The 63,208-nt window shown below is 39.2% G+C and overlaps 2 protein-coding genes across 2 annotated transcripts in view; both read right to left on the bottom strand.

Annotated features, from left to right (window-relative positions):
• Positions 1-2,493: 2,493 nt before the first annotated feature.
• Positions 2,494-48,264, bottom strand: LOC118808687 (serine/threonine-protein kinase 4-like). Its single transcript, XM_036571560.1, has 11 exons — positions 47,972-48,264; positions 43,207-43,287; positions 36,629-36,757; positions 35,940-36,054; positions 33,462-33,626; positions 32,997-33,164; positions 31,991-32,128; positions 27,715-27,843; positions 27,350-27,539; positions 15,179-15,306; positions 2,494-4,597 (listed from the first exon to the last, which is right to left on the bottom strand). Exons 1-11 carry the CDS (start codon positions 48,016-48,018, stop codon positions 4,439-4,441), a joined length of 1,449 nt encoding a protein of 482 aa, XP_036427453.1. The 5' UTR covers positions 48,019-48,264; the 3' UTR covers positions 2,494-4,438.
• An 8,418-nt stretch (positions 48,265-56,682) lies between these two features.
• The window catches only part of rhebl1 (Ras homolog, mTORC1 binding like 1), a 9,253-nt gene continuing 2,727 nt past the window's right edge, over positions 56,683-63,208 (bottom strand). Inside the window, exons 4-8 of the mRNA XM_036571559.1 lie at positions 60,058-60,140; positions 59,892-59,948; positions 59,754-59,801; positions 59,585-59,666; positions 56,683-57,000 (exon numbers count right to left, since the gene is read on the bottom strand). Coding sequence (XP_036427452.1) covers positions 56,908-57,000; positions 59,585-59,666; positions 59,754-59,801; positions 59,892-59,948; positions 60,058-60,140 — 363 coding nt within the window. The 3' untranslated portion in view covers positions 56,683-56,907. The remainder of the gene's footprint in view (positions 57,001-59,584; positions 59,667-59,753; positions 59,802-59,891; positions 59,949-60,057; positions 60,141-63,208) is intronic.

Genomic DNA, 63,208 nt, shown 5'->3' with positions numbered 1-63,208 from the left:
CAAATATGGATAATATAATCACCGGAAGTCTTTAGCCGATTATCCAAAAGATAAACCAAATTCTCAACTGTTTATATATTACATTATTTTTTCTGCATTAGGGGTCTCTCCCCACCACCGCCACAGATGGTGAAGGCTAATGTACCCTTCCTGTGCAAACGTGCCTTGCCACATTTGGAAAATACTGGCCACACTGAAGACTGAGCACTTGAGTCTTTCACAAGACCTGGTATCCGTCTCACGAAGCAGGATTTCTTCCCAAACCAGACAACTTCAAGCTAAATTTAATCTAATCTAATCCTGGATTGTGTGTTTCGCAGTGAGTGCGTTTATATGCACTTAATAATTCGATAACTGCAGAAAATCAGATTTTATCAGTAATCCAATCAACATGTTTACATGCACTTGAGTAATCAGATAATGGGGAAACTCTGGGTCTACATGAGTCAGGCGGTGATTGGATTTCTGCTTTACAATCAGCCAATAAACTCACAGAAAAAGATGTGACGCAAACGTAACGTAAAAGTCAAACTTCACGCCGCTTTTTTTTTAAACATCGAGCCGCTTTACCTGAAAATATGAACAAACATCATCTAGAAGATGAGGAATATTTAAATCCTTTATTTCGTCAAGCATGTATTTGGTTTCAGCATCGCTCCAAAAGTGTTTTGCTGTGCCTCGCGGCGACGCTGCTCGCTTATTTCCGGTACCGCCGTCTGTTTTCATACATGCACAGACTGAGAAATCCGAAAGAAATCAGAGTAAGAGTTCACATGCACTGAGAAATCTGATTACTGAGCTAAAATCCAGCCTCTTTATCGGATTTCTTAACCAGATTTCTAGACCTTACTCTGATCTAGGAAGTCAGAGTGTGCTGTTTACATTTGAATAATCAGATAACTGAAGAAATGCATTTATGATAAGATTATTGAGTGCATGTAAATGGATCACTTTCTACCAGGATACATCACCACAGCAACATATGCTGCACTCCTAACTTGCTCCAGGGCCGGTTGCGGTCAAGATTTCAGATCACAAATAGCTCTTGGACCAATCAGGGACAGCCTTTTGGCGGAGGTGGACCCCCTGCCCACTTTGTGACTTGGAAAATATTGCTTTCATGTTTCATGCGATTGGCTGTTTGACATAAACAACATACTTTCTTGTGCACAAGCACCAAAGTTCTTAAATGTCTTGACTGTGTTTGTTAGGTGTTGCGAAACTTAGTAACCCTGTCCGAGGTGAACGTGCTTCGTGAGACAGACCCCAGGCAGACGTGGTTATGTGCTTTTACTGGGGCATGATTTAAATTAGCCATTTAAAATTTAGTTCAAATACATGCCTTTTAAACAAGCATGAAAGGAATGATACGTGGCTAAGCAGTAGTTAAGCAGTACTAACCATATAAAAATATCCTGAGTCAATAACACCTGAGTCTAACTTGCACAAACATGCAACCTCCTGCTATACAACAAAGGCATGACGGGTTTTGGAAATGACATGAAGTCCCTCACAGCTTCAGCGAACCACAGAATGTTTAAAAAAAAAGACACTTAATAAAATTGGTATTCAGCCATTACAGCAGGAAAAAACGCATGGAGCCGATTCACTGGCTTACAGTCGTCTAGAAATAAAATGATGCCCTTTTGAAATTTCCATGGCCAGCATTACAAAATACATCCCTTTATATACAGCTAAGACATAATGATAGATGTGCCTCATGTTCAAATGAATTGCCACGCACCCTACAAGACCTGCAGAGTATAAGAATATGTTCATATACAGCATTGAAAAACAATAAACAGGTTTAAGCTTAAAACCATGTCCAGTTGGAATGCAGTCTCAGCACCAAGACATCTCAAAGCTTTTACTGTAGAAGTGAATGTGTTGGTGTTTACAGTTGGTTGCTCAGATAGTCCATCATGCAAATAAGGCCCTGTATCAAGCAGCATTACCTAGCAAATAAGGATGCACCAATATGGGAACTGTGGGCAGATATCTGATATTTTTAGGGACGAAAGATATCAATCATATCAGTATCGGCAGATGATTACTTTAAAAAAAATATCAGCCTCTGACAGATGTTTCGATTTGACCGCTCTTTGGATCTGATCATTGATGTGTTTATTGAATCCAGAAGAGCAGAATGTTTAGGTGATGCTGAGTAAAATATCTGCATTTTACTTGTTTTACTGCATTTGTAACACTACAGAAATATATGTACGCAGATTCATAGACAAATTTCCACTTATCATCACTCATTTTCCATTTACAGTCCAGTTTACTTATTTTTCCTTCCTTCCTTTCTTTAGTTATACTCTGTAAATTAGTTCAGTAAATAATTTTAATCTAGCACAGCATCAGCAACAATATTTTCTATAAAATCATTTTATATTAGGCCTAGTCATTATTCTTTTTTTCTCTCAGTTGTTTGTAATGTTTGTCTAAAGTTTATTTTCCAAAATAAAAGTCTCTGTGCATTTAAAATCTGTTTGAGAAGAAAAAAATAGTTAGAGCTTGTATGCAGGACAGTAATCTGGGTGGTCTGAGGGTGGACAAGCAGTGGCAACCAGTCAGTGGGGTGCCGACCTTATTAAGCTAGTGATTCTGATATGATTAGTATTTGCTGCAATAAGAAGTAACCACTAGTTACACAAACAGTGAAACTGTGCTTTACTGAATGCCCAGGTGCATGAAATGTTTGCTCACCGAACACGGCCCGAGTTCAGAGCTCCAGTGATCCAACATTGTTAATCATGTGTGCGCTGGAAAATCTGCTGAAGTGGAATAATTCAGCATCTTTAGATGATACTGGACAGGATAACAGTTCGATATTCTAAGTCTAGAACAGAGGTCTTCAACCTCTTCCAGCTCATAGACTCCACCTGAATAGAGAGAAGTCGACTGAAAGATGCTGAAGTGATGCATGTTAGACTCGAGGCTTTTCAGAATATTTGAATGAAGAGTGAAAGGAGTTGAAAAAGCTTTCTGAGGAAAACAGAAAAATCATGAGGTAAGCTTTAAAACATGCACCGCTGCTCTTTCTGAATGGGCTTTTTGGCGATGACAGGTGTTGCCAGTCCTCATGGTTTTCAACAGACGCTAGTTTAACGGTTTTTAACTGAACTGCACTTTCGTATAAGGCGTTCACTGCAGAAACACGTCCTGCAGACTTCCAGCAGGCACAGGAATCAAGTCAGATTGTGTCTCAGCTGAGTTTGTTTCATTTGACAGCGTGTCAGAAATGTGACAAAAGCAGCGTTTAAAAACACCAAACGTGCAACTTTCCTCACTTCCCTCCAGCTTTACTTTTTCTTTTGAAAATTCTGGATAATCCAATCATTGAGATGTGAGAAGAATGGTTTGATGTGAATTGTTTCATTGAAGAGACTCAGATTTCTTTACAGTGGTGGTGATGGGAACCAGGGGTCACCATGACTACAACACAAATATAGACATTTTATTTATTATCCAAAACCACCAGAGAACCTACACGAGTCTTCTGAGTTTTATATGTATGATGATGAAACAGTGGTAGATCTGTTTTAGTTTTAGAAAGTTTTTGTAGCTGGTACTTTACAGCAACTTATCTGTTGTAAATATATATTATATTATAAATATATATTAAAAAAATAAGTTTGCAAAACTATCAAAAAATGGTATCTCAGACATCAGGCAACATATGAGTAACCACTGCAGTTAGTAACTTTCCCAGAGGGAACTTTTAGAGGCATTACATGCTTCAGACATCACTGCTATGAACAATTCTGACTCTAAAAGTTTCTCTAGAACAGAGCATTTTCACATCAAACCACTCTGAAATACTTTAAAAGCTGTTCTTAATTAAAATAATGTTATATTACTCAAATGATTAGTTTCCAAATGATTAGATTGGACTGGGGATAAAAAAAACACCCTTGAAGTACCAGATGAGAGCCTTGAACCCTGATTGAAGACCTCTGCTTTAGAAGATTGCTAATTAGAATATGCAAATCATTTAATTATGTTTTTATGACCACAAAACTTTGTAAAATCTCTGCAGAACACTGAAGCTACACCAAACTGCATACAAAACTGGCGCATACATACTCAAGTAGCATATTTAAAAAAACAGAACAAACGAAAAAACGAAAGCACTGAGCAACATGAAAAGGTGTAAACATATAAAGACAGTGTACGACAGAAAATGTTGTTCCCTGGCTTTTTGAGTCCAACAGTACCACCAGTCTAGTACCAACAGCAGTGGAGACACAGCATCAGAGATAAAAATACCAAAAAAACAATAAAAATAAAATAAAATAAAATAAATGCACAGCAAGAACCTTATAAGTTAGGCAAAAATATCATGCAGGGCAGCATGGAGTGGTTCCGTGAACTTTCACATGTACCTTCATCGGTAACTGACAGTGTCCTCCTAAACAGAATGAGATCAGCCAGCTCAGAAGTTTTGCTGGCGACGCTTCTTGGCCTCAATGGCATCAAGAATGGGCTGGCGTTTGGCCTGGTAGCGCTGGCGGATCTCCTCAATCTCCTGCTCCATCTGAGGGTCCAGAGAGGCCAAACGCCTCCTCAGCTCCTCCACACCCCAGGAACGTATCTGCAAAGATGAATGGATGGATGGGAGGATTGGGGAAGTACAATACTGCACAAAAATTTAGAAAGTGAAAAATACTTAATGCTAAAGTGAGCGCGAGGTAAACCACTGCAGTAATAAATAAATCCAAAGGCCAAATGCATGCAGAGACATGAAACGCAGACCTCAGACATTTTCAGCACAAAGACCTTCCTTGTGAATCCCAGAAGACTTCTTAGTGGCCTTTACGAGCATTCTGCCACTATTTACTGCAGCAATCAATGAGATAAAAATAACGAGCGTCTCCATTCCGAGACGAGAGTCATCTCATCGGCTAGACCGGGCCCAAGATTAAACTGTCATGCTCGAAGGACTAAGGGGGCAAGCAGTGCTGTGGAGATGCTTCTTCTCAGAGGGCTCGAGTTCAAAGGAGTCAAACGTCTCAACAGACTTCTCAACTACACTGTAACCTCTCAAACAGTAAGACATGACATTTAACACAATATATTGTACCAATGTGATCAGTGAACAGTCCTGAACGTAAGATACTTCTTTTTGAAGGAGAGGTCCGTGCTTAGTCATTGAGAACCAGGGTTTCGTGCTATGTTGCACACTTTGGAGCCGAGATACAGCGTCCCATCTCGAAGATGTTTTACTAACACGGCGATCCCCCCCACTCTCTACAACCAGACCAAAACCGAAGTTATGGAATCACTGAAGAGAACTAGTAGGATTGCTGTAACATGCTGCGTACACGTCCACTGCCACTGAATCTTATGTCACCGTAACTGCGTGTTTTATCACAGATGAGTGGCAGCAGCGTCTCGTGTGCGCCAAACAAGAGCAGTGAATGAGAGCTTTCCAGTTCACTTGCCACATCACTTCTGTTTGATTTATTAATAGGATATATTGGACGTAAATTCATTATAGATCATTACAAATACTTTGCTTTAAAAGTCATCACACAGTGAGGAAAAAGAAATCCTGTATAGAAAAAAAAGATGCATCAAGATTTATTGATAATACTATCATAATCGCATCGCAGCCCTCGTAATCGTAATGAAAACGAATCGTCAGGTGCCTAGAGATTCCCACCCCTAGTGTATTCCTCCGGATTATCATTACAAACAAAGAGAACATTTATTTGTAGAGGGTTACAAATGCAGTAAAAATGAATAAAATGCAGACATTTTAACACCCAAACACTGCTTTACTATAAACATCATTAAAAATAATTTTAAAATATCAGTAAAATCTGTCCGACGCTTACAAATATATTACATACCTTTTTAAAGCAAATATCTGCCGATACCATTCTGCATCCCTATGTATAAGATTATGATAATGATATTACCTATTAATCTAGCAGGAACTAGTCTTCAGACCAAACCAGGACCAAATGAGCCATCACTCCTCATTGGTCTAAGAGGTTGCAGTCTGCACACATCTGAACATGACAGTTCTTTTTCTAGACACTCTAAATCCAGCTGTCAGCTCGGGAATGTTGACGTTTGCCTAAGTTTGTTTGGACAGTGTGGACGGGCCTTAAAGACGACAGGGGGATAAAATCAGGACATTTTCTGCTCCAGAAACTGCGGTACCACCTTCTGTGCTTCCCTCCTCGTGGTAAAGTGTGAGGAGCCAAAAAAGGACTTCACAGCTGCACGGTGTGGCATGAGCACATTAAGTGCTGACAACCCAGCATGCCTACAGGAAGCGTGACGTCATTATTGACGATGACAGACTGCCATAAGCAAGCAGGCCTAAGTGTATAATAGACGTGAGCTGGCATGTCTGGAGCTCTGTTGACAGACACGTTATGTAAGACAGTGTGCAGCGACTTCCTAACAGGAGGGACAGTTTGTTGTCTTACAGGCTTGTGTCTTTTTGAATGAAGCTTAGATGCTGCTGCTGATGACTGGATCCTAAATGCATCCCTTTTTGGTGATTAAATATTTGTTTACATATAAATTATCCAAATGAAACAAGCTGGCTATTGGCCACTGGCATCAATGCATCCAGACAGACGATCTGCCCGTTTTAAGAAAAATCTATAATAGCATTAGAACAAAAGCTGTAGATGTTACCAGCTCAATACTGCCAATATTTTCTTGGCCCGCCAACCAGACTCGTATTCATTCAAAATAAGATTTAATAAGGCTGCAGTGAATTAGTGGTCATCTGATGTAGTGGCTATAAGTGAATCCAAGCGCTTGGCAAAAAGACATTCACTGGGATAATAAAAGCCAATTCCAAAAAAGCTGGAACGATAGGTAAAATGAGGCTCGCCACTACGTCAAAAATGCATCAGCAAAGAATTCAACAGTTTAAAAATTTCTTTCACAAACTGTTGTCAATAAACTACATCAAAACGTTGATGCGTTCACAACAGGGGTGGGCAATATGGCAAAAATATTATGTTACAATACTTCGAGCCATTTTTATGATACACCACATGCATAACAACATTTAACTTTTATGAGATTTAAAAAATTGGAACAAAACAGAACATGTGCTGCAATAATAATAATAACAATAATAATAATAATAGTAATAATAATAATAATAAATAAACATCCTATAATTTTATTGTCTTTTACAAAATGCACTGCACTACATCCAATTAAATGTGTTCTTTAAGTAGTGACGATATCCAAGATATGCTCAGAAAAGCGTATTGACATAATTTATCACAATAATGATAAAATACTGCCTACACCTAATCCACAAATGCATGTCAAGGCTGTACTGTGCACAGTGTAAGTCAGATGTCAACAACATCCAGAAATGCTGACAACTTCTCTGGGCTCAAGCTCATCTGAAATGGACTGATGCACAAAATAATTAGCCACAATTTGCATCCCTAAACACAATATTTCAGTTATATATATTTCTACTTGAGTACAAAAGTATGTTTTCTATTAAATAGAGCTAAATATTTATGTCTGCAGCTCGTTTTGTCCACTTACAGAACTTATAGAAATATACTAGTTCAATACCACTTTGATGCGGTATCCGGAAGAGGGTGTGTTTAGGGCATTTTCACACTTGAACTTTTTTCCTGGCCCGTTTGTCCAGAGAAATTGGCGAGTTTAGTCAAGTCTGAAAGCTGTTTTAGTTAATTTTGGTTTTAGTTCATTTTGTTGTGCTAGTCCCTGTTTCGGGTTTTGTGATGCAGGGCATGGAGATGGACGAGGTTCACTGAGATAACTGCAAAAATTGCATTTGTGCCGTTTTTCACAGTAAAAATCTTGCAGCTTCTTTCATAAGAAAATGCTACAGATCCGATAACCGCTACCCATCACTGAGTGTCAGTAGAAACAGGAACCAAACGAACATGGCAATAATAGTTATGAGCTTATGGTAAATTAAAATTCATCCGTTGTCTAAAACAGTAGAGATGAACTTAGCTACCATTCTCCAAAACTGTGTGCTCAAAGGCGACACAAGGAATTGTGCATTTGATTCAGAAGAAATTCTTCTGTGTGAAAACAAATCTGCAATGACAAGCCCAGAATCAGTCCTGGGTGCAGTCTCAAGTATTCAGGACAAGTGTGAAAACGCTCTTCGTGTTGCCTTGTATACTCTGTTTTTTTTAGTTGTATGCTTGGGAAATGTGAGACACTGATTGGAAAGCACATGAACATACACACCAGTACATAAAACCACAAATATGAACCATTGTATAGCGGTTTGCTGTAGCTTAGACCACTCAAAAGACTGAGGTTTAACTCTAAAACTCTTCATGCATTCGCCTACCTCTGTAACCTGATTCAGCTGTAAGCCACTATAGATAAGAGCATCTGCCAAATGCACAAATGTAAAAGGAAGCTTCGAGACAGGCTGGTAAGCTTATATTGCATGGTGTTCAGTTATGAAATGAACAAAACAGCTTCCATTTCTGGAAAGTCTAATGGCCTCGACTTTTTCCTTTGTTGGAGCAGCACTGGGCAGAACAAACTTTCCAGTGCCAGACATCAGATCACGTACATTAACTAGAAGAAAATAAAGTTTATGAGTGTATCAGCTGCAGGCTGCCATCCTGGAAAATGGTCAGGTAACTGCATACAGGAAACACTATGCTACAGTATTAGGTCTTCAGGTCTAGCAAAGAAATTCTTTTCTCCAGGACAAGTAGACTTGTAGACACAGACATAAGCCATGTTTACTTGCAGCCTAATAATCCGTTAATAATCCGACAAATAGCTAAATCGGAATAAATTATGTTAAGTCTGATTGAGGCCATTCGGAATACTACTTCAATATGATTGAACGAGGTGGGTAATCCTGTAAATAATCCGTTAAATAGAAGAATAATATGCTCTGATCTTTAAAAGACGGCGGTGGGACGGACGTCCAGCTTATGTGTCTCAGAACACGACGTCTTCCTCTCGGCCTTCTTTAATAAGGACATGTGAAGGACGTTTTTCTGAGTTTGACATATTTTTAAAGCAATAAAAAACACAAGCACGCCAACTGGAACCTCATTTCACTCTGACTGGACTCACATGGTGTTCACTGTCATGGTAACGTTTACTCTGAGTGGTACTCCACGTATGCGCGTAATTTTGGATCAGATTACTTGTAGTGAGCATGTAAACAAAGATTTTCCATCAGATTGTTGAATAGAGTGAGCATAAACACCTCAGTCTTAACCTGTAGTCGGAATGTATTCAATCAGATTGGCAAAAATCTTTGCATGTAAACACAGCCATAGAGAAGAAAGCATATACACTACTTGCACTATAATATATCCATATATAAACACACAGGCACACAAAAAGTGAAATCAAGTCAAGCCAAGCCAAGAAAATCCTTGAAGCAGTTTCCAGGGTAGACGGGAGAACGGTTTAAAAAAACGCTGTCACTAATAGTTAGTCATGGACTGTGGACTTGCTCCCTACACTTGAAATGCGGAAGAAAAAAAAATAAATAAAACTCACCACTTAGGTGGATACAAGCCTCCTGCCCAAGACTATGTCTCTGCTATGCACTCATGTATAATGAAAGTACTCACTCCAGCTATTGGCCGAAGCCCCATTCCCATGACAGGAGGGATTTTCCAAGGATGCTACCCAGATATGAACACAATTGAGAATAAGCTCAAGAACGGACTGAATACTTATGTTTACAAGCAAACAATAGCCTCGATTACACTCTTAGTTATGCACCAAATGTTCATCCACATGGGTTTTCCATGATTTTAAAATATCTGGATTCCTTTTTCTCCAAATCTATTTCAAATAGTCCAGCCAATATCGAACTGGACTGCATGTCGCATGTTTTAATCTGTCTAAGCTTGGCTTGTCTAAGACCTTAGTCAGACCGTGACAACTGAACTCAGGTGTTTACATGATCATGCCTAACACAGCAGTTACTCTGGTCGAGCATGCCAACGCACAACAATGGATCCCAGGCATTTTCTAAGCAGGACCAGTGTCTGTGTTTACATGCAAAGATTTTTGCCAATCTGATTGAATACATTCTGATTATAGATTCAGACTGAGGTGTTTATGCTCACTCTGCTTAACAATCTGATGGAAAATCTTCGTTTACATGCTCACTACAAGTAATCCGATTCAAAATGATGTGCATGTGTGGAGAACCACTTAGAGTAAATGTTACCATGACAGCGAACATCACATGAGTCCAGTCAGAGTGAGATGAGCAGCAGTGAGCAGTGCTTGTGTTTTTAATTGCTTTAAAAATGTCAGACTCAGGAAAACGTCCTTCACATCTCGTTATTAAAGAAGGCCGAGAGGAAGACGTCGTGTTCTGAGACACATAAGCTGGATGTCCGTCTCACCGCCGTCTTTTAAAGATCAGAGCACAAACTTCGTCTCCTCTGCAGACCAGTTTCTGCTCCGCCATGCTGAACGGTATAAACTTTCATTATGACGCGACGAACATGATCAGAACGGACTTAAACTTTCTGATAGGGAATGTAATCAGATACAGGCTGTTTACACAGATATTATTCTTCTATTTAATGGATTTTTTACAGGATTACCCACCTCGTTCAATCACATAGAAATTGTATTCCGAATGGCCTCAATCGGACTAGACTATTTAGATTGAGGTGTAAACATGGACATATTCTATTCCGATTAAGCTATTAGTCGGATTATTAACGGATTATTAGGCTGCATGTAAACATGGCTACTGTGTTAAATGTGAAGAATGTGGCACATCGAAAAAATTGAGCAGCTCTGTATGTTGTACAAATGAAAGTTATAAAACAAATATCTTAATGATAACTACTATTTTGACTTTATGATTATTAAAACAAACCTTTAAATACATAAATATTGACTTCATGTTAAGGCTGGGGAATATTACATTGTTTATTTACTGTTATTGTGATAAATTACCTCACAATACATGCTTTCCTGAGCATATTATGGACGTTGTTAGTACTTAAACACTTCCCACCTACATGCTTGATTACAAATAGAGCATATTAGGTCAGGTTTGGTCATCAACGTTTTGAAGTATTGTGATCATACATGTTTGCCATACTGCTCACTTGTACTTCATTTTATATGGATTTTGCAGGGACCATCCTTGTCACACCCATATGCATCAACTGAATAGAGGGAACGTGTTCATGTCCATCACTGCTCTAGACCAACATATCGGCAGTCTACCTTATGAGTCTTAGACTAATATCAGTGCCCAACACAAGACCAGTCACTACAACCGAGTGCAACTACAGAAATTCTTCACATCTCATGGACTACAGCAATCTATTCATTATCTAAGCTAAGCAACGTCTTTCACTGTTCAGTGTTCTGATCTCTTGCATTAGATTCCAAGCTGCACTGGCTGCTTTTATAAGACTGATGTTGAAATTTTCATTTCAAAGCTCTCTTCTTGAACCAGACATGCTTTTGTGGTGTCGTTATATGACAAGACAAATCAAGTCTGGTTATAAATAGCACAAATACTGCTCCTAGGTCAGCAATGCACTACAGAATTTAGGGAGATGCATTTTGCTTTGCAGTCTCAGACAAGTGGTCTTGATCAAAAGGCCTGGAAAATGGAAAACTACCATCATATACTACTAATTCATTCTGAACATGTCTAGCATGTGTATTCTATTACTCAAAACAAGACAAGAAAAAAGACATCTAATCTCTAATTGAATCTCTAAAAAAATCTCTAATTGATCTCTGGTAATTGATTTGAGACATGTTGCCATAGAAACATCTTGCCCGTTGTCTGGATTTGATGGCTATGACAATAAAATACCATTTTTTTTTTTACTATTATAGAATCCGCTTTAACTTGAGAGTATTATCATCTGCATTAGATCAGAAGCTTATAGCATGCACAGCCCTTCCAATACATAGATTTTGGCTTCCAACCTTGTCTTCAGCAAGTGAAATGCATGCTCAGTGTGTTTCACTGTATGTCCAAATGTTTTTGGGCACCTGCTCATCCAGCATTTCTTCTGAAAATGAAGGGTATTAATAATGAGTTTGTCCTCCTTTGCTGCAGTAACAGCCTCTACTCTTCTGGGAAGGCTTTAACACTAGATGATGGAACATTGCTGTGAGGATCTGAGTGCATTCAGCCACAAGAGCATTAGTGAGGTCAGGTACTGATGCTGGACGATCAGTCCTGGATCACAAGTCATCCCAAAGGTATTGGATGGAGCTCCATCACTCCAGACAAACCAGTTCCACTGTTCCACAGGCCAATGCTGGGGGCTTTACAGCCCTCTAGCCCACACTAGGCTAATGTGCGGCTGCTCCAGAGTGTCCCATTCTATTGGTCAATGCTTTTCCATGGAGATTATACAAGCTGTGCGCACCTCTATCGGCAAAAGATGCACCTTGCATCCTTTAGCAGCTGAATTCACTCATTAGAAGGGTGCTGGATACTTCTGGATACAGTGCATGTTTCAGGTCATCAAGGTGAAGTGTGGTCCACCGAGATTAGATATGAGCAGATGCTTCTGCACACTTCAATTTATCCTGCTGCATCCTTTGTGCTGCTGATGCTGCTCCATGTTTCTCTTCATACTTTTGTTTTCCACTGCACTGCTACTGTTTAATCGTCTGCGCATGAGACTTTATGACAGAACTGTACAGCCTTTTTCCTAAACTGTAACTTGGCCTTTCTGTTCTTGAGGCTTACTGAGGCCTGTGTCTGGTCTCGGCCCACTATGTAACCACGGCAACATGTCCTTGTGATGGTACAAACTTACTGACCATGGGTTAAAAAAGTCTCCAACGTTTCCAAAAACGTTGGCGCAAATCCCGGCAAAACCGTATCGTGGCAATCTTAGCATTATATTCCCACAGGACAAATAAATGACCTTCGAAAAATGGAACTTTTAACAAAAATGATTTCACAGAAACACGGAGTGCATACTTGGGATGCTGCTGAGTGGGAGTGGGAAACCAGAGAATGTGGGCGGAGCCATCTGCTGATTGTTTTAACCAAAATAAATCACCGCAAAATAAGGAGAACCCGTATTAAAACCCTCCTCATCTGAACTTCATCCAGATCGCATTATCTTCCAGAGTGACATGGTACAGATACAGTAAAGACAGTTTGAGGGAAAGAGTAATGCTTCTCAGCTCAAGGTATGCTATCATTCAAAATCGCAGGAAGTCCAGCAGGTCCCAGGGAGAAAATAACCTAGAAAGTACCTCATCGAGCACTTAATTAGGGACACCTTCTTGTTTCTGCACTCACTGTCCATTTTATCAGCTCTACTGACTGTATAGGTGCACTTTGTTCTACAGTTACAGACTGTAGTCCATCTGTTTCTCTGCATACTTTGTTACCCTGTTCTTCAATGGTCAGGTCCCCCACAGAGCAGGTATTATTTGGGTGGTGGATCATTCTCAGCACTGCAGTGATGGTGTGTTAGTGTGTGTTGCACTGGTGTGAGTGGATCAGACACAGCAGTGCTGCTGGAGTTTTTAAACCCTTAGCTGTTTTTACTAGCTGTTTAAGGCAGCACTCCCACACGTACAGCAAAGACGTGATTTTTGTAATACTCATAATTTAAAAAGAAAAATTATTTTTATCTGGTAACAGGTGCTAAAGTGTCTAGCTTCTCAGCAATGTCAGCCACAGTAGTCTGAGGGGTGGAAGAACTGTAATATATCTGGATGCTCGCTGTGTAAAAGACGGACCTAAGCAGCGTTAACTGTGGTGTGATTCTTTCAAACAATGTCCTCCTTTTCAGTTTAAACACAACTAAACCAGTGCTTTTTGTGTTGTTTGATCTCTGTAGTTCACTTCAATAACATCAATTCGGCCGTGCTGCGCGAGTGACAGAGCGCTACTTCATGTTAGCCAGCTGCTAAAAACAGCTAACCTGAGAAGCTAGCGTTCTCCCACTCTCCCATGCCACACATACAGCATCTTCAGCTTACTTTTGTTTAGATCAGTGGTCTAACTTTCATGAACCCACTTCTTTCTGTCACTTTTGCTGCTTGAGAATGGACTAACACTAAAATATGACTGTGACAGCTCTGTAGTTGTGTGGAGCAGACGTGATTTAACGCTGCTAAAGCTTATCAGGATGTTAGGGCAGAAGCTAGTTCGCTCTAGGATCACCAGCCCTAGTCCTGACCATTAAAGAACAGGGTAAAAGGGGGCTAACAAAGCATGCAGAGAAACAGACGGACTACAGTCTGTAACTGTAGAACTACAAAGTGCACCTATATAGTAAGTGGAGCTGATAAAATGGACAATGAGCGTAGAAACAAGGGCCAGATGAGTTTACAATACAATACAATTTGTATCACCTCTTCCCAGGTTTACCAGTGGACTGCATACTATGAAAAACCCTCTGGGCATCTTCTGGTAAACCCTCTGTTAACAATGAAAATCAGTGGAGTTTTTTACCTTGTCAGTTCATGTTCCTGCTCATATTAAGTATGAATAATCATACCACAATGTTTAAAAGACAAAATTCTAGTTTTTCCCCATAACATTCCATAAAATTTTGATTTTTGCCCAGCCTACAAAATTTCAGATTTTTGAGTATATCGCCATGCACCAGTGGGCAGAGAAAAATAAAATTGGCCAATAATGTCATGTCCTCCCCCTCCCAATGAGAACCTTTTAAAGGTTTAAATCTACACATAATGTAAAGGTTCTATACCAAACTAAAGGTTCTTCCTAAAACCTTTAAATTGTGAGGAGGCTCTTTAAATTTTGAAAAGGTTCTTCACAATCACACATCTCATATACAAAAATGGTTCTTTAAAAGAGCTTTAAACTGAAAAGTTTTTTAGGGAAGCAAAATTGGTTTCTTTAACATCACTGTGTGAAGAGCCCTTTATTTTTGAGAATGTATCATGGAGAGAAAATGCTCAGCCAGCTTCGAGCCCCTTCCAAATGTCATGTGAGATAAGGAAATATGTCACAGTCTGGCAGGAGAATAAGTTAGGATTTCTGAATCTCACTGACTTTAATTTTTTGCCCCATTTTTTTCATTTGCATTCATACCACCATCTACACATTGCAACACACTCCAAAGACATGAACTGCCAGGTTCTTGCCTACATATACAGAACATAATGAATAATGAATAAGCTTACAGGCTTAGTCAACAAACTCTCAGTAAACAACACTTACCACCTCCATGTCAGCTTCTGCAGGCAGTTTGCGATTGTCATTGTCGCTGTTTTTGTTGGCCTCCTTCTCTTTCTGTTCGAAATACTCAAGGAACGACGGCTTAGCTGGCTGCACCGTTTCCTCACGGTCTAGAAGTAAACAGAACAAACACAAATGCTGCTTTGATCTGCTTCACATATACTGGCAAAAATATCATAAAGCAATAGTTGTGGATATTTACTTCAGCCATAGCTCTGCACAGCTTTGTTGACAATTGCTAAAGAAGGAGAGAAACTGCAGGAAGAGCTGAAGGGTTTAGTTTTCTTTACGTAAATCGGTGGCCAATGTATTATTGGTCGATAAATGGAAAAGAGCAATTAATATTAACGCAGGGCTTCAGACAAAAAATTAGCTTAGGGAGCCACTAAAAGAAAAAAAAAAATCAGGGGCAATAGCTTTTTTAAAAAATATGCCAAAAAAAAACAAACAAACAAACAAAAAAAAACATACATTCAAACATCTTATCTTCGACACATCCAGTCTGATTTTTTCATTAACAAGATTTAGGAGGTGAATTTGGTGAAGGGTAGGTCTTCACATGCTATCATGGAGGCTGTGTTGAACTAAAATTGAAGCTCTTTGAATTCTCGGCTGTTTTTTTCGCACTCACGAGACCAGAGGTGGGTAATCCAGGTCCAAAAAGTAAAAACCTACCCCATGATTTTGTTCCAACTGCCTGAACACCTTTGCTGCTGGTTTGAGCAAATTAGAGAAGTCAAGCAGTTGGAACAAAATCCTGGTGAGGGTTTTTACTTTTCGGACCTGGATTACACGAGACACTGCGCAGACAAAGTAAATTTCCTTCGGATCGCTCTTTGCGATAATGAAATCTCGTGCATTTTTATGCCGTCGACTTTCGCCGTGTTTTTTCCACAATCTCTTTTTAGAAGTTATTTGTTCCTTTTAAATCCATTTTCCAACTACATCTTTGCTTGCTTTTGAACAGAGTTCGCAATATAGTCTGCTTATATGTTATCATACCTGAGCCACACAAATTTCTGAAGCCAAGAAGTTCAGAAATGTCTTTCTGTGGTTGTACTTTCACATTAAGTGCTTGAAGTGGACGGCTGTTCAAGTACATCTTCATGTGTGTCTTTTACTAGACTGAGGTTGAGCAGATGACCTCTTAACGTCTGACAGAGACGTAGATCGTGTGAAAAAACCTTTACATTTTCTTTACATTTTCTACATGCTGACGTTCACTGCAGCTTGGCTCATCTGCTTCGTTTGTCACGTTTTGCCACTCAGCTTGAAATCCCAGGAGAATGCAGTCATTTTTTTGATGGGCGAACGCGTCCATGTGATGCTACAGCCTCTCAGTTATGTTTTAAGTCAAAGAAATAAAAGAAAATACATAACAACAAAAAAGGTAATAAATACAGTACAATAGTAATAAATAGTTACCCATTAAAAAACTATTACTCGCGAATTAATAATTGCAGTCGCAATTGCGACCCTTTCAGTCGCAGTCTCGAGCCTTGTAACGGCCTCATATTGAAATTATTTCTTCTGTTTTTAGCTCACGCATGCGTACGTAGTCCAAGTGGTGAGGATTTCATTTCTTCTAGACCAGAGGTCACTAGAAGGCCGACTGACACTGTCCTATGTGGACCTGGACCTGTAACTGATAAACTAGGGAGAATTATTTAATTTCGGCGGTGTGGTCCTGTTTTAATCAGCCTAACTTTCCTAGCCTTTACGGTAGCTTTAGCGGCCCGGGAGACTCACAGACCAATCGCATGCGTTGTAAATATCACACGTGACGCTACTCAGCCAATCAGATCTGTGCATTACGATGAGCACTGAGACTCGGGTGAGTGTCGCACACACAGGGGAGGGACGAGGCGAGACACAGCAGTCGGAGAAGAAAGTGAGTCAGAGGGAAGTTATTTCACATGACGTTCTCTAAAAACAGAAAACTGACATAAATGATGTTGAAATGTTACTGAATTGTACTTTATTTGATTTGATATTCAGTTGTTGACTGTATAAGATGTTGATATACCTACTAGGCTACTTCAGTTTACAGTATATGACACTGAATCATAACGCAGGTTAGACATTATGATGTTCTGGACCTTTGCTTGAGGAAGTTTTCTCTAACTGGACCTTACCTTAATTTTAATTAAAGACCCCTATTCAAGACTCCACGATGGCCTCTGCTGGGAGCTTTTCTGAGCAGCCATTAGCTATATGGGTATGACACGATTATTTTTTTTAGCCTTGAATCAGGTTACTCATTGAGTAATGACGATCTTAAACACTGGGCCTCATTCTCCAGTATCTTCCTAAGTTTTTTCTTAAATTTATTCTTGAGAAACATCCCATGAAAAAGTCTACGTCAGATTCATGACGTGTTCTTAAAGCGCAGAACTGTTCTCACCTTTGTGCTCTTGAGTGTGTGTAGATTCTGTTTTTACCTAAGAACGAATCCCACATAAGAAAACACAGGTGAATCAGAGTCTTCGTGAAAACTGCGTAAGTGGGTTTTAAGAATGGTTCTTATGGTTAGTAGTTGTTAGTAATTGTAGTCAGTTAATTCCATTTCCTTGTGATTTATTTTTAAGAGTTGTTGGATATATTCACATATGGTTGTGAATACTGTGAATGCTGTAGATAAGAGGGTTAAATAAAGTAAATGCATACATAAAGTAATGTAAAACATTAAAATAATATTTACATTGAAATAACTGAAATTATCATTTATGATATCTGCATCAGCCACAATCAGGTATGAATTACTGGCTACTGTATCAGATCCAGACAACCCTTATTGGTGCATCTCTAATTTACATGTGTTTTAAAAACACATTACAAACAGCAAGATCTACATTTGGGCTTCCAAATTCATCAATTATTTGTATAAATGCCCCCAAACAGGATAAACTATGCCCTACTGCTATTTTTGTACAATGTCCTTGTGTGTATTTCTGACCATGTGATGACGCAACAGACCTCCAAGCCACCCACTGAGTGAAAAATCTCAGCTTATCATTTATTTAGGCTGTTCAATTATTCAATCATTTCCTTATTGTCTTCCTTTGCGCTTCTGCTCTGGCATATGGAACATGCCTACATAAGTAGAGCGCATGCTGACATCACAACCATTTCATATACACAAACACACAAGAGGCAAAATAATCCAACAGAAACGAGTAGAGCTGCCCTTATACCCAACATGACCAAGAATATGAAGTTATCAAGTCTGTCCTTGCGCTTTGACATTACTGCAGCTAAAAGCTTGTCAACAAAAGCTGAACATTACCTTGAAAACACTGACACGCTCAGTTTAACTTCCTTTGCACATCGTGCATACAGGGAGCTGTGCACCTGAACTCCACCGTCACTACTTAAAGAGCAAAAAGGAAGAGTACTGAGAATTAATTCCTAAGTCCTGCTGCTCTAGTGAAAATTCACTTGAGTGCTAGTAAAAGAATCGAAAATGACTGAAATTACTCCGGAAAAAAAGTTGATTACTGTTATACAGGGTGATTCAAAATGATTCATCCGATTTCAAAGCACCATATTTTTACATCCGTGAGGCGCCAATCACAATCCAAATGGAAGAGGGGGTCATGGAGTTTCTGACTGTCAGTGGAAGATGGCTCCCTTCAGTCTGAGAGGAGATGAGACCCCTGAGCAGAAAGCGTTCTGCGTTCTCCACTTCAATAAGAGTGAATCCGTCATAACTGTGCAGCGTGATTTTCGTCGGCAGTGAAGCTCCAACAGCCCAGCGTGTTCCTTGTTGGTTCTACAACACTGGATGATCTCCGAAATCGCACTGAAAGAGCCGTGAGTGCAGCGACACCCGACATGCTCAATCCAGTATGGGATGAATTTGACTATGGTGTTGATGTTGTCTGTACAGCTGGAGGAGGTTCATATTGAACACTTGTAAAATTACATAATAAACTTTATGCTCATTTAAGCCATTTGCAGTTTACTGCATTGATCTGTAACGATTTACAAGTGAAATAAATCATTTTAAAATTGGATGAATCTTTCTGAATCACCCTGTATATAGTTTTTTAAACCCTGGCGATTTTTACCTCCTAAAATTCTGATGTTTCAAGACAAATGTTTTCGTGGCATCAACCCCTATTCAAAAAGACAAATGCAGAACTTGCCTAGAGCAAGCCAGGGGAGGCGTTTAGAGCACCCTAAACTCTGCAGCAGAACACTGAATGTCAACAAGTGCTAGTCACCAAGAGTTCTGCATAAAAGTATAATGATACGCTTTACAACATTCTGCAGCAGCGCGAGGCGGATCTCTTTCCCCACATGCTGTCGTATTTGTTAACTGATGAAGTTGTGCAGCAGCCTTTCACACACGGGACGGCTTCCCTCACAAAAACATGAACGTTACATCATGATTACATTAGTTATTAAAAAGAAAACAAGACAAAACACAAAACTGTAGTAATAGTAGAATTTTGGCTACTTCACACTGAGCTTTAGCCATTTTATTATTTTAACAAGAGACAATTTACAGGCACTAAATGCGCAATTAATAAACCTATTAAAAACGACCATATCATACCAAGAACTACCAAACGGCCCAAAATCTACCAAACTGTATCAAAAATTATCAGACAGTACTGAGAACTACCAAACTGTACCAAAACCCACCAAATCATACTGAGAACTACCAAATCGTACCAAGAACTACTAAACCATACTGAGAACTACCAAACCATACTAAACCGTACAGAGAACTACCAAACTGTACTGAGAACTATCAAACCATACCAAAAACTACCAAACCGTACCAAAACCTACCAAATCATACTGAGAACTACCAAACTATATCAAGAAATACCAAACTGTACTGAGAACTACCAAATCACACAGAGAACTGCCAAATAGCACCAGAACCTACCAAACTACCAAACCGTACCAAAAACTACCAAACCATAAATTCACAACTTATTAGTGTATAATTACTAGAATTTGAGTCCTACAGGTCCTAGATAGGTTTATTAATCAGGTTTACTGCTAAGTTTGAGTTACTTAAAAGCTAATAAGACTTACTAATACTTCAAAAGTGGTTCCACATTTTAAAGTGCAGTTTTAGCCACTGAACTCTTGTATGTAACATACTGACATATTAGTGAAGTATTTTTGCAGCAACCAATATTTGTGATGCAAAGTGACAAAAAACTTGTTTAGCATTTTAGCCTCAATTGACACATGTGAATCATTTCAATCTCATAAGATCAAGAAAAAGACAATCATGACTTTACAGCATTCACCTAGATTTCTTTTTAGCCCATCATCCAATCAATCATCATTCAGTACAATTAGCCAATGATCTCTTACTTGACTGCAGCTAGTTATAAATTTGTAGGTAAATAACAAAACCTTACAAACACTAAGATTTTTAAAGTACATCATTTTAAAGAAAGTGGATGTGCATGCGGCTCATGCTTGCAAATATCTCCAAGGTTCCCATTCATGTAAACTTTGCAGCTGACCTGGCTGATATTTCCACAATATGTAATATTTATGACAGAGTAAACAACTACAGACAGTGAGGCTATAATCTGCTTAAAAACTCAGGAGGAGAGGGAGGATTGGAGGTGACAGCAGCTCTCCCGGAATATCAGCCTCTGAAGCACCGACAGTCTGCTTGTCACCTGTTAAACCTACAGGCTTTAGCAGATGCTAATAAGGCTGAAACCCAGAACACCCACTGGAGGCTTTCTGCTTTCTCCAAGTGTCAAGGTACGTGGAACAAAAGCCAGAAGATCTGCCACAGCAGCAGAGGTGGTGGATGTTGAGTGCCTTGTGCAATTCAAAAACCCAAATAAATAAGATGGAATTCACCACATCTGGTTGTACATCTGGATAAAACAACAGCGGAGCAAGGAAATCATCTGCATTGTACACACAGCATTTAAAATTAATATTATAATTATTACTGTGCTGTGCAAAGGTCAGAGACAATCCGTCATTTCTTTAATTCCCAGTCAAAAGAGCATCAAATACAAGTTATTCATTTTTCAGGAGATATTTCTAAGGAGATTAGACATAAGATACTCCAACTGCATAAGAAAGGAGAAAGTCAAAGGAAAATAAAGGGGATAAAACAGGAGTTTCCAAAACTGGAGCTCAAAAGCTACAGAGAAAATGTGACTCCTAACAACCACCTGGAAGACCTGGTAGACCCCAAAACTGCCCCCATCAGATAAACAGCACTTAAAGCTTTCATCTCTGAGAGAGAGGAGAAAATCAAGCTGCTTCAGATCTGAAAACATCCACAGGTGTTTCTGTCCATCCTTCCACTGTGAGAAGACGACTCAGCGCTGTGGGTCTGAAAGGATGTGTAGCTGATCAAGAAGTTCAAGACACAAAAGAACAACTTTTGCAGTACAACATGGGAACTGGACATCTGAGACATGAAGTAAGGTTTTATGGATGAATCTCAATTTACAACTGGCATTACTTGCTCTGTGAGAAGCAGAAAATGCAAAACCAGGTGAACTTTGGAGGTGTGGGAATATCCCTGAAGACATCTTTAAAAAACTGTAATTGAGGCTCCCAAAAAGGATGGAAGCTGTAATAAAGGTAAAGAGTGGAAACACTAAATACTGAGGAATCTGATATTATAAGTACTTTCTCTCTCAGTTAAATAGGAGTGCCTTATTAGTTGTCCTGCAGGCTTGCAGGTAGTGCTGGGCGATATGGCCTCAAATCAATATCACGATTAAATGTTTTACCTAGATTACGATTAATGAATGAATTTGTTTTTGTTTTTTTTTGTTTTCTTGTCCTCATAGTTCACTGACAAGGTTTGTACTATAAATATGCTCTGCATATCTTAATGCAAATCATCACAACAGCCAGATCGGAATTCACGCAGCTTTTACGTCAATCCAACTCGACATTTGTTGTAATTTCGCGCTGCTGAGACTCAAACATTTGGGGTGATATTTCTGTACAAAAATTAGAAGAGACTTTTCCAAAACCCTCCGTGTTTGAAGAGATTTCGAAAGAAATGTCCGAACGCGGCCGCAGGAGAACGAGGCTGCAGTGTCAAAGAACAGTTAAAAGTCTGAAAGCAAAGTTTAAAGAATCTGAGGACGCGAACCAAAGAAGTGACCGCGCCCTTTTTACGGCTCAGACACATTCCGGGTGATGAGCCCAGCTGTCAGTCAGAGAAGCTTTATGATGGCTCCTGTGATGCTGGTGAAGATGAAGCTGATCCTCCGGGAGCGACTGGTGTTCATTGGCAGTCGTGATTGTTTACGTCTGGATGAGCCGCGTGAAACTTTATTCTTTTGTGCATGTGGGTCAATTCAGGAGCTGATCTGTTCAGACTAATGTCGCATACAGATCACATTTAAAAGATATTGTGAACAGCCAAACAAAAAAAATCAGATTTGGTGAGAAAATCAGGTTTGGGCCACTTTTACCTGTTGTGTGAACATAGCCTTAGCTTCCACGTCACAGACTGGACGTGGCGGAGTCACGTGACAGCACGCGGGGGACAGTATATGAACACACAGAGTGGGGAAAGGATTAGCAGAATTTAAAAAAAATCAAAATAACCAACATGGGCAAGATTACATCGGTTAGAGGTTCCGATTGTCAGTTTCAATTACTTTTCGATCAATCGCCCACCCCTACTTGCAGGGATATACTCTAGCAATTGTGAAAATCAACGTACACTAAAACAGATAAAACAAGCAGAACATATTGTACTCAGTCTCATGTCTCAAATACCTTTATCCCTCTTTAGTAGTTATGTTTGTTCAGGTTATTTTAGTTAAGGATATAGCCTGTAAGTAACCAGCAGTATTTTCAGGTTTTCAGGAAGCAGCTAAAGGTAATTACTGAAACACATTTTCAATAAACAGCTTATTTACTGGAGTAATTTAGTCATTATCAATTCTTTTCCTGCTACTCAAGTAAATTATCACTAGAGTACTGACCTCATAATCGCGCTGCCACTATATTGGATGGCAACTTTAAGTTCGTTCAGCAGTGCTGTGGCTGTGTGTAATGAGATAATAAAGCCATAAGCGATCCAACAAAGGCAGTAAAACACATTTTTAAACCTTTTTAAATTATGAAAGCACATAAAGTCTTTTTGAGTGTACTGACTTGATTTCATTTGATTTGTGGTTGTAGTGATGACAACGAAATGGCTGAGATTTCCTGCTGCTTTATTGTTTTCACGTTCCGATCTGCACACTAGCTTCCTAAATGGTATGCGCATATACTATTAGAAGTGCACGCATTAGAGTAGTAAGTGAAGTACAGAAGTGTGTGGTTTGGGATGCAGCGTTAGATCAGCCAGTGAGACGCAATCAGCAGCTCCAGAGGCTGATTATATCTTCTCTGTGATCAACTGCTTAGTAACAGTTGAACATCTCCAAGCAAAAGTTTGAGATACAGGGTGATTTAAAAAGATTCATCCGATTTCAAAATGATTTATTTCACTTGTAAATCGTTACAGAACAACGCAGTGAACTGTAAATGGTTTAAATGTTTGAGTTTATTATGTAATTTTACAGGTGCTCATTATGAACCTCCTCCAGCTGTACAGACAACATCAACACCATAGTCAAATTCATCCCACACTGGATTGAGCATGTCGGGTGTCGCTGCACTCACGGCTCTTTCAGTGCGATTTCGGAGATCATGCAGTGTTGTGGAACCCACGACGGACGCTCTGAGCTGTTGGAGCTTCACTGCCAATCAAAATCACGTTGCACAGTTATGACGGATTCACTCTTATTGAAATGGAGAACGCAGAACGCTTTCTGCTCAGGGGTCTCATCTCCTCTCAGACTGAAGGGAGCCATCTTCCGGTGCCAGTCAGAAACTCTATGACTCCCTCTTTCAGTTGGTATGTGATTGGTTCCTCGGCGCCTCACGGATGTAAAAATACGGCGCTTTGAAATCAGATGAATCTTTTTGAATCACCCTGTATTTGTTGATTAAGGATCATCTGAGGTAAATTGAAGTTAGCTTCGTATTCGCCATCTTTCGAAATCTGTTCTACGTTTAAGGCATCTCAGTGTTACTGCAGCGCTTACGGCGGAATGGACAATCCAAATGAGAAGCTGGTGAGTAAGAAGGAGACTTGAGCTTAATATTTATGCATGAGCTTATTATTTAAGAGCTTTGACAGCTCTGGTAGCCACTCATGAATGAATTCTCAGTTCTCTTCCTGAAGACAGTGGAATTAAGGTGAATGACTGGCCGAACAACAAAGGAAGAAAGATGAAAATTCCACCTTAACATGACTCTGTGGCTTTTTATTACAGTAATAATGGCATACAAGTTGAAAGCAAAAAACTTTCCTTCTCTAAATGGGAAGGTTGATTCCACAGTTGTAGCTTTCTTTGGCTAGAAACCTCCTGGCTAGACGAATCAGAACATTTTAAACATAATAATGTTCAAAACTTTTAAAATCATCTGTACACATTTAATACAATTTAATACAATTGCTAATATACTAACCACTGTAATACTAATATAAATCGCCATCTACAACAAGACAACCTTATTGATCTGCCAGTACACAGAAATAGTAACTTAATTCCCAACGCAGCACTGGGACAGTAAGATAAAGGGCTCAGAGAATACTAATCGGTAGCTAAGAGCTTCAGATTTAGGATGAAATTAGATTAGATGGTAAGTGTTATTTTCCACACATTCTTGCATAAATGTCAGAGGTGAGGCTCTTTGTACAGATCTATACTAATCAAATATATCTCCCATTAGAGAGGAAAGTGGGAGTGGGGCTTTACTTTCCTGGGGCTGATTGATCGGGTTCATTTTGCAGACGGCAAGGTGTCTATACTGAAACTGGAGAAAGCAAACTATAAGAGCCTCAGACTGAAAACTACAGACTGCAGGTTAGGAACTGACGCCACAATAGTATTCTGAGGTATGCTATGCTTAGAAGGCTGGCCATCAAGCAAAGCTACTATCAATATTCTGGACATCTTGCACACAGGGCTGGGCGATATGGCCAAAAATGTTATCACGATAAAAATTTTCACCTGTTGATATCGATACATATCACGATAAAAGTCAAATCATTATTTCTTTCCAGTTTGAAGGCTGATTTTTGCTCCTGAGTGGTCAGTTGCCATTTTAAACTATCCTTTATGGTCAGAACACAACAAACACTCACCAAACAGTGGAGCTTCACAAATCTGTCCTGAGACAGTGGGAGAAAGTTTCTGGTCAGCTGTTTTTACCAGCTGGAAAAGCACAGATGCAGTTTTTGTAATATTCATAATTTAAGAAAGAAAACAGATTATTTTTAGCTGTCTGGTGACGAGGGCTCGGCTACCCGGTTACAAGTGCTAAACTGTTTAGTTTCTCAACAACAGCAACTTAGTATGAATAGCAAACGTTAGCTGGCTCGATACGTCAGTGATGGATCACACCGCCTTATAGACACCAGATAAATGGCTGTACATATGTTTTTCTAAGATGGTCTAAAAAGACTTTGCACAGTACTGTCTTTTTGTATTTAGTACACAACCTACCCCTGAACACTGGTGAAAACTTCTTAAAACCTTAAAAGGAGGCTTTGGACACCTAATGCTATTTTATCGCTTTTTGCCCACAAAATTTAAAAAAAAAAAAAATGAAAAAAGGGCTGTGTGGCTCACAGGACGAGCAAACAAACAGTATAAAAAAATTAATACTGTACCTCAGGTAGACTAGCCAGTGGTAAACATGGAGATTATGTTCATCAGTAGTTGGTTTGACTGCTTTGGCATTCAGTTTCGTAAACATTAACGTGATTAAAGCGATTCAATGTTGTCATTTGATGGGCTTAATGTTATCTTTTTGTTACTGATAAGGCCCAACAGATATGAGAGATTTGTTACTGATAATGACTTTAAGGGGCTAAAAATTCTGTTATACAACAGCCAGTTCCGGCCATGCAAGCTGATTGGTTGAGAAGCGTTCTAACTGTGCTGATATTTCACCATAACATCACGTTTTTTCACAAACACTGTATCACTCCGCTGAGACGCCGTTGCTAAGCAACGACTTTGACAGCTGTAGGAGACGCTCAAGCCATTTGAACGTTTTTACTTCTTACTTTGCCACGAACAGAAAATGGACACTTTTAAGATCACATTTGACCGACAGCCGATTTGGTCAGACTCTGAAGATGAGACGACACTAAATTCCCAAACTGTCAGTTGGTCTGTGTGGAGCTGGAGAACGAACTGCCGGCTGTGCAGCGAGTGGGCGGAGCTCGTTACTCCGATGTAGCAACAAGCTGCTCGTTAAGGAACTATAATTTGGTGAAGGAACTGCGAACATTAAAACATATTAAACGCCGCGTTCACGGCCCAGTTTATTAATTTATTACTTTATTTATTTAACTGTTGTATAAAAGCAATAGAACACTCGAGGAGTGTGTTATCGCCAATAACATCACGGCTGTGATGATCTATGGCGACCAAATCACAGCTGTGATGTTATTTTGCGATAACACACTCCCTCTGGTGTTCAATTGTTTAAATATCATCAGACAACTTTACATGTATAATTTTGATTTTTACTTTATACTACAAGAGTTTTATTTAAACAGTGTTTTAGTAGGAGAGGATCATCAATTCTGAATATTTTAATTTAAGAAATGTAAGAAAAAAAAACAAAAACTCACAGACTTTGTGGTTTTGGTTTATGTTACTTCTTTTTCATTTTTTATCAGTTCTTTTCATAATTTTTATTTTTTTGGCATTATATTCATTATTCTCATGATTAAGGTTAGGTTTGAATAAATCTCACATGTAATTATGTGAACCATGACTGTGTTTCATGTTGAGATTTACCAGTTCAGTCTGTATTGCAGTGGTATAGTTAAACAAAAAGTTAGAATACTGGCAACACCGTCATCAGAAAAGCTGGAAATTAATGGCACATTTGTCAACAACAGTAAAACCGCGGGTCATCAATATCGGACGATATTTGGGCAATCGATATATCGGTCACGCTTTTTCTGTCAGCTGCTAACTGTGTCTAACTGCACAACACAAAGAATGCACTTTTAATCTCCCACTCAGAAAAGTGACGCCACATGAGACAGATGAATGAGGACAGTCTGTCCCAATTGTAGATGAAGAAGAACAATGCGTGTCCACTCACGTTTCATGGTGCCTGCATCCTCTTCCTCGTCATCTGAGTTTATGACCATTGTGCCAAGCTGAGACACCATGGTGCCATCGTGCTCGATCATAGTTCCCGATGAGCTACCTAGAGAACCTGCTGCACGGACGGTTCCGAGGTCTGATGCTCCAGCCCTCACCATGGTACCCTGATCCACTTCATCGTCATCCTGTTTACAAAGGAAGTCGGAAATTTAAACTAGAGGCAAACTGGAATCATCACATAAAGAAAATAATAAAATACAGAACCATAGCAAGCAACATAGCATAACATTAGGAGGAAGAAATCCGGTGAGGAGCAGAAAATGCAAAGCGTAAGAAACTACACCAGCGTAACTAAAGTACCGAGTTTTCTTCATCCTCTGCATCCTGTTCCCTCTGCTGAGCCTCCTGTTTCTTCAGTTTGAGATCCATCGCCTCTGTGATCAGTGCCTTCAGGACAGTGTTGGACTTAGAATTCTTTATGAATGGGTGCTAAACAAAAGAAAACAGACATCTTATGAATGGATACATGTGCTTAACGGTTATTACCATCAAAAACAAACAATCTCTCATCTACAAAGTCTACAAAGGAAAGACAAGATGTTCCTGAAAATGTGCAAAATGGAAAAGCAATCGCTTTCCCAATGAATCAAATTCTATTTAAGTGAAGCAGGTGTTAAAGGAGAAGTCCACCAACTTTTCAAAATTTCTACATATTTAAATGGTTAAGATGTAAACGAAGTCATTCAGGCAGAATTGTTCACAGTGGTGGTGATAGGAACCAGATATTTGAAGACTTGCTACGTTCACATTACAAGCCTCGTTGCTCAAATCCTATTTTTGGTGAAGCCCGATCTCTCAGACACGACGATTCACACTCGTTTAGGTAAGTGATTCAAATGTGTCATTGATGTGAACGAACCGGCATCCTGAAATGACTCGCATGAGCACATCCTACTCAGTAAGGTCACGTGAATGAATCACTGCATCATCAGCACAAACTAACGAGCAGAACGAGCTTCGCTGAGAAGATAATTAACTCTGATCAGCTCTCAGCTTCATTATTAGAGCGAGACGAAGGAGAAAAAGGTGAGATGTGTTGCTTTTCCACTGTTTACAGGCTTTAACCTCTGTTCGGCGCTGCTGCCGTGGCAACGCTGAATGATGGCGCACACGCAGTGGAAAAAAGGACATGAATCCCGATCTGAGTGTCACATTAAGGTCGCATGGCCACGAATCGGATACGTATCTGATCTAGGACCACATATCAAAGTGGCTCAGGTCGGATTTAAAAAGATCAGATTTGTGTGTCCACACAGCCCTGAAAACTTCAGATCTGAGTCAAATTAGGGCAAAAAATCGGATTTGTGCCACTTCAACCTGGTAATGTGAACGTAGCCTTAGTGTCTCAAAAAGCTCCCACACAATGTTTTTAGAAAAGGTTAAGAATACTTTGACTAAAAACAAAGAATATGCTGCCTGATGTCTGAGACACTGTTTTATGATAGTTCTGTAATAAGATTCTAGCCTAAGGCTTCTTTTTTTTATTTTTTTCTTAATCTACTCATGATGGAAGAGCACACACAGGGCATTATGAGGCAAACAGTCTTCAAAGTTTTCTAAGATTTACCACTGTTTTACCATCATCAACATTACATATAAAAGCTCAAAAGGCACGTGTAGGTTCACTGGTGGTTTTGGATAGTAAATAAAATGTCTATATTTGTGTTACAGACATGGCAACCCAAGTAAGTTTCTCTACAATGAACCATTTTCCAATCCACTCTGAAAGACTCTGTTTACATCTGAACCACCGAATTATGGAGAAATTGGACCTCCCTTCTAAACTACATGCATAGCAGAGCAATCTTTGTGGAAGGACGGGACGTTCTGGAGAGTGTAGTGACTTTTAATGCATCATAAGATGGTACCTTTTCAACAATTCTGTGATGCTACAGCAGCCCTGGTGAAGTGCAAGTCATGTTATTACAAATTGGAAACGTCTAAGAGCAACTGCTCAGTCTATATAAACTCTCTGAACCATGGAGAGCTCATCTGGCTGTGTTTGCTTGGCATGTTGCCCCCATCCCTTAGTGACCACAAAGACATTGTTGAACCTTTGTTGATGCAAGCAAGGAAGAATATTATGATTAAATGGGTTTGGGACAGTCCTGCTTCTCGCAAAGAGTTGATTACCCTCATAAAGGGCCTAATAGCTTTTGGGAGAGACTTAGATTTTGGATTCATAGGGGAAACTTAAAAAAGGGAAAGATCTTTAAGGTATGCATTATATACAACTGCAAAAATAAAAACTAACTTCTGATAACCATGTGTCAAACTACATAAAGAAGTCAAAAAATCCCTTCTTCTCTTTACCCTGTTTGGCTTCTTTTCTCACCATTTTGATTCATTTGTATTCCTGTGCAGTTGACAATCTAAAACAATGATAGTCCCTTCCCACTGTCGATTCCACAGGACAAAAATCAAACAAATTGGCCAATCTTCATGATACCAACATTAATTCATTTATCAATATTATATATATATATATATATATATTTTAGTTTTTTAGTTTTTGTCATAATTTGAAAATGCCTACTGTCCTTTATATTGTGTGTAAATTTCAAGACGAATGGACCAAAACAAACGGCCCAAAATTTCTTGGAAAAATGTCTGGTTCCATTGACTTACATTAAAAGTGAAGCAAGTTTTTTCCTCCTGTAAAGGTACCATTCTGTAGATATGAGGTTTTGTACATGTATGTATACATACATACACACATACATACATACATATACACACACACACACACACACTTCAAACCAATATTTTGTGATGTATTTATTGAACAATAGAAGAGCAGAATATTTAGGTGATGCTAGGTTACTGTACTAAACTACCTGCATCTGCATTTGTAAATACTGTATTTATCGACAAAGCTAATCAAGATAGGTGTAGTACTAATAACTGCACTTTATAAAATGTTTATGTATCAGCATCAGGCAGGTATATATATCGTACATGAAAAATATCAGATACTGACACTGGCACACAATTCCCATTTTGGTGTGTTCCTAAATAAATAAATAAATAAATAAACAAACAAACAAACATCTGAAACACTCACAACAACATTCCATATTGTCTCTAGAAGAAACAGAATTTGTTAACAGCCAAACAATGTAGGTTGCCGTGACTGAGCAGCAGCACACAAGCCTAACATTTCCGTCCGTAATGCTACACAGCTGAAGTGGTGTAAAATCAGCGGTTTTCAAACCATGGGTCACAATGTGGGGACAAGTGGGTCACAAGGAAGTCGCATCAATGCTTATTTTTTCCATTAAAGTTAAATGAAGCACTACATTTAGAAATTAAGTGATTGCTGCAGCTACCAAAGCGCTCCTGTATTAATTCGAGACAAACACCACCTCCTCACAGGGGTGTAAAGCACACCGCCACTGAACACTAAAGCAGAGGAAATTGGTTCTCTGGAGTGATGAATAAAACTTCACTGCCTTGCAATGCAATGAACGAGTCTGGGTTTGCCAGGAGAACACTGCCTGCCTGAATGTATAGCACCACCTGTAAAGTTAGGTGGAGGTGGAATAATGCTCTGGGCCTCTTGGCTCAATACAGGGTACAACTGGCTTCTGGACTACTCTGTACTCCCTACTCTGTTGGAGAAGTTTAGTGAAGGCCCTTTCCAGTTTCAGTATGTCAATGCACCCTTGCAAAATGCAACAAAGCAATGGTTTGCTGAGTTTGGTGTGGAAGAACTTGCCTACACAGAGCCCTGTCCTCAACCACATCACACACCTTTGAGATTAAGTGGAACAGCATCGCTGAGCCAGACCTAATATCTGGCTCTATTAATACCCTCGATTTCAGGGTAAATGTCATTAGCAGGGATCTGGATACTTTCGTATGAAACAGGTGATAAGTTCAGAAATCACCCGACACACCCATCCCCGCTCCTGCATTGTAAGGGGGGGCCTAGGTGTGTTGTCCCCAGGAAAAAATAAAAGATTTTAACACAGAAAAGCAAGCATTGGTGTTCACTTTAACATTAAAATAAGGGAAAATACTTTACTAATTGTCTTCCAGGTTTTCTGACCTGAATCTTGGCTTATGAAGTCAGAAGAAAACATTTAACACACATCTTTCAAGTCGCCTCATAACCAATCATTTACAAACAGAGGTCATCCTAAAACTTGGACTGCTCATTATTTGTATACTGTTTGCTAAAAGGGCTGTACTGACTCATACTGACATCATGCTTTGATCCTAATGATTGTCACATGCAGCTGTACTTGTTGACGGCCCTCATAGCAGTTACAACAGTCCATAGTAAAAAGTCACAGCCATCCTCTCAAGAATATGCTTCTCTCTGTGAAACGACATCTATACTTACTACTGAAAACACGCATAATAATTTTCTAAAACTAACTTTTGTATTTCACAGTGCAGCTGAATAAAGACAGATATAACGTGTCCTCAAATCAGGTTGTACTGCAACAGTTGTAACGCAAGTGAAGATTTTCTTACTATGTTAAGGTTTATAATGTATAAAATTAAAGGAAGAGAAACAGAGAGAGTGAGTTTGAGAGACAGACAGGGTGCCGGATACAGACAGACGTACCTGTAGAAGCTGTGTGGCTGTTGCCCGGCTCTCAGGGTTCTTCACCAGGCACTGTGACACAAAATCTCTAAAAGGTTCGGACCACTGCTCAGGGTCCCGAAACGTTGGTGGGGGATTTGTTGGAATCATGAATATTGCCTGGGACAAATGTAAAGACATATACGCTTAACACAAATTTAAAGGTCTGTACTTTCATTTGTACTTATTTCAGTGTCTTTACAAACAAGCAACACTGGCCTACTTTTCTATAAGGAGGTGTAAAACACTACTGAACCAAAACATTACTAAGTGTGTGACAATGTGACTGTTTTGACCATATGTGACCATGATATATTTGGAAAATACTGAATTATCAGTTTTGCCCAGCACTAATGACTATCAAATACAAAAACACATGATACCACAGCAAAGTGTTTATACCAGGGGTGTCAAACCCAACCACTAAAAGGGCCAGATTAAAAATCTGTTGGCCAGCTGTGTTTTTATTTTATTTATACTTAACATTTTGCCTTGACCCCAACTGGCTATTGTTTATTCAAAATATGCCAAAACTATAATGGCAAAAAACAAATACTAAATACTTGAACGATTCAAAAATACTTTTAAATAAAAACAAAGTGATTTATATAAAACAATAGACTACATTAGCTGCAGATCACTGTTAAACCTCTTTAAATGCCCCCAGTGTACAGAAGGTTTTTCAAAACTGCTCATTCGTTTGAACTAGACACCTTGCATCATTTGTTTGTTTGTTCTGTTTATGTGGTGCTGTCCCATAGATTGTTGTTGGGGAGGAGGTGGGAGCACACATTACGTTGCGGTGAATGCGGAGAACTGTAGTGCAGTTCATGGACAAACAGGCTAATATTATTCGAAAATTTATTAGAAAATTAAAATAATTTTGCGGGTCGAATAGGATTGTGCCACAGGCCTGACTTGGCCTGCAGGCCTTGGGTTTGACACGTGGGGTTTATACCAAGGACAAGATTTAAGAGCACAGTCTTACCCTCATAGGGTGTATGTCTGCATATGGAGGCTTCCCTTCAGCCATCTCTATAGCGGTGATGCCCAGAGACCAGATATCTGCTACACAGTTATAACCTATCTCCTGAATAACCTCTGGAGCCATCCAGAACGGCGTTCCAATCACCGTGTTTCGTTTCGCCATTGTGTCCTGTCAGGAGGAGAGGAAGAAAGACATCATTCATGTTGGGGCTGTCTCTAAACTGCTTTATCTGCCACACATAACTTCCTTGATTTGAGCAAAACTTAATTTGTGTTCCAACAATTAAATCACTTCAGGACTATACGCTTCAATTCAGCTGCACCTACTACTTCATATAACCGCTTTCTGCTAAGGCTGACCTCAGAGTTTTGCCCACATCTCTAAAACTTCAGAAAGTGAAGAAACTTCAATAAAGAAACTTTTCTTATCAACAGTAATCACTGTATATCAGCTTAATGTTCTTACAGTTAACTGTCCTGCAACACCAAAATCAGCCAGTTTGGCCTGTCCCTCCGAGTTCAGCAAAATGTTCCCAGCTTTGATGTCTCTATGAATCTTCCTCATGAAGTGCAGGTACTCCAGCCCTTTCAGAGTGGACTGCAGGATGGCAGCTATTGCGTCCTCCCCTAACTGTAAAACACACAAAAACACACAAAAGGTGATGACGGCATTTTCAAAATGTACTTTTATTTTCATGAACTGAAAGAACACTTAATCACAGGCTCATGTAAGAAGCTCACTATTTTGACCAGCTGTAAACCTACTGTGTGTTACTGATGATGTATTATGAAATAAATAATAGGGGGGGGCACAGGTTCGGCTGGGTATTTGAAATGTGAATTATGGCAGATTCTTCTGACCGATAACCGACCCTTATTACTCAGCGATTAATCGTTAACTGACAAACCCATAAATTAGACACGAGCCATAAAAAACATCAAACACATCACTGCGAATTATATAAACAAGACTTTAGGCTTTTCTGAATAAAAAAAACACAGCCTAATGTAACAGACACGACATTATAACATAATGCAGTCTGTATACTTACTTTTACCATCTTATTAGCCCAAGGTCACAAACATATATGGCCTGACTGCAGTGCTGGGCTATATGAACTCAAATCAATATCACGATTAATTTAATATTTTACTTCAATTACGATTAATGAATGATTATTTTGTTTTTTTTGTTTGTTTTTTTGCCCTCATAGTTCCCTGGTTTGTACAGTGAATATGCCCTGCATACCTTAATGTAAATCAGGGCTGCAACAAACGACTAACCTGATAGTCGAATAGTCGATCGATTACTGAAACGAATAATCGATTATTCAGATTATGAATCACTACATTACTAAACCACTTTTATGTAGCTATTAGTTTTTAAATTTAGCTTGAGGTTGTTCTATGCATTTGCTAACTAACAATGAAGACAACAAAGATGAATAACATTCAAGAATTCACTGTATTAATGAACTTTCCTGCTAATACAAAAGACAAAAAAGTAAAACTCCAATGTATTTTTCTGTAAAAAAAAAATGTATACCCAAGGATGTGTAAAGTAGCAGCAATGAAATATAATAAAACTAAATCAGTTTTCCTTTAATCAAGTAAATAAAAAAAATAAAATAAAATTTAAATGTTAAAAATTTAACAGTGCAGTCTGTGGTCTGTCTACATTTGCTGCAACTAAATTTTACAATCACAGGTCTAAAGTGAAACGGAGGAAAGTCAGTATTTCTGTGTTCCTGTGTCGCTGTGAGTAATAGTTACTTGCTTCTCAGTTCCAGCTCCATTAACGATACCAGAGAACCTGCATTTACAAATGTTACAGCTCGGCTCAGAACATGAAGTAGGATGGAATTTAACATTAACATTAGCTGACTAGGTCGCTAGCACAACTATCGCTGCGTCCCAAACCACACACTTCTGCACTTCACACACTACACTAATGAGTGCAGTTCTAATGGTATATGTGCTGTTTTTACACACTAGTTAGTGAGCTAGTATGCGGTTTGGGACGCGGCGTATTTTACCAAGATTAATCTTCTTTATCCAATGAACCGAATGAAGTCGAATAATCGTTGCACCCCTAATGTAAATCGTCTCAACAGCCAGATAGGAATTCACGTGGCTTTTACGTCAATCCAACTCGACATTCGTCGTAATTTCGCGCAGCAGAGACCCAATAAACATTTGGGGTGGGGAAAGAAACAGCCGAACGCGGCCGTAGGAGAACGAGGCTGCAGGGTCAAAGAACAGTTAAAAGTCTGAAAGCAAAGTTTAAAGAATCCGAGGACGCGAACCAAAGAAGTGACCGCGCCCTTTTTACAGCTCGAACACATTCTGGGTGATGAGCCCAGCTGTCAGTCAGAGAAGCTTCATGATGGCTCCTGTGATGCTGGTGAAGATGAAGCTGATCCTCCGGGAGCGACTGGCGTTCGTTCATAGTCATAATCGTTTCCCTCTGGATGAGCCGTGAAGCAGCTTGACGCAATGTTCTTTTCTGCATGCGGGTCAGTTTAGGAGCTGATCTGTTCAGACTGATGTTGCATACAGATCACATTTAAAAGATAATGTGATCAGCCAAACAAAAAAAAAACGGATTTGGTGAAAATCATATTTGGGCCACTTTTACCTGCTGTGTGAACCTAGCCTTAACTTCCATGTCGCACTGTTTTCTGCTGGACAGGTAATTTAGCATACCAATCTACCTGACGGCCACTGTAAGTTTTACTACATGTTTGGAAAATGAGGGGCGAGGAAGGGGTATTCAGTTGGTTGCAACCTCACCACTAGATGCCACTAAATCTTACACACTGCACCTTAAATCTTCTTTTTCCAGCATGATAAATACATAATTCAGCACAGAAAATGAGCAAAATGGGTTGTTTCTGAAAACTCTGAAGCCACACGATTTTATAATATGGGGTATTTCACTCACCGTCTTGTTGCGCTGTCTGATAATGTCGGACACAGAGCCAGCCCCGCAGTACTCCATTACGATCCACAGATCGCTGTTCTTAAAGTAACTGCCATAGTACCTCACAACATGGGGGCTGCAGGAAACAGTAATGGAAAACTGTGAAACACTGCAAATCTAGTGAATTATCACTGCACAGAAAACAAAAATGCAAGAAAGAAGTTAATACAAATAATAGGATAGGCAACGATGCATTAACTTGGCACGATGTAAAGGTTACAGGTATGACTGTGTGTCTGTGTGTATGAGTGAGTGATGGTAGGAACGCATGTTTTATTTTATTTTTTATCGTATTTTATTTTATATTTATTTTATTCACTACATGTAAATGTTTGTCTGATACTGTGCACTATGAGCTCCTGTAACCAAAACCAAATTACTTGTATGTGTGAGCATACCTGGCCAATAAAGCTTGATTCTGATTCTAAATCTGAACTCAATCAACTGTACATGACATTTGCAAAAGCTATAGGGCAAACCAGGCCAAGAACAGAGAGTCATCGAGAGTGATGCTGATAGCGATGCTGTTTTTAATGATCACAGAAAACTAAACTGCATGCCACAATAAAATATGAATGAATGAGCAATCCTCACTAAATGTCACTGAACAATGGAGAGACAGACATGTGAGAGAGTGTTTGTGAACAAACCTGTTGCACTGCTGCATAATGGAGATCTCTTTAATGATCTCTTGCAGGTCTGACTCCACAGGAACCTGTTTAATGGCCACAATCTCCCCCGTCTCTTTAAGATGTGCCTTGAACACGCTGCCATAAGACCTGCAAAGGGCACAGGCACATTGCAGTACATCGGTAATTGTCCTCTGGGAGCGAAGCAAACAAAACAGCAGCCTAAAACACTGAGTGCATTTATATGAGCTCAAAAATCCAATCATAATTTCTGCAGTTATCTGTTTACTCAAACGGTCATGTAAACAGCATACTCCGATTTCTTAGATCACTGTAAGGTCTAGAAAGCTGACTAAGAAATCCGATAAGGAGAGCTGGATTTTAGGTCAGTAATCAGATTTCTCAGTGAATGTAAACTCTTACTCTGATTTCTTTTGAATCTCTCAGTCTGCGCATGTGTGAAAACAGACTGCGGTACCGGAAATAAGTGAGCAGCATTTAACACGCACCCGTGAGACGCAACAAAACATCTTTGGAGTGACGCAGAAACCAACTACATGCCTGACGAAATGAAAGATTACAATGTTCCTCATCTTACAGATGAAGATGTACGTTCATATATTCAGGTAAAGTGGCACGTTTTAACTCTTATTCCCCAGGGTATATTTTGTTTTTTTCCATCTGAATTTACATGCCCAAATCTTAAGGTAAATTATTCAGTAACTGCATGAAATAAATGTGAAGTGTTGGTGTTTTTTTTCCTGAAAATTCCCCTCAAATTAACAAAAAGTGTTTTATGATTATAAACATAATGCCATATGCTTACAATTTACTGCTGAAAGCCAAAAATCTTAGACGCTCTTTGTATTTTTTTATAAAAATATTTTTTTACAGTGCATTTTACTGAAGAGACGCCATCTGAGATCCAGTTTATAGTTCAGATTTGAGGAAAAATGGGTCGACTTTCAGCAGAAAAAAAATTGTGAGTTCAGCTTTTTTTATTGTAAAGTTTTAAAATTACATTATCCATCTATTTGACTGGAATGAAGACAGTTCTTGCTCTCATATGACCCCCACCTTTTGAATGCAGCCCATGAAATATATAAGTTATGAAGTAAAGAATATGCTGAAGTGCGTTTTGGAACCACTGGTGGTTCCACAGAGTTAGAGGGGTTAAAAAAACAACGAGTTATCGGATTATTAAGTGCATGTAAACGCACTCACTGCTGCTCGAGTAGACGTAGATTTCTGGACGTCTAGGCCATATTTCCCACTTCGAAAACTCTGTAATCCCTGCAAGTTTTGCAACGTTACAGCCTGACCAATATATTGTTTGGCCAATAATGTCAAACCGATACTGAGAACCTGCAATTTTATCAGTATCTGTGCAAACTACCAGTGATAACTGGTGACATCTTGGAGGTGTAACAAAAATAGCTGCCTCTGTCAAAAGGCTCATATGTAGAACTGTAAACATTAAAAGTTGACACTGTGCAACAGTTTACTGCATGTTATTATTGAGTATTCCAGTCAACAATTACAACGTGTCAACGACTCGTATGTGTATCAGACAAAATAGTTCATAAGTGTAGGTTCAAGCAAGATGACTCAAATAAACTGGCAACATGGTTTAGTGTTTTAAGACTTACGTTATTTTGCTTTACTCCTACAAAAACTGTGCCTTAAGGTGAACAAGCTAACCTGAGCAATTGCCATGACACAACAGAAACTGTGCAGCTAGGCTAACTACACCAGCTTCATACATATTTCTCTGTTTTTAATGTTAACTCAATAAGCCAACACATCCACCAAGAAGAAAGTGATTTACCTGGTGTAGAAGACGCCGTTACATTACACTGTTAGCTCTAGCATCAGTTCATATACTGATTTAACCTGCAGGGACTAAGAGATTTCCACTGGCTTTTGAATGATGCAGCACTTTATTTTCCAATAAAAACATGTAGTGTTACTTCTGTGGCTAAATTTTTCTTTTTGCCAAGGATTTTTTATCTGTCCAGGGCAACGTCTTCCCCTCCAGCCCAGCTAAACAGTAAGTTTGCCCACACCACCCCATAGGATGCACTGTGAGTGTCGACCTAATGCAAGACTAATGCTTTCCTTCCCACCTTCTGATACCCAGGCTTCCTGTCGCATCTCGGCATGTCTGACTGACCTCTCTGCATGGATGGCAGTTCACCACCTGAAGCTCAATCCTTGCAAGACTGCTATTCATCCCTGCAACTACAGGTCATTGTCATGATCTTCCGTCTCATTCGGGAACTCTCTGATTGTTCCGTCTGAAGAGGCAAGAAGTCTCGGTGTAATTCTGAGCCCTTCGAGCTTCAAGTACAGCTCGGCTTGACCCACCATCCTTTAAGACACGTGAGAGACGAGCATCAAGACGTTTCTCTGTCCTGGAGTCCAGGTGGTGGAACGAACTCCCACTGGCTGTCCGAACAGCAGAGTCTCTCATGGTCTTCAAACGCAGCACTTAAGTGAGCACTGAGTTTAGTATTCATTGTAATGTACTGCACTGCACTGTGTTTAACTCTGTTTCTTCTCTCTAGGTATCAACATGGGCTTTTGTTTCTATGAGTATCTGAGCTCAGGACTGGCTTTCTCTCTAACCTATTGGTAACTAGCAAAGATACTTTCTCTGAGTTGACAACAAAGCACTTTCTGTAAGTCGCTCTGGATAAGAGCTTCTGCTAAATGCTGTAAATGTAAAATGTAAACGTAAGACTACTCATATGCATAAAAAAGAAATGTGCCAACTGCCACCTGTCATCAGATGTCGTAAAGTACTGGGTAACTAAAACTATAAGAGTACAAAATCTAAATATACAACTTTATCGGCTGATATTTCTGGATATCTGAATTTTTAGGCTCGTTAAATGTTCAGGCCCTAACCTTAGCTTAGCTTAGCTTAATATTTTTTTCTGCCTAAAAACACGATTCAGACATAAATCTATTCATGAGGCAAATCAAATAAACTGGATAATAAAAAGGAAGAACCCGCACAACAGAACTGCAACAATTAATCGATTAGTTGGCGACTATTGAATTAATCGGCAACTATTTTGGAAGTTGATTAATCAGTTTGAGTAAATTTTTAAGAAAAAAAAAAGGAAAAATTCTCTGATTCCTGCTTCTTACACTTGAATATTTTCTGGTTTCTTTACTCCTCTGTGACACCAAACTGAATATGTTTGGGGTGTGGACAAGAAAACACATGTGAGGACATCATCTTGGGCTTTGGGAAACAATGATCGACATTTTTCACCTTTTTTTGACAGTTTATAGACCAAACAACTAATCGATTAATCGAGAAATTAATCGACAGATTAATCGACAATGAAAATAATCATTAGTTGCAGCCCTACTGCGCAGTGCTGTGGCCCTCCATGACAAAGCGAGTAAGAAAGCTCTAACGCTTCCAAAAAGACATCACGACTTTGTCCCAGTGACAGAGCGCAGAGGATAAACTAAATAAATAAATAAATGCATAAAACTCTGAATTCAAGGAAATTCAATTTAATTTCAAATAAAAATTCTTAACAGTTAAAGCTGTTTTCACAATGCTGAGCAGATAAAGCAACACTTTCACACGTCACAGAATCTGCTACTTCATTTCCTGTTACTCAACATCTGACGTGGTCAGCCTGGTTGGTTGGTGACCAAGTAGCACATGCTCACTGAATACATACTTACTACATGTCCAAAAGTTTGTAGACACCTGCCCATCCAGCGTTTCCTCTAAAATGAAGGGTATTAATAGGGAGTTTGTCCCCCTTTGCTGCAGTAACAGCCTCTACTCTTCTGAGATCATTATAATTTATTAAGTAATATCACAATGAAGTCCAGATGGCAATTATATAGTAATTTTTTTACCATTAGGGAAAATGCAAGATGTAGGGTAAGGCTCTTTCACGTTCTGCCATGAGCTGCAGTATTTAATTTCCACTTAAAATTGCCATTAAGTAGAAGTTACTTATTTTTCAGGAGATATTTCTGAAGAGATTAGATATTAAATTAATCCACTTGCCTAAAGATGGAGAAATTCAAAGAAAAATAAGCAAAAAATTATTAAAAGCTACAGAGAAATTGAGGCTCCTAACAACCACCTGGAAGACCTGATAGACCCCAAAACTGCCCCCATCAGATAAACAGCACTTAAAGCTTTCATCTCTGAGAGAGAGGAGAAAATCAAGCTGCTTCAGATCTGAAAACATCCACAGGTGTTTCTGTCCATCCTTCCACTGCGAGAAGACGACTCAGCGCTGTGGGTCTGAAAGGATGTGTAGCGGTCAAGAAGAACCTCACTGAGAAAAGGAGACGGACACATCAAACAAAGAAGCTGAACAATGGACTGACCGCCCCAGAGTCCAGACCTCAACACCACTGAATGTGTTTGATTACTTCAGAAAATGATCAACCAGCTTCTAAGACTGAACTTTGGAGGTGTGTCTGCAGATTCTTTGAGGAACTGAAAGTGAGTCTCCTGAAAAGAATGGAGGCTGGAATAAAGGTAAACAGTGACAAACTAAATATTGAAAAATCTAATATTATATGTAGTTGTTGAGGCTTCTGTGACACCCCCCCCCAAATGGTGGTCTCTGACTTACGCACAGTACTGTACATTATCATTCAAGCATAGAATTGATGTAAGATCTTTAGTTCTGGGTCACAAACATCACTCTAAATCATCCCAAAGATACTGGAAGGGGCTCCACTGGGACCTTAGGCTCATGTGTAGCTGCTCCAAAGCACCCCACTCTAGTAGTCAATGCTTTTCCGTGCAGATTATAAGCCGCGTGTGCATAATTGAATGCCTGCGTCAGCAATGGTCGCACTTTAAAGTAGTCCAACAGAAGAGTTTTATCTTTAAGAAATGGTCGACCTGAGATAAAAACAGATTTTTGGCTTCCAGTGACAGCCTCTGTCTTCACTGATAGGCTTTACACAGAGTAAATCAGGTCTTACAAACAAAATAAAACTGCTGCAGAAATACAGACTTCATTGTGAGCCACAAGCTATTTACGGGGCAGATCTTGTAACCGATATCATGCACGTATGCCCTTGTCTTTTGGTTGGCATACGAGCAGTCTCAATTTCTAGGCTACTCTAATGACATGCGGTGACACTATGAATGGAATTTGAGCATCGACAATCACGTTTCACGATAACATAAGTCAGTTATTTTATCCCAGTGGATCAAATAATGTAGCAAGATAGGATTTACTGCCTTTGTGTGTTGCCAGCAATCCGAAGGGGTCCATAATGATCTATACCGAAAGGACTGCAATGAATACTTGTAAAAAGTCGATAAATTCAACAATTACAACATTCAAAAACGTTGGAATAACTGACTGATCATGAAGGCATTAAACTTGGTCAGACTGGACGGGATCAGGTGGATGAGTATTTTATGTTTTTTATTAACATTTCTGCTTATTATATGTTTTTATTACCTTGCAGTATTTCAGATAAGTTTAATTAAAAACAAATAAAAGGCTAAATTACTACAGTTTATAAATTTCTACATAAAAAAACAAGTAATAACAATGATCGTTAATGATTATTTATACTGATAATGATAACAGTGATGACAAAAAACAATCAGTTGTTTCATGCGATCATTAAAGTGAAAAATAAGTCTGAGCTTTTCTTAATCTTCCAATATCGTCGCTGTCCAAAGAGAAACATGTATCTCCATTTTTTTCTATTTTCACTTTTCTACATCATTTGAGCAAAGCAGGTATTATTTACATTGTGTGAAAATTTCAAGAGGAATGGACCAATAAAAATGCACCAAAACTGATTTGAAAAAATTTTTCGTTTTTGCCCTCTCCTGTAAAGTTACTATTTTGGAGTAGGGCTGGGCGATATGGCCAAAAATGTTATCACAATAAAAAAATTAATATCAGTCGATATTGATACATACCTCGATTTAAAGAGATGTATCGATACCTCTCGTCAAATCATTATTTCTTTCCAGTTTGAAGGCTGATTTTCGCTCCTGAGTGGTCAGTTGCTGTTTTAAACTATCCTTTATGGTCAGAACATCACACTCACTCACCAAACAGTGGAACATTTTACAAATCAGTCATGGGACAGTGGGAGAAAGTTTCTGGTCAGCTGTTTTTACCAGCTGGAAAACACTGCCTTACTGCCATCACTCCTACCACATCCATGTCAGAGTATATCATAGTATTCAACACCACCTAGCAGACGTCTGGATTTCTCTATTCTATCACAGTAGTAGTGCGCCCTCTCGTGGCGACAGCAGAGTAGTGTCGCTTTCCTTGAAGCAGAAAACGCCACCAGGGCTGCCGCTAGAACTTGGGAGTGTGAGAATGGTCTATTATATCGAACATTTATCGAACATTTCTCATATTTCTATCGAGGAAAGTTATATTGCGATAATTAACGTAATCGTTTTATCGCCCAGCCCTACTTTGGAGACACGTTCTTCTTTGGACAACGATGATTTTTAAAAACAGAAATATTCGCTAGTTGTAATCCTTTCTAGAAGAAAACGTCAAGACCTGTGCACTGAACAAGAATAAGAGCCATCTGACTCTCCTCCCTCCACTCACCCCTCTCCAAGCTTCTCCAATACATCAAACACTTCTTCAGGCTGCTTGGTCAAATTGTCCTCACTGAGCTTCTTCAATTGTCTGAGAAAAGAAGAGAGAGAGAAATTCATTTCACAGCTGTGGAAGCTCCTATAAAATACAGCCACATCTCTTGTTGGCTGTTACTGCAATTCATGTATCTGAGGACAGAAAGATCACAGCCTGTCACGGCCAGCAGAAACAGACTGTAGTCAATGGTAATAAATATGTAATGAGCACTCTTCTGAAGAGTGAATAGCAAAAGTTTAAAAACCGACAGTGTACTGAAGTCCTCTGGCTACTTTATCTCTTCACTTCCCTTTTTCTCCCTCTCACACACAAGAACAATCAATCCGATGACAACCAGGATTATTTACAACAATAACAGTATTGACGTATGCAGTACGGTAACTCAATTATTTATAGAGGTGTAACGTGTTAACCCTTGTGTGGTGTTGATGTGTGTGTTACTCAGTGGTCTGGTGGACCCACCACATTATTGTTTATTAAATCAATATAGCCATAATAATTTATGTAAAAATACCAGATGTTTAAAATATCACAAGTGTCCAGCGTAGGGTTCTCCTTTAGCAGCTGTAGCCAGTCAGCAGCCTGTCCATGTTGTCCACCCTCCCACACACACACACTAACAGCAGGCCATGTAGGAGGAGAACAGAGTGAAGGACACAGCACCTCCACACTGTTACTCCCCGCGGGTTCAGCCCAACACCACACGTGTAATATAAATGTGTGGGGGGTGAACAGAGTGAAGACACTGAAAATGGGTTATTTTATATGTTCTTCACAGAAAATGAGCAAAGACCAAGAATCTGAGGCTGAAATAATAATAAATTACATCTTTTTTACTTTTGGTAAACACTGAAAATGGGCCCCACAGACCTGAACACCACACAAGGGTTAAATCAAAATGCAACATCAATCAAAACAACCACCTGATTTCAACCTTTGAAAAAAGAGACGAGAATGTATTTTTATTTATTTATTAATTTATTTATTTCAAGCCTTTTCCCCTTCGTCAGCCTCGGGGCTGCTGCACTGGTTTGAACTCATCTCTGCATCAGCCTTAACTGCTGTGTGTTTCAGGTCTCTTACGAGGCAAAAGCAAACTACAGCGTCTTGCAGTCTCTCCAAGAATTTCACACAAATTCAATCAACCCTCACAACATTTGCAAGGACTTGCAGATCCGTCCAATCACTGCAATCGACGATAACTGACAAGTAAGCCGATGACTTAAAAAGGTGACATCTAATGAAAGCATTTATTTGTTTTTTAACAATTCCCTTAATAATATTACATCAAATACATAGAATATTACACACAATACGTAATTCCCCTTCACTATTAAAGGGGAAAATCTGATAATTAAATGGTTAAGATGTAAACAAATCATTCTGAGTGGTTCACCTCTAAAAGCTCCCTCACAGAAAGTCATTACTGGTCTGATGTTTGAGGTGCTGTTTTACAACAGCTTTTTTCCATTGTTTCCATTATTAGGTGACATCATACATCATATAAATAGGTATTTCCCTTTCGCTATTAAAGGGGAAGTCCACCATATTTTTTTTTTTTACAATTTCTGCATAATTAATGGTCATTCTGAGCGGTTCACCTCTAAAAGCTCCTTCAAGTTATTACATGTCTGATGTCCGAGACGCTGTTTTACACTAGCTTTGGAGTAAAATGTGGGTATGATTTTCCATTATTTTACCATCATTAAATAACAATATTACACATATAAAACTCAGAAAACACGTGTAGGTTCACTGGTGGTTTTGGATACACTGTTAGAAATACAGGTTCTGTTCAGGTTCACTTCTCGTTCATCAAGGTACAAACAGTGTAAATGTTCCCTCAAAGGTACAACAGTGGTTTTAAGGTCTGATTCAAATTAAATAAGTTTCTCCAGGTGAAAAGTTCGTATTTGTTCCTTTTCATAACTGAATGTTTTAAAACAGAACAGTAAAATAAAAGCCTGGAGACGAGACGGGGTGTGTGGAGTCAGTACAGCTTAGAGAATATCGTTTCAGTGGATTATGGTTCAGTTATGTTCCCTGACTAAAGGTACTGAGATGGACCCTTGAGGGCCCCCGTGACAGTTATTGACCTTTATTTCTGAGAGTGTAGTAAATAAAATGTCTATATTTGTATTGCAGTCATGGTGACCTCTGGCTCCTATCACCACCGCTGTAAAGAAATCTGAACCATTTCACACCAAACCACTCTGAATGACTATTTATATCTCAGCCACTGGATTATGTAGCAATTTTGAAAAATGAGTGGGATTCCCCTTTACAACAATGGACTTTAACAGGTTATTAAAAAGCCCAGTATAATTAATAACCCCCATAAATACTGAGAAGAGCCGCAACAAAACCAAGCACCCGCGAGATCCTGGTGGGACTGTTCTTGATTCATTTTTCCACATCTTCTTAAAGGGGAAATCAACCCCTTTTCAAAATTTCTGCCTTATTCATTTGTTGAGATGTAAACAAAAACATTTAGAGTGGTTTGGTGTGAAATGGTTCAGATTTCTTTACAGTGGTGGTGATAGGAACCAGGGGTCACTATGTCTAGAACACTATATACAGCCATTTTATTTACTATCCAAAACCACCAGTGAACCTACACGTGTCTTCTGAGTGTTTATACTGAATGTTGATGATGGCAAAATAGTGGAAAATCTGGAAAAACAAGTTTTCTTTGCGGATTATTTTGCCTCACAACATCCTGCATGCATCCCTCAACCAGTAAGGTATTGAAATAACAAATTTCAGGACAAAGGCTCATCTCAAAACTATCACAAAACAATGTATTTGGTATCATGAAACATGTTCATAATGTTTTGTGAGGGAGCTTTTAGAGGCATTAAACTCTTCAGACGTCTGGTTCCTCTCACCACCACTGTGAAATATTCAGACTCAATTTCTTCAGAACGGCATATTTTACATCAAACCACTCTGAATGACTTTTAAATTCTACAAAATTAATTATGCAGAAGTTTTTAAAATTTGGTGGAATTCCCCTTTAACCAAGACAGGTCCAGAACAACAGATAAAAGAACATAGTAGAAATTAAACCATCCATACAGATTACAGTGATAATCTGTAGTCCGTACTGGAACACTCAGCGATGGCGTTAAAACCACCTCCTTGTTGCTACATTCACTGTCCATTTGATCAGCTCCACTGACCGTATAGTTTCACTTTGTAGTTCTACAGTTACAGACTGTAGTCCATCTGTTTCTCTGCGTACTTTGTTACCCTGTTCTTCAGTGGTCAGGACCCCCATGGACCCTCACAGAGCAGGTACTATTTGGGTGGTGGATCATTCTCAGCATTGCAGTAACACTGACGTGGTGGTGGTGTGTTAGTGTGTGTTGCGCTGGTCTGAGTGGATCAGACACAGCACTGCTGCTGAAGTTTTTAAACACCTCAGTGTCGCTGCTGGACTGAGAACCGAAAATATCCAGCCAACAGCGTCCTGTGGGCAGCATTCTGTGACCACTGATGAAGGACTAGAGGATGACCAACACAAACTGTGCAGCAGCAGATGAGCTATCGTCTCTGACTTTACATCTACAAGGTGGACAGACAAGGTAGGAGTGTCTAATAGAGTGGACAGTGAGTGGACACAGTGTTCAAAAACTCCAGCAGCACTGTTGTGTCTGATCCACTCGCACTAGCCCAACACACACTAACACACCACCACCACGTCAGTGTCACTGCAGTGCTGAGAATGATGCACCACCCAAATAGTACCTGCTCTGTGAGGGTCCATGGGGGTCCTGACCACTGAAGAACAGGGTAACAAAGTATGCAGAGAAACAGATGGACTACAGTCTGTAACTGTAGAACTACAAAGTGCACCTATATAGTAAGTGGAGCTGATAAAATGGACAATGAGCGTAGAAACAAGGAGGCTGTTTTAATGTTATGGCTGGTGTATGTAAATAACTTTTTCTTTTAAAATGTACCTTAGTTTCCACAAACAGACCGTATGCACTGGGCTGTGAATATTACGTTGTGAACCTTAATGTTTACATATTACATCAATCTATTTTATTTCAGTTTTCTACCACACAGCTAGTCATTAAAGCTATTAATAATCAAGACATTTTAACAGATGAAATACTTAAAAACCGAATCGAATCGGTATCGACGCTGAAAATATGAATCGTTACGCCCCCCGCTAAACACAGTGGAGTGTTTTTGTGTGGATTATTGTTGGTTTTAACACAAAAATACACAGAAAATGCACATTTGGCCGTTATAAACCGTTGCTAGTCAACCTTTCAGACGTTAAAATGAGAAGTGTTTGCTTTTACGTGTATAGCTACGCAGTTAGCATGTTAGCTAGCTTAGCACTTTCGGGCGGCGTAACGTAAAATGTGCTCTTCTTTTTCTTCTCTAAAATAATTTCTAAAAATAACGAGTGAAACGGACAATGTATTTTCCCAATTCTCAGTAATCTGCTTACTAGTAGCAGCTTTACATTAAGCAGAAAACAGCTTCTTATTCGATTTTTTCCGTTCCACCTTAAACAGCGCAGCAGTGACATTACAACGCCTGAGGCGCCAGAACGTAACAGCAGCACCATTTAAGGTGGAACGGGGAATTTCGAACAAGAAGCTGGCGAATGGGAATCCAACTTCAGCCTCGTTATTTTCCAGACCGACTTTACTGTCTAGTCATGTTAGTCCTCTGAATTATTACGAGCGGGTTTTACCTGCGAGGGTTGTTCCTTAGCTGTACCTGTTCCTTCTTCTCCATCATGGCTTGTTTTGATAGCTCGCCGGCTAATGCGCTACATTTGAGTCCAACTTCAGTCTCCAAGCCGGTTAAACTTGCAGGCGGCGACCAAATTCTCCGTTCTTCTGGGGTGTTTTCTGTTGAATGTATAGCCAGAACGCTTTCTAAACGCTGGGGAGTTTTACTTTTATCATTATTATTTGTGAAATGTCCTATTTCCACACCAGTCCCCGGTCCGCCCGCCTCGAGTTCCGCAATGAGAAACAGGGTTGCCAGATGCCACCAACGGATTCCTCAATATTCAGTTTGTTCAGATCAGTACAGATTCGCTAATTATGGTTGCTCGTATCCAGTACTGTAGGTTTACTGTTGATTATTCAGCTTCAAAGTCTCCAAGAAGTGTTTGGACATTTGTGCTATACTTAGAAAAAGAATTAAGTTCATTGTGTTGGGATATTACAGAGCCATAAGATGACATGGTGATTATTTTTAATAAGGCGTGGCCACAAATTACTATCTTGAGGCCACAATTTACTATATTGCAGCCACTATTTATTCTATTCAGACCACAGTGTACTATATTGAGGCCATAATTTACTATATTGCGGCCACAATTTACTATATTGCAGTCACTATTTATTATATTCAGACCACAGTGTGCTATATTGAGGCCATAATTTACTATACTGAGGCCACAATTTACTGTATTGTGGCCACTATTTATTACATTGAGGTCACCGTGTGCTACACTGAGGCCATAATTTGCTATATTGTGGCAACCATTTACGATATTGAGGCCACAGTTTACTATACTGTGGCAACAAATTAATATATCGAGCCCGCAAGGTAATATACTGAGGCTATGTGTTATGAGAAATGTAAGTAAAAAAACAACTTATTAAAAATAATCACCACTTCACCTCAGCAGCTCCATAGGAAACAAAATGCCGTTGCATTTTCTTTATGGCAAAGTGTTCTTTCAAAAAGCAGCTGTTGAGGAGCAATAAAATAAACAAACAGCAGCGCAAGGCTTTACGGCGAAGTTTAGGTGGGCCGACATTCAGCTGTACACGAGTGGGTCCAAAAGACACAAACAGGTCAGATGCTGCGATTTAATTTTTCTAATTTTGTTGACACTCTTACACTGGATGACAGTAGCAGCATGCTCATGAGCAGAAGTATGAATTTAAAAAAAAATAAATCAAATAATTCAGATCCAAACACTCATTATGGTCGCATGACCACATAAAATGGACTCAAAGTTGATCTGAACATGTTAGATTTTGAGTTCATAAACTACTGAGGAAAATTAGACAGATTACATTCAGGCAAAATGCTGGATTTGTGCAACTTTTTCAAAGCATGTTTGCTGGAAAATCAGATTTACAGTTTTCCCACTTACTCCAAATGTAGTCAATCAGCCAAGTCATGTCTGAAATTAGCTTCTTTAGTTTTAGCACTGGAGCCATGAGGCTAATGTAGCTAACAAGTAATAAAAGCTTATCCCCCACCAATTAGCATGATGCTAACTGCATGCGGAAATCATCACTTGCCTCAAACCACTTATGTGGTTTCTAAAACCGAAGGATGTACCATTATCTATAAACATGGTTGTGTAGCTGAAAACAGTAACAGCTGCTTTCCATAAGCCTCAATTACCTCAAGTGTATAGATAAATGTACCAATGGCCAAATCTTCGAAATCTTTTTTAAACAATGAACTATCCTGAATGTGGCTGGATATCGAAGTTCAATACTTTTATGGCACGAACTGAGTGACCTCAGTACTACCAAGTATCAAAATATCCACTGAATGAATATTTAGTTAGTGAGATTTGGTAATCTTAGTAACATCCATGAGCCAATAAGCATCAGAAATCCAAACTGCCGCATTTGCTGTATGAACTACATTCTATATGCCTGTTATTAAAATAAGCATTTGATTAGTCTGCAGTCCGTTATCCTACCTCACATTTTTTTACAGTTTAACCCTTAACATCTCAAAAAAAAAAATACAGTACAGGCATCAGAATCAAAGTTAAAATATAAACACTTTTCTCCCCCAGTCTCATTTCCAAATCCCATACTTGAGGGATTTGCACCCAATATGGCAACAGATAAAGAGAAAAAAATTGCCTAAAAATAGCAGCGGACTTCTCATAACAACCACCGGAAGTGTTTTATTCATAATAAAAGCCCAAATGTGTGTTTTTAGAAGGGGAAAATAAAACAAAAATTTAGGGGGAGAACACATGTGTGTGTACATATATATATATATATATATATGTACACACACACGTATGTGTATATACACACAAATTGGACGCTATCGTTCAAAATATCATCTGAAATCTAACAGTGTCCAGTGTTATAACGATTTATGCATTAGTCAACAGTAAGCTTAAAAAAACAACAGTAAACATCATTAAAGGAGTATTGTTTATTTGTATATACAAAACTGTTTACAGCAAGATTTTCCGTATGAACTGTGACCCCACAGCAGAGGTTTGGATGTTTAAGTGTACAACACCGTTAGATTCCACATGAACGCAAATGTACAGTCAAGTTGACAAAAGAGAAAAACTTTGAAAGAGCACCTTGATATTGAAGGGATTAAAAGGGATCCAAATTCCAAAATGGGATTTTGGCAGCCGGGCACACCAGACAAGATACCGGGGTCTTTATTTATTACCCCCCTCACAGAAATCTGTAATGAGAATCTGAGCCGACGTACTTTCTTATTCACCTGCTGCCAAGCTTTGTCCTTTATGTAGTACGACGTCAGAAATACTCAGCCAAAAGATGCGGCAGCAAAAAGATAAAACATGATTGATTTTAGCCCGAATAAACTACGCCATCCAACCTTTACCTTTCAAGATTGAAGTTTGTGCCAACAATTTCAAAGCGAAACTGCCCTTTGTAGCTTAATGCAATAATAACACAATGCAAACTATTAGCCAGGCCGTTCAGGAGGATGAGGAAAATAAAAACACTCAGTCTGAACATTCTGAAGTCTCTTCTCCTTAATTAGTGCTGATTCTATAACACTCTGGAGTCTAACAGGGGAATTCCACCAATTTTTTAAAAATTTCTGTGCACTTTGATTAAGATGTAAACGGTCATTCAGAGTGGTTTGGTGTGAAACGCTCTGTTCTAGAGAAACTTACTGAGTCAGAACTGACAGGAACCAGACGTCCACCTCTAAAAGCTCCCTCACAGAAAGGTATTACATTAAATTGATATGAATTCACTGCCTGATGACACTGAGTGTGTTTACATGTACTTATAGTCCCGATAACTGCAGAAAATCAGATTTAGTCAGTAATCCAATCAACACGTTTACATGCACTTGGGTAATCAGATAATGGGGAAACTCCAGGTCTATATGAGTCAGACAGTTATCAGATTTCTGCTTTGCAACCAGCCAATAAACTCACAGACGACGTGATGTAAAACAAACTTCATGCCGCGGCTTTTTTCAAACACTGCGCCACTTTACCTGAAAATATGAACAAACATCATCAAGAAGAGGAAGAATATTTAAATTCTTTGTGTTTCTTGTGGTGACGCTGCTGGCTTATATCTGGTAACGCTGTCTGATCTCGTGCATGTGCAGACTGAGAAATAGTAAGAGTTTACATGCTCTGAGAAATCTGATTACTGAGCTAAAATCCAGCTCTCTTTATCGGATTTCATAATCGGATTTCTAGCTCGGAGTATGATGTTTACGTGAGCATTTGACTAATCGTAAAACTGCAGAAATCCGATTACGGTCGGATTAACGAGCGCATGAAAACAACGTTTTACGATAGTTTTGAGAAGATTAAAATCCATTAATGGTGGAGGGATACATGCAGGGCGTTGTGAGGCAAAACAGATCTCAAAGAAAACTTTTTTTCTTCTACAAAAAATTCAGGCATGTAGGTTCTCTGGTGGTTTTGGATAGTAAATAAAATGGCTATATTTGTGTTGTAGTCATGGCGACCCCTGGTTCCCATCACCACCACTGTAAAGAAATATGAGTCAGTAAGTTTCTCTGCAAGGGACTGTTTGACATCAATCCACTCTGAATGACTTTGTTTACTCTCAATTATGCCGAATTTCTGAGGAATCGGTGGAACTACCCTTCAGTGATGATGCACAGCTTGAGAAGGAGAGGATACAAAGGTGACATTAGATATGAACACAGAACAGAGATGGATTAGGGTTAAGGCACTTGGCACTGCATCATCAGCCTCTATTACACTATATTTAACATCATTCAACACATCCACTACTCAACAAGTGTAATTTAATTAAGAAAACTGTCCCACTCCCTTTAAAAAGAAACAACAGTGAAAGAATGAGGTACACTATTATGAAAGAATAATGCATTTTTAAAGAAAAGGGCTTAGCAGAGATACAGTATGATCAACGTAAAGCGTCTAACTAATTCAAGGAAGCTAAATCAAACCAATCAGGCTTAAACTGGGTCACAAAGGCCCAATCCCATTTCACCCCTCATCCCTACCACTCAGCCCTTAGTCCTCTGTTTTGCACATTCACATCTAGGGGTAGGGTGTCCCGATTCTTGTTGAGATAGAGGGGGAGGGCGAAGGCGAAGTGTTAGAGCTACATGACCCTCCAAACAGAGGTTTTTCAGAGACTCCAAACAGAGTGATATCAGACCAAGACCAAAGAAACCAACAAATGTGAGAATTTTCTCTGTTAAAAATGACGATAACCACTGTATTATCTTAGTTTAATGTTGTTTCAGTGTATTATGGTCATTTTTTTCATAACAAGCTTAAAAAAAATCGCTAATAGCATGCTAACGTCTCAGTAGCTAGCCAGCTAACTTTCCCGTTCCACCTTAAATAGTCCAGCAGTTCTGACGCCTGAAGCGCCAGAATGTAACTGCTGCTCCATTTAAGGTGGAAAATTCGAACAAGAAGCTGGCGAATATCTGACTTCAGCTTCATATCACTGAAGAATTAGGGGTGGGCGATAATAAATAATTGCCCCCCTCTTTGAAGGCATATGATGCCCTAAATGTAACTAAAGCCCAGCAGTGAGGAGCTGAACTTTACCCTCCTCTGCTGTCACTGCAGACTGGCAGGGTCGCCTACAGAGCAGCGCCAGTAGCTGTTAATGAAGTAATGCTCTTTTTTATTTGAGGGTCTCATTTCAGAGGGAAGATTTCAACCACTACCCTGTAACTCAGTTCCAAGGGGTTAGGGTGACACTTGAAAACAAGGGGTAGGGGTAAAAAGAAGAAATGGGATTGGGCCTAAGTCTACAACCAATCTAACTCCACTCGTCCACTGAAGAATGTGCTCTGTAACAGCATAAATAAGCTGAAGAGATTCTTCAGATAATGTGCCTGAGACGATTTTGTATTTTACTGATTTTACTGCCTGATAATTTTATGTAACACCATTAAAAAATAGCTTCTTTGAAATTACCAGTGTACTGCCATTTATAACACTGTGTTAAATGCACTTTTGCAGGGTATCTACAGAAAAAAAACATCTAAGCACCACACTGCTAACACATCCGCAAATTAAAAACATCCAGTTTTTTCATTATTACTGAATAAAAAAAAAATGCGCTGCCACACAGCGAAAGGAAGGAGCACTCCACCCTAAACTCACTCAGTACAACAGGATTCCTCACCAAGAACCTTTAACAAAGCTAGTAATGAATTAGCAGTAGTGTGACTGCGGTTTATTGTAGGGAAGTGAAAGCCAGCACACTAGACTTCAGTTCAGAAGATTAGCATTTTATCTTTAGTTCGGCTTTACTGGCTTTTGCACTTCCCTGTCCCAAACCGACAAGCCATGTGACCGCCAACTCGCTGCTAGCTACTACCGTCTAACTCTCCGAAATGCATTCATGGATTGCGAGTAAAATGACCCTTAAAGCCTGACAGAGTTGCTTTGGTTGAGATCAATTTCTAGACAGCTAAATTCACAATTTAACCTCACTGGAGCAGATTAAGGTCAGAGGACACCTTTCTAACACTCTGATCTTATTTTAGGGTGAACCATGACGGTGCTGATGCAGTCGGATGCAAGTTGAACACCCCTGGTCAAGCTACGTCCTGTAGATTTTATAATGAAAGCAAGTCTTAAATATGGCATTTTTCTGCACATTTTACTGCACAATTACTATTTGCTGAGTTTAACATACTGGAAAGAATACAACAAACCAGAAAACGTGCCACAACTTTTGCACAGGCAACATTTCATGTTTTTTTTCTCCCCAATATGTTAAATTGAGAGAGAAGCTGGTCAGTATTAGCTCAGCTAGTGTGATAAAAGCTCTGCTCACCACAGAACATAGTGGATTCTAACTAACACACCAACACAGGTTTAGATGATTCAGTTCTGGGGGAGTGAAGTCGAGCAACATGCAAAAATAGGCAAAAATAAACCTGTTCTATGGTGTCTGGGACTCCTTTTAGGCTAAGCTAACGATAGATCAGTCAGCAGGCCTAACGTGCCACAGAAAAGGCTCAGATCCAGCTATTTGGAGCTAAAATGACTCCCATCTAGAGGATCTCCCAGAATGCAGAGTCGAGTGAAAGGTGAATGCATCCTGTGCAGAGTGTGGCCAGAAAACTTCAGAGGAGAATTCCTACTCTAATGTCTTCTGGGTTTCTCAAACACTAGAGGGCGCTCCCGAGCAAGTCCAAAATGAATGGGTTAATATGGCGCATTTGAGCAAAATTATATTTATAAATGCTCAAACATTTTTAATGTAAAAGAATGCAGTCATTACCTGAACACAGAACAGCGCAAAACATTTAAACATTGCTGTTAGATTTTTAAGAGCTTTTAAACTCGAGCTGTAGTAAAACAGCACCTCATGTACGTTCATGACGACTGTGAGTGCGAACAACCAATGAGCTGCTCCGCTCACCAACCAATCAGCACTCAGTAGCAGTAATATTAGCGTCCTGCTGCTCAAAACCCGTTTGCTGTAGAAAAAAGGGAACATACAGGTGAGTTCTCCTAGCTTTTTTAGTGAAATACATCCTTCTACTTTCTAAAATTAAAGGAAAGTTCTGTGTAAGTGATTAGAAACTATTTTAACTTTTCATTTTTAGCCGTTTAGCTCCATTCATTGAGGACTCGCTCGTGGGCACCCTCTGCTGTTTAGTAGTCCTGTTTTTGATATAACGGGGGAAATAGGAAGAGGCCAGGCTCCCCTTAAACCGGCTCTGACTCTACTTTTTTGGCTAAGCTAACAATAGCTCAGTCAGCAGGCCAAACGTGCCACACAACACAGACTCAAATCCAGACAAATCAAGCTAAAATGACTCCCATTTAGAGGATATCTCAGCGCACAGAGTCGAGTGGCCGGTGTTGGAGTGAAAAGTGAACATGTCCTGTGGAGAGTGTAGCGCTTAGCCTGCACTGAGTCGCTATCAAGCTTAAGGTTTTCCTGACTCTGATTTGCCCCCTCTTTCCATCAGCGCCATCCATCAGTGAGCTCCAATCACTGACCCCTCAATCAGAAACAGCTGGAATGTGTTTATTTGGCCATTCAGACGTGGAATAGAAATATGACGCATCACAATTTTGAAGTACAGTCATCGGTTCATCGTAAATACTGCAGTATACCTTACTACTGTTATACCGCCCAACACTAATTATGCATTAAAGTGTGCAGAAATGTGTTTAAGTGGACGTGTTGACTGATTTTCTGTTAGAAAATTCATCAAAACGTCATTTGACCAGGGGCATCCGAACTTTTGCACACGACTGAGCATGACTTGTAAACAAAAACTGCCTACTAACCCACTAATTCTTCACAGTACACCCCCTTGAAACCTACTCAATCTCCACCTCAAAAGCAAAAACAAACCAACTACATTACTCGGGGGGCATAAAAGTCAAAGGCTCATTTATTTAAAAAGCCATTGTTTCAGCTTCAGTATACTGTTGAGGCAAATGTCTGTCTATCAAAGAACTTTTCTCCACCGTGTGCAGCTAAAACTGACACACAGGCAGTTACAGAAAAGCTTTAACTGTCACGGAAAAACAAAAATACTGAGACATTCATTTCTCAGTGAGGTTGAAATTAGAGAGTCCCTCAAACGAAATGGAAAAAAAAAAAATGCAAAACTACAGAATCTAGAATAAAAGTCTCAAATTTCACCCAAGTACAGCTGGCTGAAAGTTACAGACAAAAGCAGAGGGTGCACGTGTTTCGTGCCCTGGTGAGGGTGGACTGTCTCAGCTGCAGAATAAAGATGACCAGCAAAAAACATCAGACGAAGTATGTCAACGTTTTGTTGGTTTCACATGTTTATAAGGGAGTTTGGAGCAGAACGAGGTGCTTATGCGAAGGCATAAAGCTCAACCATGCCACGGTGTATGGTATGGATGCATGTAGAGAGCGGAGTAGGCACATGGTTCGGGCACCTTAATTCAAATGTTGGCCCAAAGGCATTTTAGCCAAGAGGAGTTGACCAGGTCACAGTTTATTTGCCAACTCCATATGGCTCAGTGTAAAGGTAAAAATGCGTTACTTGTCAGCTAATAATAGAACCAAAAAATAATAATAATAATAATAATGTCTGAATTAAGAGGCATTTGCTTTGTTAAAATGTTGGTGGCTTTTATAATTCAGGTTTGGCAGTACTGTGCTTTGAAAGCACCATCAAATATTGTAATTGAAACCAGCCAGTAGTGTAATCAAGGCTACAGGACACTTTCTTTTGGGGATTTCTTTCTTTCTTTTTTTTTGGACAGCTCACCACTCGTGTTTTTCTCGTTTTATACAAGAATCTTCCCGTCTGCTGTGAGGAGTGGGTGGGTTTTGGGAACAGTAGTCCCACCGTACTGCGCGTCATGTTGACTGGTGGTGATGTCTCCCTTAACCTCAGCCAGGGAGCTCTCTGCATGTCTTTGAAAGGAACCAGCGCCTACATCACGGAACATTTCTTCTCCTCTGACGGGGCGTTTCCATCCGCTTTCTCCATTTCCAGAATAATCCGCTTAAAAACTTCTACAGCTGTCTGTAACATTGGAAAAAAAAACAAATGAAATTGTGTAAGGGTACAATCTCTGCTGTTTTTCTATACTTGGAGTTTCATTGATAAACTGTATTTTCAAAATTTCTGTATAGTTCAGTGGTGGAAATGAAAACGAAGGCCCAATCCCATTTCAACCCTCGCCCCTACCACTTAGCCCTTAGCCCTCAGTTTTACACATTCATGTCTAGGGGTAGGGTGTCCCAATTTTTGTTGAGATAGAGGGGGAGGACGAAGTGTTGGTGCTACATGACCCTCCAAACGAAGGTTTTTCAGAGACTCCAAACAGATTGATATGAGAAAAAAAGAAAAAACAGTAAGACGGCTGCGTGAGCAACCAAAGAAACCAACAAACGTAAGAATTTTCTCACATTTGTGGGAATTTTCCCGTGCCACCTTAAATAGTCCTGCCATTCTGACGCCTGAAGCGCCAGAACCTAACTGCTGCACCATTTAAGGTGGAACGGGAAAATTTGAACAAGAAGCTGGCAAATATCTGACTTCAGCTTCATATCACTGAAGAATTAGTGGGGTGATAATAAATAATTGCCCCCCTCTTTGAAGGCATATGATGCCCTAAATGTAACTAAAGCCCAGCAGTGAGGAGCTGAACTTTACCCTCCTCTGCTGTCACTGCAGACTGGCAGGGTCGCATACAGAGCAGCGCTGGTAGCTGTTAATGAAGTGATGTGTTTTTTTTTGTTTTTTTTTCTGAGGGTCCCATTTCGTGGGGCATGATTCCAACTCAGTTGTAACTCAGTTCCAAGAGGTTAGGGTGACACTCGAAAACAAGCGGCAGGGATAAAAAGAAGAAATAGGATTGGGCCAAAGTCATTCAGAGTGGTTTGGTGTGAAAGTGGTTCTGATGTCTTTACAGTGGTGCTGATAGGAACCAGGGGGTCACCATGACTACAACACAAATATAGCCATTTTATTTACTATCCAAAACCACCAGTGAGCCTACACGAGTCTTCTGAGTTTTATATGTAAAGCTGATGATGGTGAAATAGTGGTAAATCTTACATACACCCTATAACTACATCTCCTCCATGAATGTGTTCTAAAACTACATTTTAGGCCAAAATCTTCTCAAAAATGAGAGTATTAACATGCATTACAACAATTAAACCATTATCGGGCTTCTGTGTTTATCTAACTACTAAAAAAGTGAATCTGATGTGAAAATGTGTGTAGAAGCAAGTTTCCAACCTGATATATGAACAGCAGTGAGTGTGCTACAGAAAATACAGTGTGCGAGTTGTTAACAATGTGTTTTTACAAACCTGTCATGCGACAATACAGAGAAATTACTAGAATTAACAGAATTAAATTTAAGGATGTTTTAAAAACGAGGCCCGTGGATTTTTGCTCAGTAATCAGGTTTTCAGAGCGTGTACACATTCAGTCTGGTTTCTTTCGTTTTGCTACATCCGCTACAGAACCAGACAGAGAAAAGCAGCCTGGGAAACAAAAACTTAACACCTACTTTAACACTACAACCACAGAATAGCACCAAATAACAGCAAGAGGGTCACTCAGAGTTTACTTACGTCATCTATTACAGTATAGTCTGGAAATATAGACATTCAACGTCGCTTTTGTTGGTGAAGCTTTAAAGATTTGGAATACCTCTTCCTTCAGTCGACTCCATTTACACTCACTGCTACATTACGCAAGCAAAGAGAATGATTAGATTCCTCTCATCCAGTGAACCAGCTTTTCCAGCTATTTCCTTCTCAGAGGTGCTACAGAGCTTTAAAGTATATAAGACAACCCGCTTCAAGAACAGCTTCTACTGAAGATTACTAAACTCTTCTGAGGAGCATGTATCATTATAATTTGTCCACATTTTCCAGCCTTGGTAAGAATATGTTGATGAAATTGAGATTTCCCATGATTCTCATATACTATGTTATATACTGTATTGTATATAGTTTACTGTATATATGCATTACACTGTATGTGTATGTGTATTGCGGTAGCAGAGCTGATTTACATCTTGATGCACCAGAAACAATTACCACCAACACGCCATGTGGCAATAAATCAATCACTTATTAGGTGCAATATGGAAACATATAATCTCCTAAGTAAGTGTTTACCTGCAAAAAGGAACTGCAGCAAGATGTACATCACATGCTTCTTTGCAAGATGCTAAACAATTGAGGTCCATGCTGTGCGTTTACAAAGAAATATACTTACTGATTGACTTATGTAGACCCTAAGTGTTCTCACTGTCAGATTACTGAATCGCTTGTAAACCTATTGGCTCATTCGGCTCATGTAAACATACTGAATGTCTTCGGTATCAGGTACCATTCCATGTAAACGTTCTGTGAGGGAGCTTTTAGAGGTGGACGTCTGGTTCCCATCACCACCACTGTGAACAACTGTGACTCAGAGCATTTCACAAATTTCTCTGTTAACGTATTGACCATTTGATTATGCAGAAATTTTGAAAACTGGTAAAATTCACCTTTACAACAGCATTTTTACATTTTAATACAATGTGTTGTTGTCAACCTGTCATGGGATTTTTCCTCTCCCTAATTTTGAATTGAAACGTTACCTGGTTTTCCTTAGCAGATGATTCCATGAAGGCAGCCCCCCAAGAGTCAGCTAACTTTTTGCCCTCTTCTGGTTTAATCACCCTGAATGAGAAATTAAAAAGAAGAACCAGATGAGCCATTCATCTCACGCTCCCAACTTCACTATCTTATCAGCTTTACTTTGCTTACCTTTCCATGTGAAGGTCTTTTTTGTTTCCCACCAGAACAGTAGGCACCCTGGAAAAACAAACAATATTTCATAACCACGTTTCGGTTCTCACACAGATTAACAGACACACACTCACACTCACGCCCTCACAGACTTACTGTATCTTTCCGACCATGTCGAGCAGCTTGTCATGTAGAACCTGAACCACTTCAAAGCTAAAAGTGATTACATATATAGAAAAGAATCTGTTAATTATAGTGGCTTCTACAAACTGTCAGTAAACCGTATCACACAAGTTCCTCTCAAAATAAGCAAAACACCAACCTTTTCATTGAGGTGACAGAGTACACCAGAACATAACCGTGAATGTCCATTGAATGGGACTGTGGGAAAATTGAATACTCGTCCTGCAAAAGAACCAAAAAAGGACACACAATTAACCTTTTCAACTCCTTGAGACCACCAGTGGTTCCAAAACGCACGTCGTCATATTCTTCATAACTTTCATATTTCATAAGTTACATTCAGAAGGTGGGGGTCGTATGAGAGCTGTAACTGTCTTCTTTCCAGTCAAATAGATGGGTGATGTAATTTTAAACCCTTATAATAAAAGAAGCTGAACTCAATTTTTTTGTCTACTGAAAGTCGACCCATTTTTCCACAAATCTGGGCTATAAACTATAAACAGATGGCGTCTCTTCAGTGATCTGCTCTGGAAAAATTATTTTTATAAAATAATACAAAGAGCGTCTAAGATTTTTGGCTTTCAGCAGTAAATTGTAAGCATATAGCAATACGTATATGATCTTAAAACATGTTCTGTGAATTTGAGGGGAACTTTTACAAAAAATAAATGAATAAAATAAAAATTCACATTTATTTCATGCAGTTACTGAATAATTTGCCTTACGATTTGGTCATGTAAATTCAGATGGACAAACCAAAATATACTCTGGTGAATAAGAGGTTAACAAACCTGAAAACAACTGTTGTCTAAATGGTAGCAAAACTTCATGCCTAAACGGTGCATTTAACACTCTAAATTTACTTAGACCCACTGTTTTAATCTACAATTAGTTAAAGGGGAATTCCACCTATTTTTCTAAATGTCTGCATAATTCATTTCTAAACTCCACTTAAAACCCACCCGTGAAAACAGTGCTGATAAGTAAATAAGGTTATGGGACAAAAGACAGAATGATACAGGCATAATAACTTATATAACTTCCTTGAATTTATCCTTCTCCTGGTATCCACTTGTACCTTTGTGTGGTTTTATGTACCAAAAACTATGCATAGTTAGTTTGATTATCCAACCTGTCTTAATCCCTTATGCTGCTTTCACGTTCTGTAGATGGACAACAGCAAACCGGACTATCTTATCATTTTAATAGAGCCGTGATGGAAAATTCTGCCACTGCAAGTGGCAGCAGTGAGCAGAACCATCTGTCTGGAGTTCAATTTTCCCAACTTTTGCCGTCGACCGCAGCAGTAAAATAAACTGGATGCTGATGTTTTTGGGGGGGATATATGATGATATGGTCCTCCTGCTTTTATACACCGTAAATATGTGAAACATATCATCACTGGTTAAAATGATCTTGCCCTGCCCACTGGTGCACAGTGACATCATCAGGAATATTCATTACATTTTGATGGAAGATTACAGGAACAAAAATTTAACCTTTTAAACTATATAAAAAGTGCTTAAAATGAATAGAAACATGAACTAACAATAAAAAGAAGAACTTCTCTTTTTTTACTTTATTTTATTATTATTTATTTATTCTTTATTTTATTTCATTCAGTAACTGCATGAGATAAATGTAAATTGTTTTGTAAAAGTTCCCCTCAAATTAACAGAAAATGTGTTTTATGATCATATACATATTGCTATATGCTTACAACTTACTGCTGAAAGCCAAAAATCTTAGACGCTCTTTTTTTTTATAAAAATAATTATTCCAGAGCAGATCACTGAAGAGACGCCATCTGAGATCCAGTTTACAGCTCAGATTTGTGGAAAAATGAGTCGACTTTCAGTAGAACAAAAAAAATTGACTTCAGCTTCTTTTATTATAAGAGTTTAAAATTATATTACCCATCTATTTGACTGGAAAGAAGACAGTTCTTGCTCTCATATGACCCCCACCTTTTGAATAAAGCTTATGAAATATCAAAGTTATGAATTAAAGAATATGACGAAGTGCGTTTTGGAACCACTGGTGGTTCCATGCAGTTAAAGATGTTTAAGATTTAAAGGGGAACTCCAATTAATTTTTCAAAAATTCTGCATAATTAAAAAAATCAAATGTGCACAAAGCCATTCAGAGTAGTTTGGTGCAAAATGCTTAATTCTAGGTAACCTAGTAAGTCAGAATTGTTCAGAGTGGTAGTGGTAGGAACCAGACGTCTGAAGAGTTTAAAAGCTATATTCAAGTTATTACATTAAAAGGTTATGAATACTCAGCCTGATGTCTGAGACATTGTTTTACAGTAGTTTTGAGAAGTTTTGGCCTAACAGGTGGTTTAATCAATTTATTCTAATCTGTTCATAGAAGAGGGATACATTAAGGGTGTCTTTGAGGTGCGGAATGACCTTTTTTCAACTCAAACATGTCCAAGCAACATTCGAAAGAAAACAGGCTGTTTTGGTTATTGTGCCTTTAAGGCTTATATGCAAATTAGCTCTGTTCTGACTAGCTGCCCTGTATTGTGGCTCATTCAAGAAGCAGTCTGGGCCGAAACACTCCTTTTAACCACAGCGTGTGAGTAAGTGGGCGGGGCTAAGCTGCTGTAGGCTGAATGGACTGATACAAAAACGTGAGACATCACAAAAACAATTAATTCAAAACAGGCTGTTTTTGCAGCTTAGTTTCCATATATGGACTGAAGATTGAAACATTAACCATGTTTAAATACATCATGCTCCTTTTTTTCCCAAAAATAGGAGGAAAACTCTTTTATATCTTGATCACAAGATTTTAATCCAGGGTCTTGAATGCTGGGCCGGCCTCTCGGGCACAGTTTTAGAATCATATTTAGGTAACAGGCAGTTCATGGTTTCACTTGAAATCATTCATCAAAAAGATTCGCGATTTCTTGTGGAGTCCCTCAAGGTTCAGTCTTAGGGCCTTTGCTTTTCTCTTTGTACATGCTACCTCTAGGTGATGTCATTAGGAAGCATAGTATACATTTTCATAGCTATGCTGACAACACCCAGCTATACATTTCTATTTCTTCTAAAGATCAAGACACTGTAGACAGACTGACCAGGTGTGTGGCAGATATTTCTCAGTGGATGTCGCAAAAGTTTCTACAATTAAATCATGAAAAAATGAAATACTGATCGTTGGTACAGAAACTCAGAGAAAAACGATTCATGAGAAACTTGGTTCTTTAGCTTCAGTTACCAAACCTGAAGTATAAACCTGGGTGTGATTTTAGACTCTGAGCTCTGTTTTATCTGCATGTA

This window comes from Colossoma macropomum, unplaced genomic scaffold, assembly GCF_904425465.1.
Source record: "Colossoma macropomum unplaced genomic scaffold, Colossoma_macropomum, whole genome shotgun sequence".
NCBI lineage: Eukaryota > Metazoa > Chordata > Actinopteri > Characiformes > Serrasalmidae > Colossoma > Colossoma macropomum.
Note: the sequence above shows the minus strand (reverse complement) of the source record. Positions and strands in the feature narration are given on the sequence as shown.

What these genes read in the sequence shown, in the direction of transcription:
- LOC118808687 (XM_036571560.1), bottom strand. Translation starts at nt 48,018, where the DNA reads ATGATGGAGAAGAAGGAACAGGTACAGCTAAGGAACAACCCTCGCAG. An exon ending in CTAAGGAACAACCCTCGCAG is followed by an intron (nt 43,288 to 47,971) that starts GTAAAACCCGCT and finishes TTCTTTTCTCAG; the next exon opens with ACAATTGAAGAAGCTCAGTG. An exon ending in ATTATGCAGCAGTGCAACAG is followed by an intron (nt 36,055 to 36,628) that starts GTTTGTTCACAA and finishes TGTTTCCTGCAG; the next exon opens with CCCCCATGTTGTGAGGTACT.